Source organism: Oncorhynchus kisutch, linkage group LG3, assembly GCF_002021735.2.
Source record: "Oncorhynchus kisutch isolate 150728-3 linkage group LG3, Okis_V2, whole genome shotgun sequence".
Lineage (NCBI taxonomy): Eukaryota > Metazoa > Chordata > Actinopteri > Salmoniformes > Salmonidae > Oncorhynchus > Oncorhynchus kisutch.
In genome coordinates, this window is record NC_034176.2 from 49,862,658 (window position 1) to 49,934,746 (window position 72,089).

Sequence of the window (72,089 nt, forward strand, 5' to 3'; positions counted from 1 at the left end):
ATGGTGCCGAAGGAGATGTCTGCTGTTTTGCTGATAAAACCACTAATTCCTATGATTACCAGTGTTAAATAACTTATATGCGAAAACAATATTTTTGTCAATTTAATTTTTTTTGGGTTTAAATTAGAAGGTTGGTAGCAACATGTGAAAATCATTGTAGAAATCTGTTGCAGCTCAAGTTGACTACACAACCCAATGCTCTCTCTCTGGGCTAGCTAGCAAATTTCGGTAGACACAATAATACCAAAGTCAATATCAGAATGTGAAGTAGCTAGTTAACTGTAAAATCGCCTAAACAAACTGCACTATCAATTTAGGAGTCCATGTCACAGAGTTCAACTTGCAGTTCGCCTCTGCCCAGAGCAGTGGATATAGCATGTTGCTATGGCAACAACGGCCCTTTCCCATGTTTCCCCGACACTAAAAGCGCATTGCGAGATGGTACTCGAAAAACTGAGTTGAATAATTTGGTACACTGTTTAGATTAAATATATACTTTGTAATGACCATATAAACGGATAGATGTGTTCTAGACAAGTAAGCACATACCATCTATTGGCTGATTTGGCGATCTGAAGTGCGATCTGAATTTTTTTCTAAGTGTTATGAAATGTGATAGTGTGTTATCTCCAGTGAGGAGAACCATGTAGCTATGACACGTTCCTACACAATTTCCTAATTTCACAGACGGACCACTTAGAAGTTAAATCATGGATAAGATTTTTATTGTACTCACTGATGGAACATAGGTTTTCACAAAATTGACTGGAGTTTCATTTTCTTTCTGGGGTCGATTATCCCTTTAAAATGTCTACTTTTTCTTGACATACTTTTCTCCAATTAAAATACTGCAATGATGAAAAAGTATTCCATATAAAATTATAGATTAGTCGTGTTCATATCTAAGGCATAGTGGAAATAAAATAAAAATCTACTTTGATCACTTTATGACAATTTTACACAAACCATTAAAATGTCTTAAATGTGATAATACCTTAGGCGTTATAGTAAACACTACTTTGATTGGATGTAAAATCAGACATGAGAATGTTTGATAATTCATTCATAGATTTTTATATTGTATTTCATTACAAATTACATTTAGTGGTGTAATCCATCCTGGAGAAGTGCCCTTCATTAGGTTTAAAGATTTGAGCTCATACCAATCCAATGTTTCACCAACTGATGTGCAATTGCCTGTCTTGGCGGCATGGTAAAGGCTGGTTTTGTTCCCTTGACAATGACATCTATAACCTGCATTACACACATAGCACTGAGTTAATACATTGTAACAATACAAGTTCACTGACATAGTTTACATGACTTCAATCACCTCTTATTACATTCAGGTGATGTTTTGTTTCCATCTAGGCCTATGTCATAACATGTAAATCACAGATTAGGAAATCTAGCATTTACCTGTTGCCGTGTAAACCAACGAGCCTCTTCAATTTCCTTTTCATCGACTTTGATGTCTGTTGACATGGCAACAGCCAGGCATCCAATCATTAGTGAGGAGGGCATTGGCCAGGGCTGACATGACACATACTGAACAGGACCCACTTTGACCCCACTCTCCTCCTCCGTCTCTCTCCTTACTGCATCCTCAATGGCCTCACCTGCATAGAGAGATGTCACTGACATCTATCTGCACACTCCAAAATCAGACTAAATATTAAGTGTTTTGTTTAGTGTGTTGAGATAAACTACCTGGTTCAATGAATCCAGCAAGACATGAAAACATCCCAGCAGGAAAAGTCTTCTTTCTGCCCAATAAGCATTGGTTGCCATCTGGGTGAATGACCAACATGATCACCACAGGATCTGCATGCATAACACGACACATTACTACATAAGTCAGATCATTTTGACCTGATATTGAGGTTAGAACATTATAATAATGATTAAGAGAAAAAAACATGCAGTAGTTCAGTTTCAATTAACAAATTCAAAAACAGGAGGCTCTTTACCAACTCGTGGGTAACAAGTGTTGTGGATGCCTTGTCGGCTTCTGCAGTCTTTGTTGAAGCAGGTCCTCTTATAGCCTCCTTCCTCCACATTGGTGTTACTCCCACATGTTGGGCAGAAGCTGTATCGGTTGTGCCAAGCGAGGACAGAGCTGGCTTGAGCTATGATTCCTGAGGGGAAAAGGGATCATTATTTTATTTTATTTTTTTATTTTTTGGGGGGGGGGGTTTTTACTAAATCCACATTTTGTATGCTGTTTCAATAATATTTTGATGAAGAACCTCCAGAGAAATACTCACCAGCCTCAGCCTCACTAAGTTTCAGAAGACCTGGCATGGGTGGTTTGAGGAAGAAGCTATTTGGATTGGTGAGTTGGAGATGATCCATGGGATTGTCATCAGTATTGAGAGCAAACCAAGCAGTGGGTTCATTCCCTTCTTTTGGAGGAGAGGATGAGGAGCTTCTCTGCTTCTCTACTCCGAGGAAGATGACTGTTGTTCCAGATTTTTGAAGTAGTTCTTTATTAACAGAGCTTGCATCAAGTCGACACAGTTTTATACCTGGATGGGCTGTTTTGCTCTCCACGGAAGCAGACACAAGAGGATTCAAGTTAAAGAACAAGATGAACACTGTGTCTGGAGAAGACTGTTTTGCTTCTAGCCACTTGCTGTCAGACCTCTTTTCACTCATTCTGTTGAAAACTTCTCTGGCGAAGTAGTTTTCATGCTCTTCCATTCTGTCGCTGGGTAGAATCCGTTGACATTTGTTCTCAGTCTTTGCCAATAACCTGGCAATATGTCGGTGTCCCCAGAATTTGGCAATGTCATAGGCAGTTTGAGCAGATTTATTGACTAAAAACGTATCACACCTTGAGGGAAAGAGAAATGTGATCAGTACACACTGATGTTATCTTCATGTTTTCAGGTAATTCATTCACTAGGAACCAAATGGAAGCAAATGGAAGCAAACAGGACAAAATGGGGAGGGACATACCTGAATTCGTATAATAGAAACTCTTGTTTTCATTACAAAACGTTTTCCATTGGGAAATATTTTGCTACGGTGTGCCCCTTTTTCTCCCCAATTTCGTGGTATCCAATTGTTAGTAGCTACTATCTTGTCTCATGGCTACAACTCGGGAGAGACGAAGGTTGAAAGTCATGCGTCCTCAACCCAACCAAGTCGCACTGCTTCTTTACACAGCGCGCATCCAACCCGGAAGCCAGCCGCACCAATGTGTCGGAGGAAACACTTTGCACCTGGCAACCTTGGTTGGCGTGCACTGCGCCCGGCCCACCACGGGGGTCACTGGTGCACGATGAGGCAGGGATATCCCTCAGGCCCTCCCTAAGCCAGACGACGCTAGGCCAATTGTGCGTCACCCCACAGACCTCCCAGTCGTGGCCAGTTGTGACAGAGCCTGGGCGCGAACCCAGGGTCTCTGGTGGCATAGCTGGCGTTGCATTACGGCGCCCTTAACCACTGTGCCACCCGGGAGGCCCCTTCCCTGCTGTTATTTTAACCATATGTTTAGACATTTAAAGGCACACTCTCTAAGATGTGAATACTCAAAGTGGGCCACCATAAAACATAAACAAACAAATGCATCCCATGCCATTTTCAAATACAAAAATAACTTGATTTCTATGATATATCTGTAGTGTTCAAGATTGACATTCCATGAGTGCATCATTACTTGTTTGAAATATGATTTTATCCTAATAGACCTACAATCTCCAGTGACAACAAAAACATACACAATGGAGTAATAGTTCTCACTCACTTACTTACTTAGAAAGTAATATTTAGACAATGTAAAACAGCTGTAATAATCTCATGTATCCATGTAATTTTTGTTCAGTATGTTTTGATATTTACCCATTTGAAAGTAGGTTGTCTACAATATCAGTGTGTCCATTCCTTGCAGCTAGCATCAACGCAGTCCAGCCATTCTTCCCACTTTCATTGACCAAAAAGCTGGAATGAGAGATCATCCCAGAGACTTTTGCCAGGTCTCCTCTGGAAGCATAATCCAGGAATCTCTCCAACAACTCCTCTTTGGGACTCATCTGAATATTTGCCATTTGAGTGTGATAGTATACCTGTATGAATATGATAGAACATAGTTTATTTTATGTTTGCTATGCTTTGTATGCACTGCCATGTGTTTAATATACTGTATGTGTTTTTATTGAGCTGCCTTCTTGGCCAGGTCTCCCTTGTAAAATAGGTATTCTGACCTCAATGGGACTTCCTGGATAAATAAAGGTTTATTTAAACAAATCTTTACTCATGTGTGTATGTGATATTCGGTTACTTGAGACTGAGATTGAATAAAAGAAGTGGGCCTACATCAATTTGCCTATGTCTAGCAATTTACTAACTGGGATTAATGCCACGTTCACGTGCTGGTCGCAACTAGGAACCTCACAACTTTCTGACTTGCTAACTGGTTGTGCCGAGTTCAAAGTTGGAAATGTCCTAGTTCTGACTAACACGTGAAAGCGGTATAGAGAGCAATAGTAATGGCGTCTTTTTGTAAGCACCAAAGGAGGCTAACTCCACTATGGATCGTTGGCCAAAGCCTATGGGGAAATTAATGGGGTTTCTGAGGGTTTTTGGATAAATGCCAAAAATAAGGTCTATGGAAACACAGGCTTAGGAGAGTTTATATATTTTGTTCTGAGAGATAATCTTCACCAGCTAACAATAATAATAAATTACATTTGTAGAGCGCTTTTCTTTTACAGACATCACTTTTTCAGTATTTTTAAGCATTTATGTAATCAAAATACGCACATAATTCATGAAGATCATATTAACTGACTGATATTCAGGGTCATAATTTGGGTTTGGAAAGTTGAAGCTCATTTGCTGCATTTCTATACAATTAATTAAACTTTAAAATTCCATTATCACCTTGGTTGCTGTAAGTTCATTCACCTCAGACGATCTACAAACACATAGCCTATTAACTATACTATTGTAATGTTATACCCTTAAGGGAAAGCTTGGCTGGAGTTGTCACCTAAAAAAATGCACCACCCAAAAATGCACCACAAAAAAATGCACCACCCTCTCCAATAGGGCTGTTCGATATGGCAAATAAATTGTCACAATTTATATATTTTTTCATTCAATAACGATAATTATCAAATAATGTTTAAAAGGTGCATGTCTGCTTCAGACTCAAGAATGCCTAATGCCTGAGCATTAGAGCGTTGGGCCAGTAACCGAAAGGTTGCTAGATCGAATCCCCGAGCTGACAAGTTAAACATCTGTCATTCCACCCCTGAACAAAGCAGTTTCTTTGTTATTTTGGAGCTGACGTTCAGTTTTTGGTTGTTTATTAGGTTAAAAAAAAAGAGGAAAAATGTTGGGGAAAATCAATAGCCAAGTCACAAAGAAAAATGGGTTGCACATTGACCTAAAGGAGAATTTAGCTTTTTTTATAACCAAATATGTTTTACACTGTTCCCCGATAGGCCGTCATTGTAAATAAGAAGTTGTTCTTAACTGACTTGCTGTCACGTCGTGTATGTAGGTGGCAGGGAAGTCAGGCGCAGGAGAATCAAACTTGGTATAAATGGAGTATTTTAATAACTTAAAACACAAACTCCAAAATCAAAGTCCATAACAAAATAAATGTGGGTACAAGAACCCGTCGCACACCAATCCATGAAACACGAAAATAACAATAAACAATCTCTGACAAGGACATGAGGGGAAACAGAGGGTTAAATACACAACATATAATGAATGGGATTGGAACCAGGTGTGTAAGAAGACAAGACAAAACCAATGGAAAATGAAACATAGATCAATGATGGCTAGAAGACCGGTGACGTCGACCGCCGAGCACCACCCGAACAAGGAGAGGCATCGACTTCGGCAGAAGTCGTGACACTTGCCTAGTTAAATAAAGGCTAAAAAGTTTTATTATTATGTGAGCTACACATAAAATTATACTTTAAGGAAAATTAATCAATCCATGTTTGCGGTCAGGGAGCACATACCTGGGGTCAATTAAATTGATAAGCCTCTTGAAAAACATTCCTTTTTGACTATGCTAATTATAGGCATGTCATTAGCAATGCGATGCATAATAGCATAAGTGATGTCTTTGTTTTTTCAATGTTTGCTTGTAGGGCATAAACGCTGTCAGTGTTGACTGCCTATCGGGCAAACATGCCTAGATTGGCTGGTGCTTGAGGGGCATTTATCAGTACCGTGGAGCAAACTGAAACTCCCTGCACGTTCCGAAGAGTGATTTTGCTTCAGATGTTGAAAAAGGTTTGTCGTATTACCAGACTTCGTAGCCACCAGTCTACGGCACAATTTGCACCGGATATTGCTCTGCTCTTTGTCGGACTTCAAAAAGCCAAACCACTTCCAAATTACTGAAACAGTTGAACCCTTTTTATCAATAATTTCTTTGTTGGATGCTGCTCCTTCTCCATGGCTATAACTGCCGCTGTTTTCGCCTACATCACACCTTTTTTGTGGTTAGTGGCTACTCCATCACTCGAGGTCCTAAGTGGTTTTTAGTGGGCGTATACCTCTCCACATGCATATTGTCACTTCTCCGCACGTTCCTGCTGTGTCAGAGGTGAAATGGACTGCTGTACCTAATTATTCTATATCGACATGATCGAAAATGAATCTAAACATTTTATATCGTTACTGAGGGAAGAAATTCCCTCTAATTATTGATATTGATTTATCGCTCAACCCTACTCTCCGATGTTAAAAATATTTGAACATGACCCTTCCCTTGCAATGTCAAAAAATAGCAAACGCTCCCCCCTCAGAATTAACTCAAAAATAATGATTACCACCACAAATAACAATAACTGTAGCAACCCTGTGTTTATAAACAAGGATAATGACTTGACCATTTCAGCATGGTTTTGTGGCACAGTCGATTCCACACAGGGCTACAAACCAGATGATTGAGTGTACTCCGACCATCACCGACGACCTCACTCCCGCTGCCTGTCTCATTACACTTTGATCAGAGCCGGCTGCAGACAATGATCAGCTAGGGAGAAATTCAATGTTCAACATTTTGATGCTATATTTATAATTATATAAAATATATGCAACGATTTTCCGCCATCAGGTTTCTGTGCCAATGCACCACAACTACCATAAGCAACGCATAACTGCATACCGATTACCCGACTTTGAGCGCTTCTTCATGGTTTGCGTTTTCAACACCACAATCAAGTTGACATACCCTATCTCGACAAAAAATAAAATACATCACTCCCTACTTCGTATCGAAGGTTTGGCTTGACAATTTCCGAATGTCACATTTTTTGGTGTAACAGATGTCTCTTTCCATTCATCAAATGGCTGGTCCGCAGTTTGGATGCTAGAATTATATTAGAGTGGAGTGGATGAACATGTGCAGGTAGCCTACAGGAGACTTCTGAAGTAGCCTTATGCCACACATAAAAAGGTAAACAACAAATATTTAGGCTATTGAAGCGTTAGGTTCTAGGTCAAGGAAGAGCTGCTCGGATCGGGAAGGAGGCAGAATAGTGTTCAGGTTTCATGAATAACTGGGCCTGCTGGGAGCATAGGCCTATGTGGCTGCACTATATAGGACAACTTGGGAGAATGATGATCGGCAACAAACAGCACATCAGTATCAGTAGCAAAAATACAGACTGTCCTGCACTGTACCCTTCTAGACTTTCTAATCTGTCAAGAGTAGACCCACAACTGTCCAAATGGAATGAAACATTCAAATAACAGGGATTTTGTGCCATTATTCAAATTACACTTTCACTGCAGTTTACAGCCTAGACTAGAATTGTACTCACTTGAAAACAATAATGCAAATATTCATTGCATTGTGGTGTTGTAGGCTAGTGTAGGTATGATCATTTTAATGTCCATACCTAGTTGGCTCAGGGATTCAAAACAGTAACCTTTTGGTTACTATCCAAACGATCATGGCTCATATAGCAAAGATTGTAACAGTATAATGGTTTTGGAATGACATTCACAGGGACCAGGGTTTGAGTCCCAGTCAGGATACCCCCCTAATCCACTATATTGGTGTCAGGTGTTTCTGTCAGGTTTCTGTACTGCACATGTGATGGAAGAGTATGCAAAACAAATGTGCGCCTGATTGATACAAATCTTCATTATATTATTCTGCCAGGTAGGCCTACTTAGAATTCAACATTTAATTGTGAAGGTTTTTGGGGAAAAAGTTAGAAAAATGTTCAGCATGCATCACAGAGCCGATTGTCTTTAGAAGTATTTACTTCAGGCTGACGACTACCATCAACTTAATTATGTACAAAATATATACAATTTGAAAGGAAGACGACAGCTAAATATTTTCGTGTCACTGTTTGCGATTCACAAATTATCATTTTGATTAATCGCTATTTAACCGAACCCCCCAACTACTACAATGGCGAAGCACATCATTCAATTCATCACAAAAGACTCATATGAATTCAATGAATCACCATTTTTTTTATTTTACTATTATATATCCATTACATAGTAAATTAAATTTGTATGGCCTAAACAAGATCAATAGGGGAGCTGTTTGAGCTGCTCAATGATGCACCTAGCCTCTCCGCTGCCTATCAGCTAACCCTCTATGTTCTTGTGGATTTATATTGAAAATTGGTGCAGATTCGAATAATTTTATGTGTGGTCTGATTGCTAATTAACCTATTGCAAAAGGGTATGTGTTAGAAAGGGACAACAGAAGAGAACCACAAGATGCAGGACTCCTTGTTCCCCCAATATCTAAGAAAACAGATGAATACAGGGATTTTTTCTACAGACCTCTTATGTGAGAGAATCAGATGTTTCAGTCTTGTAAGTAACGTTACGTACCTACGCCTTGGACAAATAATCCTTGTCTGAGCATGAATGGCCCATATGGCAGAAGTCTATATCCTGTTTCTGTCATGTAAGGCAGCTTGATGTACAAGTAAACTATACCCCCTGGACAGGGCGCTAGTTCACTAATTCCTTAATGCTGAGAGCCAAGCAGAGGCATCAGGTCCCAAGGTACTGGACTGATGAACTATCCTTGCTCTCTCTGCTTGGTCGGCTCCACACTCTCAACTGGGATTCCATACCACTGACTATTATGGGGGCTGAGTCCCTGGCTTGTTGCAAGCAGGGGTGGCCTTGGAAGGGGCCACATTGTCTCTCGGTCCCCCTGTTCCAGTCTCCGTTGTTTATGCTGCAATAGTTTATATTTTTCTAGGGGCCTTGATCAGCTTGCCTCAGCCGGTGTACTGTGTTTTATCTGATGTAACAAAGCATGTTCCCACTAACCCCCTTCTTTTGTCCTTTTCTACATCTAATAACTCCTGGATGTGCCTGGCCCAAGCCTACTTGGACGTGCTGCTGATCCTGGACTGGGGCTGAGGACCCTTGGGCGTGCCTATCCCTAGCCCCTCCCTGCACCCCGTAGCATGCTTGTACCTAAACTAAATACTGTATATTCCATCTCACCCTCTTCTGTCTTAAGCCTAGTCCAGGACAAATAAACAATTTTATATTGAATTTATATTGAGCATGATTTTTTGTCAAGGACAATGTGTAATCTGAGTCTGGGAAACCAGACCATACTGTAGTCAATGAAATTATTCCAGAATACTATCAAAATAAAGATTGTTTTCTATGATTATCTATGGATTATTTCCATTCTACAATATGGCATCTGACAAAGAAAACTCTCAAAATCCTATTATATTTGTGGTGTGGTCTGTCCCTCACAAAATAGGAGGCAGAGGAGAAAAGCACACAAATGTAAAAAATAAATAAAATAAAAAGTTACCTCAGTGGGAGTTAACACACACACACACCCATCTAAATACAGCAGATAAAGTACATCTAGGACTACAGACTAACCAATCAAACAAGGGTTAGGGTTGTTTTACCCATTAACATACTACTTAAGCCTATCCAAACATCTCCACAATTTCATAGGGGATAGGTCTAACATATCCATCTGCAGACACAATGTTTTACTTTTCATGAGAAGAGAAAGGAGAAAACATTTAGGGGGAAGTTAGGAGAGGAGTGGTGAAGAGAAAAGAGATGATGGGGTGGAGAGTGTTCAACTTTATATTAGGAGAGAGGGCTCTTTGTTGTTTTTAATAAAGGTAAAAAATCATAAAAATGAAATCTAGGCAGCCAATGACTTTGTCCCCCCCCCCCCCCCCCCCCCCCCCCCCCCTCATGTCATATTCCCATTGCTAACGTTAGTTATTGCTATAGATTCTGTAGCCTAGTGGACAGTTAGTATATGGAAAAAATGCCATTCTTCCCATTATGTACTAGTAGAGCTGGGACACCAGGTGGGTGCAATAATTATCCAATTGAATGGGGAAACAGCAATACTCTGAACCTCTAGCCGCTGTAATCTATGTTCTACGAGGGCAAAATTACTATCTGATAACACAATTAATGTTTGTATAACATCATGTAATGTATTGCTCAGTAGAAAGTATATTTGTCGAATTGTAGCTAGATTTTCCGCAATGCTTCCGTTAGCCACGTGTGATTCTGTAGAAATTAAGAACAGTCTGCTGTACAACTCGACGCTATGTACAACGCAAACTCTCGTTGTAGGAATGGGACTTTGACCCCACAACAGTGACAGAGTAGCAAGTGTAGAAACAACGAAGTGCAGACTAACTGCTACAGTAGGTGTTTTTTCCACATTCTCATTGGTCCATCCGACGTCAATCAAATTTAATAATGCCCTTTCACATGATGTAACTTTGTTTATATTTGGTAGCCATAGCCCCTTCAAAAGATATGTTGCAATCTTTTAAACACATGGATATTTCAAGATTCTTAAGATGTTGCCTGTCCGGCAACTATAACAATGCTTTTGACAAATATTATTATTTTGGCTACAGGACTCCGGTTATGTCACAACTCCGTGTTTAAGCTATAGGCGATACGAGAGGAAATATATATATATAAACAAATGCAACTTGTCACGCAAAACAATTATATAGCTTTCACCCGACATGTAACCTATATCGAGTGTCACTAGATAAAACTAACGGAATAAGGCACTTTCAACCACTAACCTTAGTACGTGCCTGCGGTCTGTAGTCCTCCCGAGACTGGCCCAAATGGTTGTATAATTCAGGAGCAAATGCAACAGCGACGCTGGCAAGACATGCTTATTACACTCAAACACTATCCAACTGGCCCAAAGTCTAAGCTTTAGTGCGCTTATTTTGAAATGCTTTTGATGCATATGCCTACCTACATATTCAATGTTATGCTTAATTTATACAAATTCATCAGATACGAAATACATTTCAGACTGACGTACCACACAAATCCTAGTATTGCAAGTGAGCATGATTTATTTTGTGGCCTAACCAGATTACAAATCACACATGACTGTTTGTGGATGATGTTAATTTCATAATGTACAAAATAGTCTATAACAATGTTATTTAAGAATATAGAGGCTTTGCTTTTAAAGATTGTTTTACATTTTAAATAAAAAATGTAACGACTGTCATCAAAAAGACAAGACAACACACAGAAAACAACCATTGTTCAGATACAAAAAAATCTAATGGAACCTTAATTATTGACCAAACAAATATTTAACATTTTTAAGAAACACAATGTAAAATGAAAATATTTAAATCTCAGATAATACTAACAATCTAGCTATCGTCATCAAGGGGGCAATGAAAACCAACCGTTGTCAAATAATACATAACGACAAACAGCCACAACAATTTCTCATTGGCCTGTTATATCCCCCCATCCCTTACATATTAGTTGACTAAATGTCATTTAAAAGAAGCATTATATATAAATAAAAACAAGTCAAAACACTTCTGACTGCATGCAAGTCGGCTAACTGGTGTGTGATTTTAGCATGGAATAATTTAGTTCACCACAGCATTGAGGCTCCAAGAGGATGTGACCTACTGCATTCTACATGTGTAACTAGCCTGGGTACTAGTCTGTTTAGGTTACACTATAGTCTTTGTACTCCGTGTCATATGCCAAATCTCAGTACAGGTGTGTTTAGCTGGAAAAGGAGTGGCAATGACTGGAATGATAGCCAAAAAGACAGGTACCCAGACTAGTGTATAACTACATAAATTAGCTAAATGTGTTTATTTAGACACTCCGCAGTATTGTTATGTGACATTACAATTAGGTCTACTGTACTTGTGAATTGTTATGACATACTATTTATGGTACTTTAGCCTACTTCTACTAATACTTGACGTAAAGAGAATGCAATTAGTACACAATTAGTTCCATAATATCCCCATGCACTTTGAGCACACTTTTTAACCCCCCCCCCCCCCCCCCCATTCTATAAATTCCTAATATAACAGTTTTGGTCAGATAAAGTGAGAGTACGAGGAATTTTAAGAGTAAAAAGTAAGGACACTCTGGTGGTTGCCTCGTACTAAGAGAATAGGAGGCAGGTCTTTCGACAGAGTCTCCAACCAGCACATGTAGAGGGCACTGGACACCGTTCCCTTCCGGGCCAATGGCATGCTCCTGTTGGACAGGGAATGAGTCAGTCGGTCAGAAGGATGGACGGACAGACAGACAGTATTAAATAGATAATTAAATAGATCAACAGTCCATTTCAATACCATCACTTTATATTTGTGTTATAGACATAATGTAATATTATAACTACTTACATAACGATGAGTTTTGCTGAGTTTGAGTGTTCTTTCAGCAATTCATTCAATCTGATCTGTCGGTTAGTCTGGGGAAAAATAAATAGGAACAACTCAGCTTATATTAGTTATATATACAGTGGGGCAAAAAAGTATTTAGTCAGCCACCAATTGTGCAAGTTCTCCGACTTAAAAAGATGAGACAGGCCTGTAATTTTCATCATAGGTACACTTCAACTATGCCAGACAAAATGAGAAAAAAATCCAGAAAATCACATTGTAGGATTTTTAATGAATTTATTTGCAAATTATGGTGGAAAATAAGTATTTGGTCAATAACAAAAGTTTATCTCAATACTTTGTTAAATACCCTTTGTTGGCAATGACAGAGGTCAAATGTTTTTTGTAATTCTTCACAAGGTTTTCACACACTGTTGCTGGTATTTTGGCCCATTCCTCCATGCAGATCTCCTCTAGAGCAGTGATGTTTTGGGGCTGTTGCTGGGCAACACGGACTTTCAACTCCCTCCAAAGATTTTCTATGGGGTTGAGATCTGGAGACTGGCTAGGCCACTCCAGGACCTTGAAATGCTTCTTACGAAGCCACTCCTTCGTTGCACGGGCGGTGTGTTTGGGATCATTGTCATGCTGAAAGACCCAGCCACGTTTCATCTTCAATGCCCTTGCTGATGGAAGGAGGTTTTCACTCAAAATCTCACGATACATGGCCCCATTCATTCTTTCCTTTACACGGATCAGTCGTCCTGGTCCCTTTGCAGAAAAACAGCCCCAAAGCATGATGTTTCCACCCCCATGCTTCACAGTAGGTATGGTGTTCTTTGGATGCAACTCAGCATTCTTTGTCCTCCAAAAACGACGAGTTGAGTTTTTACCAAAAAGTTATATTTTGGTTTCATCTGACCATCTGACATTCTCCCAATCTTCTTCTGGAATATCCAAATGCTCTCTAGCAAACTTCAGATGGGCCTGGACATGAACTGGCTTAAGCAGGGGGGGAGGGGGGGGCACGTCTGGCACTGCAGGATTTGAGTCCCTGGCGGAGTAGTGTGTTACTGATGGTAGGCTTTGTTACTTTGGTCCCAGCTCTCTGCAGGTCATTCACTAGGTCCCCCCGTGTGGTTCTGGGATTTTTGCTCACCGTTCTTGTGATCATTTTGACCCCACGGTGTGAGATCTTGCGTAGAGCCCCAGTTCGAGGGAGATTATCAGTGGTCTTGTATGTCTTCCATTTCCTAATAATTGCTCCCACAGTTGATTTCTTCAAACCAAGCTGCTTACCTATTGCAGATTCAGTCTTCCCAGCCTGGTGCAGGTCTACCATTTTGTTTCTGGTGTCCTTTGACAGCTCTTTGGTCTTGGCCATAGTGGAGTTTGGAGTGTGACTGTTTGAGGTTGTGGACAGGTGTCTTTTATACTGATAACAAGTTCAAACAGGTGCCATTAATACAGGTAACGAGTGGAGGACAGAGGAGCCTCTTAAGGTCTGTGAGAGACAGAAATCTTGCTTGTTTGTAGGTGACCAAATGCTTATTTTCCACCATAATTTGCAAATAAATTCATTACAAATCCTACAATGTGATTTTCTGGATTTTTTTCCCCTCATTTTGTCTGTCATAGTTGAAGAGTACCTATGATGAGAATTACAGGCCCCTCTCATCTTTTTAAGTGGGAGAACTTGCACAATTGGTGGCTGACTAAATACTTTTTTGCCCCACTGTTTATGCGATTAAAACAACCTCTAACTTTCCCCAGTGTCATCCTCCCTCTATATCTGTTCAATAAAATTTGAAATTAACTTAAAAATCTGTTTTTTAAAAGATCCAGACCTTGGCCCTGTAGAGCTCCAGCTCGTTGTCTGAGATCCTCCAAGGCTCCTCAGCCTTCAACCTTTCTGCAGCCTCCTGCTCCATGTCGTCCTCCTTTAGCTTATACGGCTCGATCATTTCCTCAAAGCTAAGCACACTACAAGAGACAGGTAAACACAATGAACGTCATTATTATTGCATTATAATTATGATTACATTGTCATTATAGTCCTAGGCTAATGGGTTTCTTTGTACTTCACATATTGCACAGTTTCTTTGACGGAGGCTTCTCAGTGACCTACAAATGACTTCATGTTGAACATGATCTTGTGGCCTGGCTGGTTTAGTGGTAATGCCGCATCCTCCAGCCACATATTTACAGTGTTGGCATAGGTTTGAATCTGGTCTGCTGCCCTATGATACAACCTCACCCTATCTTACCCTACTGTTACCCTCTTTCTCTATCTGATCAATCAAATCTGAAAATACTTTAAAAAAAATAATATTTATACAGTATGTAAATAGAGCATGATCTTGACACAGCAGGCATCTTACTTGTGTTTCTTTGGCTTGGTGTTGATGTCCCCGAGCACATAGATCGCAGAGAAATCTATCCTGAACTTGCTGAGCAGAGCAGCCATTCTATTAAAAAACAGGAGAAAGTATCTACATTTTTCAGACTCAGTTGGTAGAGCATGGCGCTTGCGATACCAGGATCGGAGGTTCGATTTCAGCTGGGGCCACCCATACAAAAAATGAATGCATGCAAATTCGCTTTGAATAAAAGCAGCTGCTAAATATTTGATTATATTATAGATTCCTCAACCTCACATCATGACTGAAGGAATGATAACTCACGCCCTGCGATCATGGTCAATCCTGTTGATCTTCCCACCAATAAAAAGACGGATTTTGCAGTCCTTCCACTTCTTTTTTTCCGTGAGCAAGTACGGAATCAACAGAGCCAAGCCTGTAACATTTGGAACAGATAAATAAGGGATGATGGTAATAAATGACGACTCTTTGGGGTCCAATCTGATTGTTGACACTTGGGTCATGTTCATTGGGGCTCACTGTAGCAAAGTGTTTTGTAACAGAAAATTAGCTTTTCCTATTGGATATAATGCCTATTCATTTGGTGCATACAAATATAATCACAGCATTGACTTGCCATACTGTACCTCCATCATCAAACAGCCACCACACATCCACTGTGCCTTTGCACTGCTTCTTCTTGAACTGCTGACTGGCCTCCAGAAGCCTTTGGTCTGTGAGGCTCAGTGGCTTAGCACTTCTCTTCGTCTCTGTGGAGCAACCACATCAAAGGCAGTCACACAGTTATTATCAAAGACGGTAATTGACTCTGGACTGTTAGAATTTCCCATAGGAAAACATGTCTCACTAGCTGGGCATGCACAGTTGAATACTAGGCAGTGCATCCATGATTTCACCGTTTTTTTTGTGATATTTGTGGGCAAAAATGCTCAATTTTGCTGTGGCAATTCTGGCATTTTGTATGGCAACAAGGCACATGCACAGAGGGCTCTATCTGTGCAGAGCACAAGCCCATTTGCCCTTCCAGTTTTTTTGTATACATTTATTGTCATTCTTGCTCTGCACCCACTGCCTCCATGTCATTGGTACATTCTCATATATGCTTCAGAACTAAAATGTTGCACGTCTTGATTCAGCATTGACACACAAAGGCGGGCACGCTGCGCATATTCAGATTAGTGTCAAATTTGCAAGCACTTGCATAATATACAGGGAATTGTTGATTTAGAAAATCCTGGAGGGACTGACCAAGACACATTGTAGCTTTTCAAATGAGCATAAACAGTAGACATTAATTACTTTGGTGCGAGTTAGGCCTGTTTATGGTTGTTTGGAGCTGGTTTCCTAAACCCAGGATAAGTCAACTGGACTAAAAGTGGACTTCAAGACATGAATAGGCTTAATCTGAGTATTTCTGTTTTACAACATTACCTGTGAAGCACTGTGCCTATATACTCATTCTAGTCTAAAGATTACCTCTGAGAATGAGAGGGCTGTTTTGAGCACTGGTGATCAGGGATGGAGGAAAGGAGTTACTGTCCTCGGAGTCTTTACCAAGCATGTTGACAGACACCACTACATCCTTCATACCCGCGTCCTTCTTCTCATGGGATGACAGGAGCTCATCTGGAGAAGGGGCAATCAGACAAATCTCAGAGCACTTTATCTAGTCCTTAGGTTTGCGTCTGAAATGGAACTCTATTCCCTATATAGTGCACTACAAAGACCTCTGGTCAAAAGAAGTAATAATAACAGAAGGAAATCTCAGCGCTTTATAAGTGCACTACAGAGAATAGGGTGCCATTTCGGATTGCACCCTTACTACTGTGAAAAAATCCATAGAATAGCTAGAAAGGGGGTGTGCTCAATCCATCTGAAGCTATCCACTGAAGCTAAGCTTCCATCTGAAGCTATGTCTGTACTACTAAGGAATGTTAAACTTGATTGTGAGGAATGAGTGTGTTGAATGAGTGCTCCTGGGAAAATGAAGAACACAGCATGACACAATACTGTACCTGGGTCTTGAATATGGGAGATATCAAGACCCTCTTGTAGTCTGATGATGACAACACCATGCTGCAAGTCAAAGGCATCACTGAAACACAACCGTACAGCTTGTTACTAACACTGAAGAGGGAAAATAGTATAAGAATAGATGGCCAAAGTGATTTCAATCATGATTTCCTCAGGAAAGCATGTGATGTAGGGTGAAATTGCCTCTATATGCTGATCTTGGGTTTAGCATTTTCCCGTCTAATGGTTAAGGTCAGGATTGGGAAGGGGAAGCTGATCCTAGATCTGTACCTAGGGGAAACTTCACCCTAGAGCAAACCATGTAGTCAGTCAAACTAGATACACTTACTGGATGATGTTGATATACATTTCCACATCTTTCATCTCGCCATCACTCCAGTTGTTCTTAAAGCCCATCACAAGTGTGTTGGGCTTCAAACGCCCCAAACCTGTGGCCTTGAAGATGAAAAATGTTTACATCAACATATTAATATTGGAAGGCCATTATCTGACTCTTTCAATAAAAATCCCTTGAACAACATGCACAAAGTGTAGTCATAACTACCTCTTTATGCGGCAGATAGCCTAGTGGTTAGAGCATTGGACCAGTAACTGAAAGGTTGCAAGATCAAATCCCTGAGCTGACAAGGTAAAAATCTGTCGTTCTGCCCCTGAACAAGGCAGATTAACCCACTGTTCCTAGGCCGTCATTGTAAATAAGAATTTGTTCTTAACTGACTTGCCTGGTTAAATAAAATGTTTAAAAAAATAAGGTTAGATGGTGATTGGCACATTGAAAAAGATCATGATAGACAAGAGCCTGGGAACCAGTTCATTTGTGCCATCATGCCACTCCTTTCCACTCCTGGTCATGAAAAAGACTTAACATGATAGCATAAACATATCTGGGACCAGGCTAGGCAGACACCATACTCAGGATATACCACATATTATAGCAGTGCACTGCAGAACAATCACCTGTAAAAGGTACTGAGCTCCATGTCTCAGGTCTTCAGCAAACACAGGGGTGTAGAAGGCCTTGATGCGATTCTTCAGCAGCCAGCGCTGGTAGCGGGCATGATCAAGAGACATCTCCTTGAAGTTTGGCCGACGGGACACCTTAGGATAATGAAACAATCAAAGCTGTTACTCCTAAAAATATAAGTAAGCTGTAAACTATATGTAAGATGTATACTGTGTATGTACAGAGATGCTTTGTAGTTGATAAGGCTTAGCGGCTAGGCTTGTAATGATACGTACCGTGCGGACGTGGCCACACACCATAAGGCCTACGTTCTTAGTGAATGCGTTTACCAGATGGAGTAAAGCAGGCCGGGCATTGGGGTATCCAGTCATCACCAGACACTGGGGTCTATCCCATATGAAAAAATAATAATAATAATCGATTTACGTTTTTCAGGATACATGTGACATTTTTAAATTGGCCAAATAATGTATTCTTTTAAAAATGTATTTAATAGATTTTAATACATTCCAACAAATATTAAGCATTGTACTTACAGTAAAATCTATATATACGTATGTGTGTAAAATTGAAATCACAATATCTGTTAAATGGATCAGAAAATGCTTTTAAAAATACATTCTGAAATGCATTAATGTATTTTAGATTTTTTTTTTTTCATATATATTAGGTAAATATATTAAAACATTTATTTGGAAATGTTTTGTGAAATATATTCCAACAGGCACTTAAAAAATATTTGTATTTTCTTTTTTAATTAAAATGTATGGCAAATATACAAAATGTGCCAAATCATATTGTAACAAAATGCAATGGAACATTAGTAGGCGCAGTGTACAAACTTAACCTTTAAATTACAGAACGCAACATGACACATTAAAACCACCTAAAGTCTAAGCCCTGTCTACTAAGCTATATTGAACTGTTTTAAGAAGGTTCTTTTTATTTATTTATTTGACCTTTATTTAACCAGGTAGGACAGTTGAGAACAAGTTCTCATTTACAATTGTGACCTGGCCAAGATAACGCAAAGCAGTTCGACAGATACAACGACAGAGTTACACATGGAGTAAAACAAACATACAGTCAATAATACAGTATAAACAAGTCTATATACAATGTGAGCAAATTAGGTGAGAAGGGAGGTAAAGGCAAAAAAGGCCATGGTGGAAAAGTAAATACAATATAGCAAGTAAAACACTGGAATGGTAGTTTTGCAATGGAAGAATGTGCAAAGTAGAAATAAGAAGAATGGGGTGCAAAGGAGCAAAATAAATAAATAAATAAAATACAGTTGGGAAAGAGGTAGTTGTTTGGGCTAAATTACAGGTGGGCTATGTACAGGTGCAGTAATCTGTGAGCTGCTCTGACAGTTGGTACGTAAAGCTAGTGAGGGAGATAAGTGTTTCCAGTTTCAGAGATTTTTGTAGTTCGTTCCAGTCATTGGCAGCAGAGAACTGGAAGGAGAGGCCGCCAAAGAAAGAATTGGTTTTGGGGGTGACTAGAGAGATATACCTGCTGGAGCGTGTGCTACAGGTGGGAGATGCTATGGTGACCAGCGAGCTGAGATAAGGGGGGACTTTACCTAGCAGGGTCTTGTAGATGACATGGAGCCAGTGGGTTTGGCGACGAGTATGAAGCGAGGGCCAGCCAACGAGAGCGTACAGGTCGCAATGGTGGGTAGTATATGGGGCTTTGGTGACAAAACGGAGTGCACTGTGATAGACTGCATCCAATTTGTTAAGTAGGGTATTGGAGGCTATTTTGTAAATGACATCGCCAAAGTCGAGGATTGGTAGGATGGTCAGTTTTACAAGGGTATGTTTGGCAGCATGAGTGAAGGATGCTTTGTTGCGAAATAGGAAGCCAATTCTAGATTGGCAAGGATACCAAGGATCATTTAGCTCTTTGATTTGGAATTTTAAGACTGATTGAAGAATAAAAAAAATATTTAAAAAAATTGTTTGATGAAAAACAATTGTGGGCCTTACTGCTATTAGTCCATACAAAAGCACTGAATAACAAATTCACTCCAGTCCCCCCCGAAAATCTAAAGGAAATTGTTCTGAAGTGAGACAGGGATGTTGCTAGGCCTGTTAATTAGCCCCCCTAAATAAATCAATATTTCAGTCAATATATTTTCTCTGTGATTTTTTTCTTCCGACAACCGTTCCATCACATCTTAAACTTCCTATCGGACGGGCACTAGGACCTGGGGGAGGCTGCTGCTGCAGAGGCTGCTGCACACGCTTGTGACTGTTAGACCTACCTGTAGCTAACATTTTGGAAAAGGCTCTGACACAACGAATTCATGCAGATAGGCTACGATGTGAATGTGTGGTAAGTTAGAACAGAGAGAGAGAGAGAGAGTATTCACTACTATAGACTTTGGTCATAATCAAAGCTTTGTTAACCAATACGTTTTTTAAAATTTTTTAATTTCACCTTTATTTTACCAGGTGGGCCTGTTGAGAACAAGTTCTCATTTACAACTGCAACATGGCCAAGATAAAGCAAAGCAGTGCGACAAAAACAACAACACAAAGTTACACATGGGATAAACAAACGTACAGTCAATAACACAATAGAAAAATCTATATACAGTAAGATTAGGGAGGTAAGGCAATAAATAGGCCATAGTGGAAATAATTACAATTTAGCATTAACACTGGAGTGATAGCTGTGCAGATGATGATGTGCAAGTAGAGATACTGGGGTGCAAAAGAGCAAAAAAATAATAACAATATGGGGATGAGGTAGTTGGGTGGGCTATATACAGATGGGCTGTATACAGGTACAGTGATCGGTAATCTGCTCTGACAGCTGATGCTTAAAGTTAATGAGGGAGATATGATATGTCTCCAGCTTGAGTGATTTTTGCAATTCGTTCCAGTCATTGGCAGCAGAGAACTGAAAGGAAAGGTGGCCAAATGAGGTGTTGACTCTGGGGATGACCAGTGAAATATATCTGCTGGAGCGTGTGCTACGGGTGGGTGTTGCTATGGTGACCAGTGAGCTGAGATTCATGTCTGATTTAACTCATAATTACCAGTTGTGTAGGGCCATTCAGTTGTATTTTTCCCAAATGTGGTAAATTAGTTACCGCTTGGTTATGCAGGCACCATAACACCTCTAACCGTCCACTGTATAATACCACTCATTGGAAGCACAATACCAACATATACACTTTCACATATTGTGGAGCATTGTACAATGTATAGTTTTTGTTTAAATTTATAAAAACTGAAATAAAAGAGTAATTTAAGATAATGGTAAAGACTAATTTATGATCCCGAATTTGCATTTTAGATGATAATGAATGGACAGGGCGACCTGATCCTAGATCAGTACTCTTGCTCTGAGACACTTGGTATAAATGGGCCCTGATGTTGAACATTGAATGTTGTTGCTGAAGTACACAACGTCAAGGTGCAGGGTTCATTCCATAGTACGTGGGTATTTTTTTAGTAGTGTGCAGTATGATGTGTAACAGTTACGCTGATGCTCCTCTAAAAGGACCTGCTGCTGTGCTACCTGAAGTTTTTGACGTGGTCCTCTACACCAGTGAGAAGGAGGCAGTGTGTCAGGGCATGGTTATAGATCAAGGCTTGAGTGGAGGAGCCCCAGTTAACATCTGTGTGGGAATAAAATGAAAAATGAAAAATTATGAAGAATGAAGAAAAAATAAAACAATAGATTAGAGACGAATATTGAACAGAAGTGTAACAACAGCCGACATCAACACTAGAATATAGTGAAAATACATATAGTATTATAATATGTGTGTATGATAAAGACACAGTGTTCTTACAGCAAAGAGAAAATACTGGCAATAGTTTTCTCTCCCAGATTACATTCAAATACTATGTGAGAAGAGGACCATTTACCTGGTTTCTTATAGCTGACATATACATAGAGAGCCAAGACAATGATATTGGTCATAAGGGCGGCCCACCAGTTTACAACAAACATGACAGCACAACAAAGCACGGCTCCAGCCAGCGAGACCCACTTATTGAAATATTTGAAGCTTGGCCGCCATCCTATTTAGAAGGGAGAGAGTACAGTAGAACAGAACATTAACAATAAATTCATATTGACAAAACACAGACTGGGAATATATATGTAGTGACATCAGTGTGTAAAAACAACAGAGTTAGAACGTCATTTAACCCTTTACACTCGCGGGAATTGGCCTATAGGGACAGGGCTGAATTGAAATGTTTCTTACAGAAGAAATATAAAAGCATTTGCATAACCATGGTAGCCATTGAAAGGGAAGCGTTTGGAGATAATGGGAAAATTATTAGACCGAAAGGTGGAGACAGTTCACCTCACACAATGATGAATCCAAACATTACACTGTTGAATTTATGTGCATTTTACATTTATTGTACTTTTCACCGCGTTTGTTGATAGCAAAATCTGAAAATACTCTGGATACATGATAAGAATATTCCTGGAAAGATAAAAAATTACAGTTTGAGTGAGAGGACTAACTAGTGTCGCCAAGTGGCCAAACACCTCTCCAAAGTGTGCACAGTTCCTAAGTCATTTTAATGCACTTTTATGACTCAAAGAAGAGTCTTCAACTATAAGGTGCCTTTTGAACACTCCTTGTAGTTTTTTTGTTTGGAACACAACCCCGGCATCCCCATCATCACACAATTACTGTTGTTGTTTACACAATCCAAAAACGGTCCATTATAAATCACAATCTGGGTCAGTTGGGAATCATTTGAAAGCTTGTTCTATTGCCAACATGCCTAGCTAAGTTATAAAATACGATATTACAGTGTTAAGCTTACACAAAGCAATTCAGGCAAACAGATAATAATTTTGGTGCGCATAGAAAAGAGTCATGATTGCATTCAGGTGTGTGTGCCGTGGCGAACTTGAGTTTTATGATATGGAAATGTGAAGTGCACATTTGGACTCAAGGGTGTTTAGCAAAATACATAGTCCACTTAATTTGCAGCATTTCCCTCACTCAGACAAAAAAAAAAAATTTAGTTGCCCAATTAGCGGGAGAGATGGGGGAAACTTCTTGTCGCACTAGGTGCTCAAATTCAGAAGGGCTATCAGTCAAAACCCATCCAGTGCTGGGAAGAGAAGAGCCAGCCCACTGGGCACACCACATAATTTCAACGTGGATATAATTGGGTAATATTTGGTTGAGATGTTGATCAATATGATTACAACCTACAGTTGAAGTCAGAAGTTTACATACACTTAGGTTGGAGTCATTATAACTTGTTTTTCAACCACTCCACAAATTTCTTGTTAACAAACTATAGTTTTGGTAAGTCGGGTAGGACATCTACTTTGTGCATGACACAAGTCATTTTTCCAACAATTGTTTACAGACAGATTATTTCACTTATAATTCACTGTATCACAATTCCAGTGGGTCAGAAGTATACATACACTAAGTTGACTGTGCCTTTAAACAGCTTGGAAAATTCAAGAAAATTATGTCATGGCTTTAGAAGCTTCTGATAATTGACTTAATTTGAATCAAATGGAGGTGTACCTGTGGATGTATTTCAAGGCCTACCTTCAAACTCAGTGACTCTTTGCTTGTCATCATGAGAAAATCAAAAGAAATCTACAAAAGATTGTAGACCTCCACAAGTCTGGTTCAACCTTGGGAGCAATTTTCAAATGCCTGAAGGTACCACATTCATCTGTACAAACAATAGCACGCAAGTATAAATACCATGGGACCATGCAGCAGTCATACCGCTCAGGAAGGAGACGCGTTCTGTCTCCTAGAGATGAACGTACTTTGGTGCGAAAACTGCAAATCAATCTCAGAACAACAGCAAAGTGAAGATGCTGGAGGAAACAGGTACAAAAGTATCTATATCCACAGTAAAATGAGTCCTCTATCGACATAACCTGAAAGGCTGCTCAGCAAGGAAGAAACCACTGCTCCAAAACCACCATAAAAAAGCCAGACTATGGTTTGCAACTGCAGAAATGTCCTCTGGTCTGATGAAACAAAAATAGAACTGTTTGGCCAGAATGACCATCGTTATGTTTGGAGGAAAAAGAGGGATGCTTGCAAGCCAGAGAACACCATCCCAACTGTGAAGCACGGGGGTGGCAGCATCATGTTGTGGGGGTGCTTTGCTACAGGAGGGACTGGTGCACTTCACAAAATAGATGGCTTCATGAGGCAGGTAAATTATGTGGATATAGTGAAGCAACATCTCAAGACATCAGTCAGGAAGTTAAAGCTTGATCACAAATGGGTCTTCCAAATGGACCATGACCCCAAGCAAACTTCCAACGTTGTGGCAAAATGGCTTAAGGACAACAAAGTCAAGGTATAGGAGTGGCCATCACAAATCCCTGACCTCAATCCTATAGAAGATTTGTTAGCAGAACTGAAAAAAGCGTTTGCGACCATGGAGGCCTACAAACCTGACTCAGTTACACCAGCTTTATCTGTATCTGTTTATCTGAATGGGCCAAAATTCACCCAACTTATTGTGTGACGCTTGTGGAAGGCTTCCCGAAACGTTTGACCCAAGTTAAACAATTTAAAGGTAATGCTACCAAATACTAATTGAGTGCATGTAAACTTCTGACCCACTGGGAATGTGATGAAAGAAATAAAAGCTGAAATAAATCATTCTCTCTACTATTATTCTGACATTTCACATTCTTAAAATAAAGTGGTGTTCCTAACTGACCTAAGACAGGGAATTTCTACTAGGATTAAATGTCAGGAATTATGAAAAACTGAGTTTAAATATATTTGGCTAAGGTGTATGTAAACGTCCAACTTCAACTGTAAGCCTAAAGGTCGAGACAATAAGTAGACACAGTGACAGAATAAATTCAACCACCTCTGTCCATTGAAGTCCACAAAACATATTACATGGAACAAACAGTTACATGGCCTACAGAATGGTCAAGCAAGTTAATGTTTCCGACATTTTCGTACCACTTAACAACTATTGATTTAGAACCACGGAGAGTTACTGCAAGTCGCAAAGAAAACAGGAGCTGCCTCCACTATTCCTGCACCATCAACTTCAACATTTCAACATCATCAAATCACCTTTAGTGTAATACAGTGACAACTAAAAGATACCAAAAACAATTTAGTCCAGTCAAAGTAAGCAAAATATGACGTGGCTGTCCATGTATCTGATTTCTGTGCGCGTGTGCGTGCATGTTCGTACAAGTAGAAAAACCATGTTGACTCACCCTACTTGCAGAGAAATGCCAATGCCATCTTCCTCTCTTTCATGTTGACGCCACGGTCTATCACTCTATCATACAATACACGCTTTTATTTTTTGTTGTCTTAGGCTACCAGGCTAAAAAAGCTTGCTCGCTACCCTAACTTCCTTTCATGGGCAACGTTAGTTAGTTAGTTATCATTAGCCTTCTACATCTAGCTACATATTGAACTCCCATTCTCTCCAGCCAGGGGCACAATGTATGAATTACTGGTTGGATCAGAATCACTATTATAATCATTGGCCAGTATGGAGAATGAAGTAAAACCACAAGTCCAAATCCATATCTCCATCCATGGCTAATTTAGGAAAGGGACAATTTTAGCTAGCTAGCCACCGGAAGACAACAACGCGAGATGAAACAATTTAAGTTATTTCTGTCAATGACGCATGCTCTCAATGCGATTTGATAGGAGTGAGGCCAAGTCCAAACTGTCTTCCCGTAACACTTTTTTTGGTGCGCCAGGACCATTCACAGTTGAGCTCACTCAATTTAGCTCAACGCTGATTGGCTATTCTTTAAATAAACAATTTGTCAAGGGAGGCCAATATGCTCACTGGATTCCCTTGCATTCAATGCTTCGGGCAACAATGTCATACTGTTTTGGAATAGACAGCATCAGATAGATGGCCTACACATACAGAGACAAGAGGGGTGCTGTTGCTGTCTCCGGTGAGATACATTCAGCCACTTGCGAATTGAAGGAAAATGATGAAACAGAGAGAGAGGAAAGCTAAATAATTGTATGTTTTTTTCATGGTCATTTTGGGGGGAGGCCTGGGTTCCCTTGGCATCCATGAATACATGCCACTCGTTATCACTGTGCTTTTAACCATCTAAAAGTACAACCAAATTCCAATGGAAAAACAATGTTAGAGTTTTGGTTTAGTTGTCACCAAATGTCTATCACTGCGCTTTCAACCATATAAAAGCACAGCAAAGTTCAAATGGGAAGACAATGTCAGATATTTTGTTTATTTATAACCAAATCACCTGGATTGCAGTTGAGGTGACATTAAAAGTACATGGTGCAAGGTCAATTCTGTTTGAGATTACTCACAGATTATTACAGCAATTGTGAAGATATCCACAAACCTGACACAACCTTTGCATGCTATCTTGAACATGCACACTGTATATGATTACATAAGAAGAAATGTATAGTTACAGTAACATCTAAACACCAAGATGGCGCCCGCAGACATGGCAGCTCTGCTTCTAGCGCCTTAGCAACTTTGCAGTATTTAGTTTCGTTTGTGTGTTATTTCTTACACTATTATCCCAGAACGTTTTTTGTGTTATTACATACAGCTGGAAATTGGTTTTGGATATCAGATCGTTGGTAACTCACCAGCACCACGACCAGGAATATGACATTCCCGAATTGGATCCTTTGTTCCAACCCCCCAGGGCAATTGGACATTCGGAGTAGCATTCTAGTCCGACTCAGGAGGCAGGCACACCATCCACCACTTCCGAGTATATTACTTGCTAATGTTCAGTCTCTAGACATTAAAGTAGACGAGCTCAGGGTGAAGATCTCCTTCCAAAGAGACATCAGGGACTGTAACATACTCTGTTTCACAGAATCATGGCTCTCTCCGGATATACTGTCCCCATCCATACAGCCAGCTGGGTTCTCAGTACATCACGCAGACAGGAATAAAGAACTCTCTGGGAAGCATAAGAGCGGTGGCGTATGTTTCATGATTAACCACTCATGGTGTCATTGTGATAACGTACAGAAACTCAAGTCCTTTTGTTCACCCAACCTAGAATAACTCACAATCAAATGCCGACCGTATTACCTCCCAACAGAATTCTCTTGTTATAGTCACAGCTGTGTATATTCCCCCCCAAGCCGATACCACGACGGACCTCAAGGAACTACACTGGACTTTATGCGAACTGCAAACCACATATGCTGAGGCTACATTTATTGTAGCTGGGGATTTTAACAAAGCACTTTTGAGAAAAACGCTACCGAAGTTCTATCAATACATTGACTGTAGAACTCGAGCTGGGAAAACACACGGCCACTGCTATTCTCTCTTCAAGACCCTCCTCCGCCCTCCCTTCGGCAAAACAGATCACGACTCCATTTTGCTCCTCCCTTCCTATAGGCAGAAACTCAAACAGGATGTACCTGTGCTAAGATCTATTCAACGCTGGTCTGAGCAATTGGAATCCATGGTTCAAGATTGTTTTGATCAAGCGGACTGGGATATGTTCCGGTTATCCTCAGATGATAACATTGATGTATACACGGACACGGTGACTGAGTTCATCAGGAAGTGTATAGGGGATGTTGTTTCCACTGTGACTATTAGAACCTACCAAACCAGAAACCATAGATAGGTGGCAGCATTCACGCTAAACTGAAAGCATGAACCACCACATTTAACCATGGCAAAGTGACTGGGAAAATGGTTGAATACAAACAGTGTAGTTATTCCCTTCGTAAGGCAATCAAATAGGCAAAACGTCAGTACAGAGACAAAGTGGAGTCGCAATTCAACAGCTCAGACACATGTGGCAGGGTCTATAGACAATCACGAATTACAAAGGGAAAACCGGCCACGTCGCAGACACCGATGTCTTGCTCCCAGACAAGCTAAACACCTTCTTCGCCGCTTTGAGGATAACACAGTGCCATCGACGTGGCCCTCTCCCAAGGACTGGGGGCTCTCCTTCTCTGTGGCCGGCGTGAGTAAGACATTTAAGCGTGTTAACCCTTGCAAGGCTGCCGGCCCAGGGGGCATCCCTAGCCGTGCTCTTAGAGCATTTGCAGATCACCCTGTAGCACTCACTTCTGTCATCATGAAGTGCTTTGAGAGGCTTGTTACAGATCATATCATCTCTACCTTATCTGACACCCTAGACCCACTTCAATTTGCTTACCGCCTCAATAGATCCAGAGACAATGCAATCGCCATTGCACTGCACACTCCACCTGTACTAGAGGAATACCTATGTAAGAATACTGTTCATTGACTATCTCAGCCTTCGACACCATAGTACCCTCCAAGCTCATCATCAAGCACAGTGTCCAGGGTCTGAACCCCGTCTTGTGCAACTGGGTCCTGGACTTCCTGACGGGCCGCCCCCAGGTGGTGAAGGTAGGAAACAACCCTTCCACTTCATTGATCCTCAACACGTGGGCCCCACAAGAGTGCATACTCAGCCCCCTCCTGTACTCCCTGTTTACCTGTGACTGCGTGGCCACACACGCCTCCAACTCAATCATCAAGTTTGCAGACGACACAACCATAGTAGGCCTGATTACCAAAAATGATGAGACAGTCTACAGGGAGGAGGTGAGGGCCAGGAAAATAACCTCTCCCTCAACGTCAACAAAATGAAGGAGCTGATCGTGGACTTCAGGAAAAAGCAGAGGGAACATGCCCCTCTCCACATTGACGGGACCGCAGTGGAGAAGGTGGAAAGCTTCCAGTTCCTCGGCGTACACATTCACTGACGATCTGAAATGGGCCACCAACACAGAGAGTGTGGTGAAGAAGGCGCAACAGCGCCTCTTCAACCTCAAGAGGCTGAAGAAATTTGGCTTGGCCCCAAAGACCCTCAAATACTTTTACAGATGCACAATTGAGAGCATCCTGTCGGGGTGTATCACTGCCTGGTATGGCAACTGCACCGGCCACAACCGCAGGGCTCTCCAGAAGGGGGTGTGGTTGGATAGTTGCATCTGAGCCCCATCATTGGAGGCACACTGCCTTCCCTCCAGGACACCTGCAGCATCCGATGTAACAGGAAGGCCAAAAATATCATCAAGGACATCAACCACCCGAGCCACGGCCTGTTCATCCCGCTACAGTATCATCCAGAAAGCGAGGTCAGTAGAGGTGCATCAAAGCTGAGACCGAGAGACAGCTTCTATCTCAAGGCCATCAGACTGTTAAAAAGCCATCACTAGCCAGCTATCACCCAGGTAATCAACCCTGCACCTTAGAGGCTGCTGCCCTATATACATAGACATGGAATCACTGATCACTTTAATAATGGAACACTAGTCACTAATAATGTTTACATATACTGCTTTACTCATTTCATATGTATATACTCTTTCTATTCTACTGTATTTTAGTCAATCCGACATTGCATTTTAGTGAATCCGACATTGCTCGTCCTAATATTTATATATTTCTTAAATTTATTATTTTACTTTTAGATTTGTGTGTATTGTTGTGAATTGTTAGATGTACTGCATGGTTGGAGCTAGGAACACAAGCATTTTGCTGCATCCACAGTAACATCTGCTAAATATGTGTATGTGACCAATACAATTTGATTTGATTTGAAAATGTGGCCATGAATGTCTTACTCATTTTAAGGTTGAATGCTACATTAATTTGTAAGATAGCTTTGACTTTAGGCTATTTATTTACTGTATTACAAAGAAAATGTTGAATTGTGTTTGGTTGACAACACAACCAAGTATCAGCTTTTAAAGGAGCTGTTTCTACTGCTTGGATAGTTGCATCTGAGCCCCAATGACTCAGTGGCGACCCGTCATTCAGGGTAGAGCACCAACTGTTTGGACCTCCACCAGCTTAAATGTTTTTTCATGTAATTCTGGCATTCATTTGTGTCTGTTATCAGTTTAGCAAACAATGTAAACTAAAAATATAGTTGACAACCAACCACAATTCAATATCACTAAATATTAAAGTTAAATAAACCAGAGCTTGAAACACATTGGTTAATTAGCTTTGTTAAACCTACCCTTTGGAATGACTTCAATAGCAACAGTGAATCTATTTGTTTGGAAGTGGAGATCTCTAAACAATTATTCTCATGATAGTACATTGGTAATAATCAGTGACAAATATCATAGCAGGACTTGATTAAAACCCAGGTTGGGAAACCAAAGGGTAACTATAGATACATTCTCCAGTAGGAGGTGCTGCCCAGCCTATTGTTTTTTTCTGATAGTGGATATAATGTTGAAGATCTGACATTGTTTTAAACATACAAATTCAACATATTTTACACAAGGTTTGTTTATGTTGAAATTGGGTTACCGTGATGATGTATAGCATGTTACTGTACAGCCGCTGCATTCCAATTTAGGATTTATCAGTCAGATCTGCCATTTTCAACCAGTATATGGCTACGAGTGTAAAGGGCAACGATTAATTTGAATGAAAAGTGAATATATCGGAGAGTACATATATCAAAACCAATCCTTACCTGGAGAGTTGGCCAGAGATGCATGGAACACAGAAAAATTTATCAAGGCATATGAGGCCAGAAAGAAGTTTGAAATGATGGGAGCAATGACATTCAGCTCAGCTAAGGGGAGAAATCACAAATAAAACTATAAATAAACTGATACATGAGTGACAGGGAAAGAATGAAGTGGATATTTTCAAGCATTTTGTACACTGTAGTAATCTGTTTGTTGGCCAGTTTGGAAACTAGAATTACTTCATTACCCATAATGCTCAATAATGTACAAAAATACCTACCAATAAGAATGAAGGCCAGACCAATACAGAAGGTGAGGACGTAGCCCCGTAAAGGTTCATTGTTCTTTCCATATCCCTTAGCAAAGACATGGAGGCCTGGGTAGATGTTGTCCTTGCACAAAGCCTAAACAGCCACACAAATACACTGAGAAACCAAATCCAAGCATATAAAGTGGGAAAGGTCTAACATCCAATTCAATTGACTGGATATACTGTATACTCGTTTTTGACATAATATTGGATATCTAAAATAATGTCTAAGGGGCGGTTTCCCGGACACAGATTAAGCCGCATACGTGTCTTTTTGTTGAGCAAAACTTTTTGTGGAATGTACTACGCTGCGTTCAGACCCCCGCACACTCAAGGTCGTCGAGATATATAGTTTCCTTGTCGGCCTATTTGGCGGGAAACTGTGAAGAGAGCTGTAGCCGATTGCCTGTTTCTGTTTCTGAGTCTTTTATTAAAGAATGTGAATGTTGTGTTTCTTTGCTGCTTTTCATTAAATCATGTAGCTGTTCTTTAGGCTATGGGCAGAATATTATATTTTGTAGCATAGGCTACCGAATTTATGACAATAAACAGTTCATGTGAAAAAGGCCAATATTTGGTTGTTTCAATTGAAAAAATACTCTTTGTCACATGACAATAGCAATAGCAACATTATGATTTTAGAGACACAAAGTAACAATAGCCTCTATGATTAAAGGGATCGGAGTCCATCTACTATTGGGCTCTCACCATCATCATCATCATTATTTACATCATTCAAATTCACCAAATCACTTTGTTTACAAGCCTACTCATTTGTTTTCATTAAAAGTCCTGAATGATAGATAGGAAAATACCATTGGGTGTTTGCCTAGGCTATCTTACACTATTGCACACAATAGCCTTCAGTGTCCAATCCGATGCACAGAAACATATGAAAACATTAACTCATTACCTTGATGCTTTCTTTGTTACATCTTGTAGACCCTGCTGCAAATCAAGCAGATAATCAACTGTTTTTGCATCGCATGCTATCTCACAACAGCTGTTTGTCACTTGAATGCCATTCAGAAAAATCCTGGATTAGCTGATGATGGTTGACAATAACACTAGGCCTAACCTAACAGCTGGACACCAAATGCACATCTAACAAGTAGGTAAATTAGCATACCCATAGCCTATTGAAGAACCAAGCAAGTTAGGTGACTTTCGGGTAAAAGCGTTCGATTTTGCAATTGAATACATCGTTTTGGATTTGTGTGCCCATAAAAACTGTTTTCACGGCATGGCTTAAATTATCATTATGAATATTTGATAAAGTGGTGCTGCCATTATTAGTTCACCATCTCATAGATTAGGTTTCTTAGTGTATTCATGATTGATTCGAATGAAGCTTTCAGAACATGTGCACTTTGCCTACTGGTCAATTATCTCACAGTCATCTGGACACTTTCCTATGTGCAGTGCAGGTCAGTTATATTTTTGTCTCCTTTTCATATCGAAAAAATGGTAGCTTTTGATCACAGAGCGACCAGCCAGCTGTCACATGTTTATTTATTTATTTTCTACAATATTCTGCCCATATGAAGAAATGTATATACAGTATATTCTCCATTGGCATGCTTTTAGGTCCAGGCCCAATCTGTGTCTGGGAAACCGTCCCTAAAAATGTACTCCTCGAAAATACTCGAAACATAACAAATACTGAAGGAGGGTTCTCACCTGGAAGACTTTTGGGGCACTGACGAGAGAGGCCAGGGCTGATGACAGCGTGGCAGAGAAAATACCAGCAGTGATCAGAGGTCCAAACCCAGACACCAAACTCATGACCTAGCCAACAACAAGCCTAGACGTTACTTCACTAGTTGGCACCTTCAATGATATCAGGCAACACACACATTCTCTCATGAACTGAGATTAAACTACAGCTATTGAAAAGATTGAAATGCAAAAACAAACATCATGTTATAGAGGGTACCATAGGGATGCTAAGCCATTAGTGGTAGTGGGGAGAAAGTCATGCAAAGTCATGGCAAAACACCTCAAGGTATAAGAGCATGTCAGAAAATACAAAAAGATTAGTGCTAACCATGACCAATTTGTAAAAGGCTTGCAGTGTGTATTCATAACAAAAAAACAACAACAGCAAGGTGTATTGTTCAACTCTATGTCTGCCGTGCAAACCAATCGACAAGTGCCTTTGTCAGTAATGCCATGTAAGTGCACTTGGCTTTGGTACTGGGTAACCCTGTACCACTTGCCTATGATATCAGTGTCACAAAGAGGGTGGGTGCCTACGCACAGTGGTTGCTGTCAATGGTCTCATTCAAGACCTAGAGAATGCCTTGTGACTCACAACACAAGCACTATTATCCCAGCTCCCATTGTTTACCACTAACTAACACTGCAAGCCCCTACATCTATTGTCAAAAATTCAAGCAGAAAGGAGAATAGCGTAGTGAGAGAAATGCAGCTTCTGAACTGCCGTGAGAGACAGAATAATTATTTGCAGCCCATTTTATCACTAAATTGCCCAACACTAACCCAAATCAAATTCTCAGCGCTCCACATCAAACAACTACCATGGTGTTAAAGGATCATATAAGGTTACAATCTCTTTTATAAGGCTCTATGCCAGGTGACTATTTTAAAGAATAATTCCTTTTGGGGAAAAAGCATATCTGAAAACATCCAAGCAGAGCATTGTGCTAGACTAGAGGTCAACTTTCAGCAGAGGTAGGAGACCTGCTTCTACCAGTAGTTTGAATGACAATCAGAATCAGGGTGGGGGTTATAATGCGTGAGACTATTTTAAAGGGGACGGTTCACCTAAATTACAAAATTACGTATTGGTTTTCTTCCTGACAGCGACCAGGTAAACAAAACCAAAGCAAGATAGGTGTCTTACCTTGTCCATAAACTGCTTACAGGGTAAGGAAACCAATATGCAGTGTTGTCGTTTGGGTGAACTATCCCTTTAAGTTGTAGGCTCTCTGGCTAAACTTTGTTACATCATGTGAGGTTAATAATTATTGGAGGTGTATGTTAATGTCAATGTTAAGATAATCCTACACATCACCCCAGGCCCAGACATACTTGGAAATCGTTCATAAGTCCAAATTTGCAGCCTCCTTCCTTACAAATCGAGAAGTCATAACCAAGTGTGCAGGCAGCATCCGTGCAGTTCAAGTCACTAACACTGGAGGTATCATTGTGATCGCCAGTGGCGTCTCTAAGGATACAAGATCCTGTAAGAAAGGATGAGAATATTAACTTGAGTCTTCAATTAACCTATTGTGGAATTTTTATTCATTTTAAACAGTGTACCCGTCCTGCTACTGTAACTTCATGTTCATTTTATAAAGAGAAAGATTACCAGTAGAAACAGTCACTGCCACATAAGTAATTCCAGTTATAAGGATGGCCAAAAGAGTGCCCTTTGGAATGGCTGACTGAGGATCCTGGGGGACAGAACAAAATATTTCTCAATGTTTTGTTGTGAATACATTAAAAACGCATGACAGTTTTTGCTCTATATTGAAAGAGCTCCATCTTGAAAAATTCACTGCTGACATGCACCCTTTCTAGGGTTTATATTAACAGTGGACTAATGAACAAAATGCTAAAATTTAGTTTTCGAGTGTACAGTTGTCACACCCTGACCATAGTTTGCTTTGTATGTTTCTATGTTTTGTTTGGTCAGGGTGTGATCTGAGTGGGCATTCTATGTTGGATGTCTTGTTTGTCTGTTTCTGTGTTTGGGCCTGATATGGTTCTCAATCAGAGGCAGGTGTTAGTCATTGTCTCTGATTGGGAGCCATATTTAGGTAGCCTGTTTTGTGTTGGGTTTTGTGGGTGATTGTTCCTGTCTTTGTGTTTGTTACACCAGATAGAGCTGTTTTCGGTTTTTCATGGTTTTTGTATATTGTTCTATTTTCATCCTTATTAAAGCTGTATCTAAATAACCACGCTGTGTTTTGGTCCGCCTCTCCTTCAACAGAAGAAAGCCGTGACAACAGTAGTGTTCCTTTAAAGGCCCAGTTAAGTCAAAAATGTGGTTTCCTGTGTTTCATATACATTACCACACTATGGAGGTTGAAATAATATTGTGAAAATAATGATAATACCCTTTTAGTGTAAGAGCTGTTTGAAAAGACCGCCTGAAATGTTTGCCTGTTTTGGTGTGATAGAGTTTTGGCCTGCCTGGTGATATCACCAGGCGGTAAATTAGTTATTTGACCAATAAGAAAGAGTTCCAAACCTCTGCCAATAATAGTGAGTTTTCAGTTTCCTCCTCCACACTCAGACCTAGGGTTACAACAGTGGTGTAAAGTACTTAAGTAAAAAATACTTTAAAGTACTACTTAAGTCATTTTTTGGGGTAGCTGTACTTTTACTTCACTACATTTCTAAAGACAATCATGTACTTTTTACTCCATACATTTTCTCTGACACCCAAAAGTACTGGTTACATTTTGAATTCTTAGCAGGATAGGACATTTTTTCAATTCACGCACTTATCAAGAGAACCTCCCTGGACATCTCTACTGCCGCTGATCTGGCGGACTCACTAAACACAAATGCTTAATTTGTATATTATGTCTGAGTGTTGGAGTGTGCCCCTGGCTGGGGCACTCCTGGTTTGCTTAATATAAATCATTTATTTGAAATGATTTATACTTTTACTTTTGACACTTGGGTACATTTTACCCATTTTATTTATTTTGAATATTTAAGTATATTTAAAAACCAAGTACCTTAGACTTTTACTCAAGTAGTATTTTACTGGGCGACTTTCACTTTTACGTGAGTCATTTTCTATTAACGTATTTTACATTTACTCAAGTATGACAATTGGGTACTTTTTCCACCACTGGGTTGCAAAACTACCGGACTTTTACTCAAGTAGTATTTTACTGGGCGACTTTCACTTTTACGTGAGTCATTTTCTATTAACGTATTTTACATTTACTCAAGTATGACAATTGGGTACTTTTTCCACCACTGGGTTGCAAAACTACCGGTAATTTATCAATGTTACCAGAATCTTCAGTAATTTTGGTAATTAAGAGAAAATAGATGGCAATCTATTGTAACTTTGGTCATTTATACTGGAATTAACTTAAAACAAATGTATTCACATATAGTATTATTTTTTGTATAAATCTGTGTCCATATTGTCCATGAGTTTCTAGTAGATAGACCATTTGGTCCAAGAGAAAATAGCCTAATTAATAAAAAAACATCTAAACAACAATTTTCAATTACTGTACCTCTGCAACTCATCCAACTATTTACTTTTCCCACAACTGCCACCTGTTTGAAGCCAAAACATTGACAAGAAAAACATTGGCATAGTAAAATAAATATAAAGGATATTAAATGCTGAAACCCTCATATCAAACACCAATAGTATTCACTAAGTTGATGGTTTATATTTAGGATCATGTTTTACAGCCTTGTCATTCTATTTCTCAAATTATCTTATTTAATTATTTCATATATTTTACATGTGATAAGTACAGAGAGAGAGCCAGAGATAATTGCAGACACGTGATAAGTTTAATAAAGTTTAAATTTAAAAAAAATAATCTACCCAAAAGGGCCACTAGAAGTATTTTGATAGATTACATAAAATCCTTGAAATATACCAAAATTCTGGTAAAGTTTCCAGTAAAATACCCTCCCTTTGCAACCCTACTCAGACCACTCACAGACAGTCTTTGCAAAATTCTTGGTTGAGAAATTGCTATCTGCTAAGAAGCTTTTTTTGTTTATTTTTTACCGTTTTAATTGAACACAATCACAGTAAGGTACTTCATTGTTACTGGGAAAGGATTTGATATTGATATAAAATGGCTGCATTGGACCTTTGAGAGAAGCCAAGGTCTTACTGTAAGGTCTCCTGAGATGTTGGCACCTGCCAGGATGCCTGTTGCAGCCGGAAAGAAAATGGCAAACATGGAAAAGAACGTCTCGCCGTCTCTGAAATCCGGTCCCATGTTCTCCATCATGATAGCCGCTTCGGATGAAAAAGAACACAACGTGAGAATTTCATCTTGATTCAATGGGGGCAGTCGTAAGCCATTAAATATAATGCTAGCCTGTGTGCCAGTCTGTTTCTGCACTCTTGCCAACTCCTTATGGAATTGTCCTGCCAAAGATGTTTTCCTTGAAAATTACAATTAGGTAGGCAAAAGCACAAACACATCTGAGATTAGATTAATGTAATGCATGCTCAACAGAAGGAGAATTACAATTTGGGATATGGAAATGAGTGCATAGTTGAACTATCAGACAAACCTTTGTAGCCAAAGAAGCCTTTGGGCTCTTTTGACTCCATGGTGATGACGGTTCCGATGAAATAGTTGAAGATGGCGGCCAAAAGAATGACCAACAACACAATCTGGGCCTGGAAGGGAATGTTTGGTCAGGAGTGGTACAGAGTTTTAACACGTTTATCTGCCAGAAGTTCCATAAAGTCACTACGGCAAGAGTCTAAAGTAAAGCAAGGTTTCTTTGTGTTACTATGTGTGACAGTGCATTGCTCTGTGGGTCTTACCTTCGCCTCCCACTCCATCCCTGCCACTGAGATGCCCAGAAGCAGGATGACAGTGAGGGTGCCCACTATACGGACGTCATTGAGCTCATCTGTCATCAGGGCATCTACATCCTGTCAATCAGGAAACAATCACCCAGGGCTGTTACTGTTGTTGCTATGTAAAATGTCAACATGGCACACAGCGATCCAATCAACGTTCACTATACAGGCATATCAAATGTTCCTTACATTAAGCATCTCAACGACAGTTTCAGCAAAGCCCACAACATACATGGCCACAGCCACAGCATTAGCAAAGGCGAAGATGAGACCAATGGAGCCGCCAAATTCAGGGCCCAAACTCCTTGATATGAGGTAATATGCTCCACCTAAAATAAGATGAAGAATTGAAGACGGGTTAGACCAGAAACATGCTATGGTTAGACCAGAATCACAATTCAAGCGTGTTAATGCTCAGCACACTATAACTGACTTTAAAGGTAATTTCCGATTGAGCTGACATTTTATGCGTTTATTGTGATTGTGATGTCCGCAAATGCTGGAACATTGCCTTTAAAATCCACAGTGTCGACAGCCAGGGGCGTCTGGCACCAGAAAAATCTGAGGGGGCACAAATACGTAAGGATGGCTGGGGGGGTGGTCTGAAACAGCTTTTTCCTGCAATCTAGAGCCATAAACATTATGCTTAGTTCTATATAAAAAAATAAGTATATTTTTCTGCATATCTAAGCATACCTCTTGAGCTGTCTGTATCCTCCTGACAGTAATTCTTTACAAAAACTAACTAAATATGCTTCTCACATCTCTGAGGAAATCTGGGTAAAAGATTGAAAGGAATGTGAGTCTTATTCAGTACGTTTAATTGCTTGCTTTCTAGAAAAAGAAGGTCTACCAACCTTGCCCGCTACTTTAACTTGATCGATAGGCTGCAATGCTTTTGGTAACTAGCTATGAGGTTGGGAGATTGGGAACCTATCTGGGTTACACTAAAAGGGCATTATCATTTTTTTCGACAAATCTGAGGGGGCACATGCCCTTCTGCACGGGCGTGACGCTTCTGTCGACAGTGCTCTACGGATTTAATCCCGGCATCATGAAGGATCCCAAAAACTTTACCAAATTAATACTCCTTACAATCTCTTCTAATACCTAATTTATATAATTCTGCTACAGGATCCTAATACATTGTTAATATATTAGCATTTCATCAGGAATAAAGCTTTCCCTTACCTCCTCGCACAAACCCATTGGTTGCTATGGCTGAGGTGGAGAGTCCAGTGATGGTGGTTACAACTGTTGCCATCAGAATAATAACACATGTCAGACCTGTTAAAAAAAGGTGAGCAAATTATCTTTTAGTAGATAACTTTCTCATCATGCTTACAGGTAAAATCGATTGGGACAAAGGCCTGTAGGAATTTGTTTTACCTGACCTGGAAAAACTCTGGACCCTAGTTATAGACCATGTTACTAGGCCCACTTGGTCAAAAAGCATAATAATAATATACCTCCAAGTATATCATTTTATGGTAACAAACTTTACAACAAGGGGTGTGTTTATTTTGTGTCACCTGGTGCCCCAGGTGGGTGGAGATTTCACTTTAAGACCAATGGAATGGTCTAAAATGAACAAACCCTGAAAGCGGTTTGGGTGATGCAAAACTAACACGCCCAATGCTCAAGCAATACTATGAGGTTTGAAACCTTAAATATTTTGGTCTGGATTGAACATGAGTCATCACCTACGTACCAATGCCTGCCTGTCCCACGATCCATGACATGCGAATAAAGAGCATCACACCCCAGATGTTCAACATGCAACGTATCTGAAAACACAGACACACAGGTGACAACATTCATGTTACCAACACATACTTCTATAGTGGGGGGAAACCATTCATTTGAAAGCTTGTTTTTAGATTTGTGTTGGATGTCTTTGAAATGATTTACATTGATGTGAAATTCAATGATTCATCACAGAGCAATAAGGAGCACATGGTAGAGTTTGAATAGTTCTAAAAGAAAAAAACGGGATGTTTGGGCCAGAGAAAACAAAATGTTTAGTTCCCAGATCCAGTTCTGGTCCAGATCCAGTACTAACCAGGACACCTTTGACCCAGCCAAACTTGATGGTGCCTCCCTTTGCTTGTTCCTTTGTTCCTTCTTTGGCTGCAGCCTCCTCAGCAAGAGTAGACTCCTCCCCAATAGGAAAGCCATCCTCATCCAATGTCTCCTGAAAAATACCACACATAACAAATGCTGACAAACATTAATGGCTAGATTCAATCCGATCGCCTATGATCATATTAAAGGCAACGTTTCCGAGTCTGCGTTCGCTTCATATGTGACCCGAAGGCAGAAATGCCTTCTCAAACATGTGAACTTTCATGTGCCTTCATAACAAACTTGTATGCCATCTGTAAACACAATTGTTAAATTACGAGCCTTGTTGGTTAAGCCACAGAAAAGGTTTGCAACCTTCCCACGAGCCATGATTGGCTAAGATATTGTGTGGCCTGGACATACCGAGAAATTAGTTCAGATTGATCTGCCATAGAAGGCTTCTGTCTATTATTTTGAGCTCGTCAGTGTTGGTAATCCTGTCGAACGTGGCTTTTAATTTTTTTGATTGTGTTGTGGACCTGCATAAGTATTGCTCTCCACTTTCTGGAGGATCACGTTTTGAAATCAATGGAATTAGAGTATAATAGTTAAATAGATGGAGAAAACACCTGTCTTCAATTACATCTTCAAACTAACGGAAACCGTGGTATGGCATTCTTGACAGGGAGATGCGTCCATCATGCATGATGATGTATACACTTAAGATAGTCTAGCGTTAGCTAGCTACATTTTCAGATATTACACATTTCAAATTTTGACAGAAAGTGGTTTCATTTCAAGCTGTGTTCATTGTTGCTTAACTAGCTAACGTTAGCTGTCTGGCTCGTTAGCTAACGTTACGTGAAGTGTGTGATCTTAAACATTTTTTTTTACCTAGGTAGGTTCATTGTTTACCCAGCTAGCTAAATACAAGTCCTAAGATAAAGTGTACGGTTAGCTAGCTAGTAAATGTTAACTGGCTGGCTCGTTAGCTAACATTACTTGTGTGTGAACTTACACTTTGTTTACCTAGCTAGGTTCATTGTTTACCTAGTTAGCTATATGTCTTAAGTTAAAGTGTACTGTTAGCTAAAGTTAGCTGGCTGGCTTGTTAGCAAACGTTACATGACGTGTGTACAACACCCGTTGAATATGGCCGGTGTCAGTAAACATCTGCAAAAAAGCCTAATGAAATTGTTGCCAGCAGAGCTGGTTAGGCTGTTTTCATGTTATCCATAAGTAAACAAATCATCGGCCAGAGCGTCAAGTGTGCGCTACGAGAGCGAAACAAGTTGGGTGGAGCTAAAGCTTAAGATGGTGTGAACGATGCTGAATGGGTGTAGACCTAGATACCAAAACATTCAAAGGCCAATTTCTCAAAAGTGAGTTTACAAGTTAATCAACTTTCAAAGCAGAATTACTCTCCCATTTTTCCTCAAATGTAGTGTACGATGTACCATTTTGTAGCTCTGAGTCTCTACTTTTATCCAATGTAGAAAACACAATTTCAAATGTTGCTACATAAGACTGAATCCAGGTGTTGAGTTATGTCGACTCAATTGGAAATTACCTTTAACCCTAAAAGCGGCAACATATTTTTTGCTATAATGTGGATCTTCTGATGAACTGAAAATCGGAAGTTCAAACAATAACAAAGGGCCACCCCGTCACTGTTTTGGTTAACAGCTGAGGGATGGGGCTGGAGAAATGTGACTAATCCCTTTCAAATTCATAGACAGAGCTATGAATGAAAGGACTGACCATGAATGCTTTCAGAATAATAGTTGTAACCATGTTTTGCATTGTCTGCATTATTTACAAACAATGGCGTAACACAAGCTTATATTTTGGGTTCTGATGGGGTATGACAGTTGAACTAAGGTCATGAGGCATTCCTAAATTATATTCTTCAAGAATAATTGGGTATATCACTCATTTAAGGGAGTGGCTCTATGACTGGATTATCTGGAGTTCTTTCTGATAGCTAAACAACCTTTCCTTCTGTGCATGTGCTAGTTCGGCAGCCTAGAGATGGAATAGGCCACTCGGTCGAATTTCAATTATGTACTATCTATCAAATCATTCTGTGTTGCATGATCACTGAGAAGCAAAATAAAAGTTGCATGTTATCTATGGTTAAAACTCAGATTGTTTTGCCCCAATGCAATGTGTAGACAGGGCTCCCGAGTGGTGCAGCGGTCTAAGGCACTGCATCTCAGTGCTAGGGCCGTCACTACAGACCCTGGTTTGATTCCAGGCTGTGTCACAACCGGCTGTGATTGAGAATCCCATAGGATGGCGCACAATTGGCCAGCGTTAAGAATTTGTTCTTAACTGACTTGCTTAGTTAAATAAAGGTTAAATAAAATTGTAAAATAAAAATGTTACATGATGTCATGTAGGCTAAATGCATTTGTCTGACGTCTGCTTATGTTTGTGCTACTGCAATATCCTTAGTTACAACAGACAGAAAAGGTTGCATCTACATATTGATCATGTAGTCCTATATTAGCCTAAAAAAAACATTACCGTTCAAAAGTTTGGGGTCACTTAGAAATGTCCTTGTTTTTGAAAGAAAAGCAAATTTTTTGCCCATTATAATAAACATATAATTGATCAGAAATACAGTGTAGACGTTGTTAATGTTGTAAATGACTATTGTAGCTGGACTATGGAATATCTACATAGGCATACAGAGGTCCATTATCAGCAATCATCACTCCTGTGTTCCAATGGCATGTTGTGTTAGCTAATCGAAGTTTATCATTCTAAAAGGCAAATTGATAATGAGAAAATGTCACGTTCTGACCTTAGTTCTTTTGTTATGTCTTTGTTTTAGTATGGTCAGGGCGTGAGTTGGGTGGGTTGTCTATGTTCGTTTTTCTATGTTGTGTTTTGTGTTTGGCCTGGTATGGTTCTCAATCAGAGGCAGGTGTCGTTAGTTGTCTCTGATTGAGAATCATACTTAGGTAGCCTTTTCCCACATGTGTTTCGTGGGTGATTGTTTCCGTTTCAGTGTTTGTCCCATCCGGGACTGGTTTCGGTTTTCATTTTGATTATCTTGCTTTTTTGTATTTTCGTATTCATTCCTATTAACATACATGATGGATACATACCACGCTGCACATTGGTCCTCCGATCCTTCCTACTACTCCTCCCCGTTACAGAAAACCTTTTTGCAATTATGTTAGCACAGCTGAAAACTGTTCTTCTGATTAAAGAAACAATAACACTGGCCTTCTTTAGACTAGTTGAGTATCTGGAGCATCAGCATTTGTGGGTTCGATTACAGGCTCAAAATAGCCAGAAACAAAGATCTGTCTTATGAGACTTGTCAGTTTATTCTTGTTCTGAGAAATGAAGGCTATTCCATGCGAGAAATTGCCAATAAACTGAAGATGTCATACAACTCGGTATACTACTCCCTTCAAAGAACAGCGCAAACTGGCTCTAACCAGAATAGAAAGAGGAGTGGGAGGCCCCGGTGCACAACTGAGCAAGAGGACAAGTACATTAGAATGTCTAGTATGAGAAACAGACGCCTCACATGTCCTCAACTGGCAGCTTCATTAAATAGTACCCGCAAAACACCAGTGTCGACGTCAACAGTGAAGAGGCGACTCCGGGATGCTGGCCTTCTAGGCAGAGATGCAAGAAAAAGCTGTATCTCAGACTGGACAATAAAAATAAAAGATTAAGGTGTGTCCTCCCACTCCCACTCCACCGGGGCCTCCCACTCCTCTTTCTATAATTACAAAAGGGTTTTCTAATGTTCAATTAGCCTTTTAACATGATAAACCTGGATTAGCTAACACAACGTGCCATTGGAACACAGGAGTGATGGTTGATAATAATGGGCCTCTGTACTCCTATGTAGATATTCTATTAAAAATAAGCCATTTCCCACTACAATAGTCATTTACAATACAACATTAACAATGTCTACACTGTATTTCTAATCAATTTGATGTTAATGGACAAAAAAATTGGCTTTTCTTTCAAAAACAAGGACATTTCTAAGTGACCCCAAACTTTTGAACGGTAGCCTGTTCAAATCGTCGCAGGGAACGGAGGGTGGAATGGGGCGGTTCGATCTGGTCTCCTTGCCTCAACCTTAATATAAGAGTCTAAAAATGGGTATAGCAATTGCAGTTCGCCCCTTTAAAGTACAATTCAGTTCCATTTGTGCAATACAATGCAATATTCAAATTCAACTTCCGTTGGCACTAATATCACTCTATATCACGCTTTCCTATGGAGATGAAACCTTTGACATGCAGGTATGCATGTACAGTTGAAGTCGGAAGTTTACATAGACCTTAACCAAATAAGGATCACCACTTTATTTTAAGAAAATATATTTTGTGAAATGTCAGAATTATAGTAGAGAAAATTATTTATTTCAGCTTTTACTTCTTTCATAACATTCCCAGTGGGTCAGAAGTTTACATACACTCAATTAGTATTTGGTAGCATTGCCTTTAAATTGTTTAACTTGGGTCAAATATTTTTTGGTAGCCTTCCACAAGCTTCCGACAATAAGTTGGGTGAATTTTGGCCCATTCCTCCTGACAGAGCTGGTGTAACTGAGACAGGTTTGTAGGCCTCCTTGCTCACACACACTTTTTCAGTTCTGCCCACAGATTTTCTATAAGATTGAGGTCAGGGCTTTGTGATGGCCACTCCAATACCTTGACTTCTTTGTACTTAAGCCATTTTGCCACGACTTTGTAAGTATGCTTGGGGTCATTGTCCATTTGGAAGACCCATTTGGGACCTAGCTTTAACTTCCCGACTGATGTCTTGAGATGTTGCTTCAATATATCCACAAATGTTTTTCTTTCCTCGTGATGCCATCTATTTTGTGAAGTGCACCAGTCCCTCCTGCAGCAAAGCACCCCCACAGCATGATGCTGCCACCCCCGTGCTTCATGGTTGGGGTGATGTTCTTCGGCTTGCAAGCCTCCCCCTTTTTCCTCCAAACATAACAATGGTCATTGTGGTCAAACAGTTCTATTTTTGTTTCATGAGGCCAGAGAACATTTCTCCAAAAAGTACGATATAGGACTTGTTTTATGTCGATATAGGACTCGTTTAACTGTGGATATAGGTACTTCTGAACCTGTTTTCTCCAGCATCATCACAAGTTCTTTTGCTATTGTTCTGAAATTGATTTGCACTTTTCACACCCAAGTACGTTCATCTCTAGGAGACAGAACGCGTCTCCTTCCTGAGTGGTATGACGGCTGCGTGGTCCCATGGTGATTATACTTGCGTACTATAGTTTATCCAGATGAATGTGGTACCTTCAGATGTTTGGAAATTGCTCCCAAGGATGAACCAGACTTGTGGAGGTCTAAAAAACTGTTTTCTGAGGTCTTGGCTGATTTCTTTTGATTTTCCCATGATGTCAAGCAAAGAGGCACTGGGTTTGAAGGTAGGCCTTGAAAAAAAAAAATTACTTGTGTCATTCACAAAGTAGATGTCCTATCCGACTTGCCAAAACTATAGTTTGTTAACAAGAAATTTGAGGAGTGGTTGAAAAACGAGTTTTAATGACTCCAACCTAAGTGTATGTAAACTTCCGACTTCTACTGTATACATAAACATTATGCAATATCTAGATTATTAGATATAGAAGGCCTAGAACCTGTGGTTTGAATAGATGTTACAATATTTCGGCCTGTGGGCTGGACTGATGTATCTACTCTGTCCTCCATTACTAGTGACCTGCCCCCATGAGAGGCATGTGAGTGATCCAACAGGATAGCGTGGCTATAAAGTGTTAGAGACCAGAGACTGGGACACTGGACCATTGAGTATAGGGAAGGGAGAGAGAACCACGGCAGCATTGTTTGTTGGTGGCTGCAAAGGCTGTCAGTTGCCAAGAGTAGCCGGTGATCAGGATTTGGGCATGGTCAGAGAGAGCATTGTCTGAACAAAATGTGTGGGTCATGCCCCTGATGTCACGCTGTCCATTCAAAGGACTGCAAAGGAGAAGAAATGTCCCTGTGGAAGGGAATGCTGTGATTGTGACAGACGAGGTCACTTCAGCTTAGCATAGACACTGGCAGTTGTGATACAGCATCAATGGACTGGCCATAGGGCGTTCTGGCAAATTTCTAAATGTTGATTTTTTAGTGCAGAATGACTATTATTTGGGTAATAACGAGGGGCCTCATGGAAAACAATGGGCCGGGCTGGGGGCCTCTAAGGAAAAAAATGGGCCAGTGTGTTATAAATGCACAGGTTGATTTTAGGTCCCAGTCTGTTCCTGTGGTACAGTGTCACTAGGGCTGAATGTAACAGTATAACTTTAGACCGTCCCCTCGCCCATACCCGGGCGCAAACCAGGGACCCTCTGCACACATCAACAACAGTCACCCACGAAGCGTCGTTACCCATCGCTCCACAAAAGCCGCGGCCCTTGCAGAGCAAGGGGAACTACTACTTCAAGGTCTCAGAGCAAGTGACGTCACCGATTGAAACGCTATTTAGCGCGCACCGCTAACTAAGCTAGCCGTTTCACATCCGTTACATAAGGATGAACTATAGATTTACATGCAGTGCTTTCAGAAAGTATTCATACCCCTTGACCTATTCCACATTTTGTTGTGTTACACCCTGAATTTTTCTCACCCATCTACACAATATACCCCTTTTTTATACACTTGGCACCAATATAGGCTATCTCGAGGCGTGCGCTATCAATCCCCACCTGTTGGTAAATAGCGATGTAGTGGCGCGTCAAAACAGAAGGTGGTAGCAGGTTACATACCTTGTCAAGCTCATCGTGTAGCTCCGAAAGAGTTGGTCGTATCAACTTATCTCCAAGAGGCGCTTCTGTTTGTCGGTAGAAATCGATGTTTGGGACAGCATCAATTGTGTTATGGCCAAATGTTCGCATATAATACGTATTTGAGTGGGTATCTGAAATGTTAGTATGACCGCTTGCGGACGAACGATGGCTGCCCGTGCTCCTGACAGTGTCACCATTCTGAGCCACATCAGATGCATCCGTCCCTATTCCACCTGAATCAAGAAACTTGACTACGCTAAATCTCCCTTTGGACTCCTCTCCACCTGCCGACCCCTTACTACCAGTCGTACCCGTAGTTCCATCAGTCCCTCCCGACGTGCGCTCTCCAGATGTGACGGGTCCTAACTCCGTTACCTCTGTCACCTGAAACCTGCTTTGACCTGAACCCGCTGTCTTGAGAGCTGGTTTCTGACCTGAAGGTGATGACATGTCCACTGAGTAGTTATCACTGTATAATCAGATGTATTGCAGAAAATTGTTTTGAAAAGGACCATTTAAATTCATTCCTTCAGCAAGGTATGCATCAGTACTCAAGCCAAAGCTGCGCCCTGAGCATCTATCTACCCGATCCACTCTCTCCTGTTCTGGACCCCAACAGTGATGCCTCGAGTGTGGGTCGAATGTTCTGAGAAATTAGCAACTCTGAGTACGTCACTCGCCAACACAAGGTCTAGAGGTCGCAGGGCAGCGTCAAGGAGCAAACATGCAAATTTGTCCATGCGCTTTTTGTGTGCGCTTTTCAACCGCAGACAACCCACTAAGATTATTAGCTTTGAATGTATGTGAAATTAATATTTTATTGTCATGTATAGTTGTTCATTCACAGATCTCTAAAGTCAGGCAACTATTTCACTAGTGATTTCAATAGAAAACAAGTGCTACATTGTAAACCTTACTATAACTCCCTAACCCATTAAATAAATTGAGTCATGCCTACTCAAACATCTCCAACTGTCTGTAAAAACCAAATCATATAAGTGGTACTCACTCAGATGTCAATAAAACATGTTAACACTTAGTTTTTTTGTGAGGAATGTTAACAAATATAAGGTCATTGAGTAACTATAACTTTATTTATCTTTGTTCTGCTAATCTAAAATTAACACTTTTGCAAGTTAGGATTATTTAATAGTTTAATGTCAATTTAACATTTATTCAATTATTATTATAATTATTATTATATTGTTTTACGTCTTTATCATTATAAGTAAAGTAATAGTTAGACACATTGATATTTGAGTAAAACACACTTGATTTATTTTTGTTGTGCTGATAAGCAAATTATGAATACTTAATAATTGTATGTTCTTGCAACAACTTCCCTCGTTTTAAAATAGAGGACTGTGGGTAATTACATTTTTTGGACTTTGATACTTTTACTCAATGTTGTATGCATGTTTGAAGAAAGATAACTATATTTTTAAAATAGTATTTAACAGTTTGTTGCGCTATGAGGTGTAATGGATCATGATGAACAGATATCAAAACCGTTGGGCAAATTGACGTTCAATAATGAAACAGACAAGCCATTCCCAGACAGACAAGCCATTCCCACTATCCTACTATTGCAGGATCCTACAATGCTTACAGCTCTACCTGTAATTACTGCTTGAGGAGTGAGCACTGTGCTCATCAATGCCTGCAAGGTGGGTTAAAATTACAAATTGTCAAATACATAAAACAATGTTAAACATTAAGACACGGCCACTGAAAAATACTACTCACAAATGCTTACTTGACTTCTTCACAAATTTACAATACTTGAAAAAAATTAGCAATGAAGGTTAATAATTTAAGTAGAAGGGACCCTAAATGTGTATGTTTTAGACAACAAATATTAATGTTCAAGTAACTTCAATCATTATAATTCAGAATACATAATGAAAATTAGTGTACAAAAGTTCATAAAACAAAAAAGTGATGTAATTACAACTTAAAAAAAGATAACCATAAGGAATATTTTGAGTTGAGTTGCTCGATTGGTTCTAGGCAATCGCTTTCCACAAACATTTTTAGTTAGCAGAACTAATGTGTAGACAGATATGCATAGTATTTATTTTATTTATGTAGAATTATTGAGTTAAATAAAAAGTTCATAGTTCATGACCTCCGTTCAATAATTATGAGTTATACTCAATAAAAACAAAGGTATCTTACAAGCCCCACACTCTCAAATACTCATGCATTCATATTCAGACCCTAGTCAATGGAACACAATGTTGTCAGTACTGCAACCACATTAGCATAGTGAACAACAACAGTCTTTCACTGTCTAGTACTTGATGATTGTGAATAGAAAAGCTCTCCATACAATGATTCTATAAAACAAAAGTAAGGACTCTATTTTTATTTAGCCAACTGAAAAATAAAGTAAGGGGGAAGATGACTGTGTAGGCTAATACTATTGTAATAACAATGCAAGTCGATCATTGCAGGTAAATTGATTGAAAATCCGCCATCATGTTTCTGGAACAAACAAAGAGGGCAGTGTCCATTTAAGAATTGTATTAATGTTTCAATATTTTAACAATTCAGTATTATAATGTTTCAATCAATTGCTTGTAAGAATAGCTTTGAGTTGTCCTCAATTTACTTTTACTTACTAAAATAAATGTTCTGTTTCTGAAGCTGAACTCTGGACATTATATCCCTTTGCATCATACATCAATTTAGAAGAAAAAAAATTAAGTGAAAAGTGATGCCTCTTAGCAAGTGTGTCTGTCCATCAAGTCCACAATGGCACAGTACCAGTATTTGTCTATACTAGATACCACCATGTCCAACCCTCTGAGTGAACAATGTGGCAGCTCAGACAATTTCAATCATGGTCAGAAGTGTAGAAATGCTTTGTGGAAGCGACCCCAGAAGTATCATCATGACAATTTAGGTTGCTGTCTGTAGTCCTGAAATTCACAATACATGTTTTTGAGGTGAGAAGGACTGCTTTGCAGGACTGCATGGTTGGTTAAGTTGTGACAATAGATGTACATCGCCTCCTACTGTGACCAACAAAGTGGTTGCTTACTGCCACCTAATGGATGAACATGTACAAGACTGACGGAACCCAAGCAGTCTGACAGGATACTCTTATAAGGGTTGGTATTCACGATAAGGATCTGTATAATTACCTTTAGACACATATTCAATTCTGCAACCACAAAGAGCTCATTACATAAGAGTAAACTATTTCGAGCTGTAAGATGTTTAAAGAAAAGAACATCGGGGAATGACATTTCCTTACATATTTATTGAAGGAATATCTGACTCCATTCCAAACGTTCCCCTGTTCTCTTAGGGATGATGGTACAGTTGGCGAGCTATGACCACTGAACTGTTTTACCTGGAAAAGTGAGAGGTGTTTTGAGCCTCAAGGCCTGTCTGTGTTGCACTGAATGCAGAGGGCTCTAATACCCCACCACTGTCCTGGCCATGACACAGATGCACGCAACCCTTGAAACACAGGCTTTCCTCCTGTGGCCCATGAGGAAACTCAGCCAGTGCCTCATTCTGCTCAGGGAGGGATAAACAATATATAGAATAACTTCATTTTCCCCAGAGGAAACTGTTTACCGTATACTCCTGTCTGCTACGCACATATCCATAAAAAATATATTTTTAAAGAAAAAATACATCCTACTCAATATTTTTAAAGATAGAGTTAAATAATGACTTCGCAACACTTAATTATATGCTCTGTGAGAATAACGTCAGGAAGTCCGATACTAAGTTTAACATGTATTTTAATATAATATTTTAGGTTACAAAAAAATAATATATAATTTTACAAATTGTGACATTTGAACTTCTTACCTTTCACAATGTATGGAATTTCAATAAAGAACTATGTGTTTTTTATTATGGAGAGGAGATGCCTCTCAAAATGATGGCCTCAGCCTAAGCGAGAGTCTCTGGTTCTTCACATCTTGATTCCATTGCATTACATAGAGTTTAGGGATCATTGGATGTTTACTGGAGAACTCTGGGGCATGTGAAAATAAATCAATTAGAAAAATATATAATAACATTGTTATGAGAATGCCTCGCACAGCAAATTTCTCATTATCACACATTTAGTTTTGTACTGAGAGTGCTCTACTTTTGAAAACTTTAAATAAAAATGGTGATGTTTGAGCTTATGGGTTTATAATATATTTGATTGTAAACTCAGCAAAAAAATAAACGTCCTCTCACTGTCAACTGCGTTTATTTTCAGCAAACTTAACGTGTAAATATTTGTATGAACATAACAAGATTCAACAAATGAGACAAACTGAACAAGTTCCACAGACATGTGACTAACAGAAATTGAATAATGTCTCCCTGAACAAAGGTGGGGTTAAAATCAAAAGTAACAGTCAATATCTGGTGTGGTCACCATCTGCATTAAGTACTGCAGTGCATCTCCTCCTCATGGACTGCTCCAGATTTGCCAGTTCTTGCTATGAGATGTTACCCCACTCTTCTACCAAGGCACCTGCAAGTTCCCAGACATTTCTGGGGGGAATGACCCGAGCCCTCACCCTCCGATCCAACAGGTCCCAGATGTGCTCAATAGGATTGAGATCCGGGCTCTTCGCTGGCCATGGCAGAACACTGACATTCCTGTCTTGCAGGAAATCACGCACAGAACGAGCAGAATGGTTGGTGGCATTGTCGTGCTGGAGGATCATGTCAGGATGAGCATGCAGGAAGGGTATCACATGAGGGAGGAGGATGTCTTCCCTGTAATGACAACAAGCTCAGTCCGAGGATGCTGTGACACACCGCCCCAGACCATAACGGACCCTCCACCTCCAAATCGATTCTGTTCCAGAGTACAGGCCTCGGCGTAACGCTCATTCCTTCAACGATAAATGCAAATCCAACCATCTCCCCTGGTGAGACAAAACCGTGACTCATCAGAGAAGAGCACTTTTTGCCAGTCCTGTCTGATCCAGTGACAGGTGGTTTATGCCCACAGGCGACATTGTTGCCGGTGATGTCTGGTGAGGACCTGCCTTATAACAGTCCTACAAGCCCTCAGTCCAGCCTCTCTCAACTTATTGCGGACAGTCTGAGCACTGATGGAGGGATTGTGCATTCCTTGTGTAACTCGGGCAGTTGTGGTTGCCTTCCTGTACCTGTCCCGCAGGTGTGATGTTTGGATGTACCGATCCTGTGAAGGTGTTGTTACATGTGGTCTGCCACTGCGAGGATGATCAGCTGTCCGTCCCATCTCCCTATAGCGCTGTCTTAGGCATCTCACAGTATGGACATTGCAATTTATTGCCCTGGCCACATCTGCAGTCCTCATGCCTCCTTGCAGCATGCCTAAGGCACATTCACGCAGATGAGCAGGGACCCTGGGCATCTTTCTTTTGGTGTTTTTCAGAGTCAGTAGAAAGGCCTCTTTAGTGTCCTAAGTTTTCATAACTGTGACCTTAATTGCCTACCGTCTGTAAGCTGTTCCACAGGTGCATGTTCATTAATTGTTTATGGTTCATTGAACAAGCATGGGAAAATGTGTGATATGCACACCTCTTGGAGGAGGGAATGCAACACTCTGCTACACTCAACTCCCCGTGGAGTGAAAGAGGTATGTGACTGCAGGTGTGGGTAAGGATGACTAAGGCAGAATATATTACCATTTACAGGGAATTAATTTTCTTAACATGGTAATTTGGGGAAAAGGGGCTGGACGGAACCAAAGCAAAGAAAGTTAAAGTTAAGGGCCCTATCCTTCCCACAACTTACCTAATTCGCACTAAGCAAAATACAGGGGATGGTCCACCCAGGTCTTACCTAGTGTGCATAGACATAGTACATACTACGGCTATATGTATGCCCGCAGGCCTCTTGCCTAAGCACTGCCACGGTGCCTTCCCCTTCCCCCCTGGGAACAAATGAAGCGGAATAATACCAATTTAATGTGGACAATTTCACTAATCAAAAACACAGTCCTAGGGCATACACAAACGTCAGCTGGACCGGCTACAAAATACTTTACAAAAATATACATACCAACAACAAAACACAGGACATACCAAGAAGCTCTCTCTGAGCAACAACTAATACAGGACATACCCAGATGCTCTATCTGAAGAACAAACAATACAGGACATACCCAGAAGCGCTCTCCCCTAACAAAAGAACACTGGCTTATATCCAGCTGCAGAAGGAGTTTGTAATTGCCGACAGCTGTATCCCTAACGAGAGGGCGGGATCAGACCTCCAATCGCCGATGGGTCCGACCAATCAGCTGCTTCGAATCCAGGAAGCCATTTCCTGAAATACACATACATATACACAAACAAACCCAAAACACAGAAACTGGGGAATGTAACACAGTGTTTGAACCCTTAACAATGAAGATCTGTGAAGTTATTTTGTGATTTTTACTAATTATCTTTGAAAGACAGGGTCCTGAAAAAGGGATGTTTCTTCTTTTGCTGAGTTTACATGTCTCAAGTCATCTCAAGACACATTTTAAAGACATGTCTTGAGACACAGCCTGTCTCAAGACACTCAATGCCATGTTTTGAGACATTTTATGTGTGTCTTCAAGACATGTGTCAAGACACTAAATGTGAAATAGTGCTGTGTCTTGAGACATTTTCTGTATGTCTTCAAGACATGCAATGTAATGTGAAATTAAGGCTAGGTCAGACATGTTGTTTAATAATTTATTTCACAGTATTTAACTGGGAGTGGCTCCTAATCTCGGACCGAACCTTTAGTTATTAAAATTTTTTCTTGCAGTAGTTTTTCTCATGCTGAAACTGGATTAGATACATAGTTAAATGCCATGGTTATTCGCAATGTTACAAAGCAGAAAACAACAACCATAACATCAATAGCCACTACAATGTTAAAACATGATTTTGTCATGAGTTCAGTACCATTTGCTTGATTTTGTGTACCCATGACTATTGCGTAGCATGTTAGCGATGTTAATCAGAAAGCATTAGCTAGCTTGCTAGCCTAGCAAGCTCTAGACCAATGGAAACTAATGTAAATCTGCTGGCTAACGTTACTAGCTAGATGATCAGTGGTGAAAGTGAAGACCCTCTGAGATTCAAGGCTCTAAGTTAAAAAATACTGTTTGATGAGCAAGCTAAGTTAGCTAGCAATGTTCACCAGTTATCAAAGAGAATGCTAGCTAGTTTTGCATGCATGGCAGTGTTGTCAAAGATGGTAAAGTTAGACCGTCTCATGTGTTGTGTCAACTAACTACATTACAACCAGGACGGACTGTTTTATGGGACTCAAAAACGCAGGCACATACACAGATGCAGCTCTCATGCAATGCAATGATCTTTAATTAGCTGTAGTTAATAACAGTACACATACAGTGCCTTGCGAAAGTATTCGGCCCCCTTGAACTTTGCGACCTTTTGCCACATTTCAGGCTTCAAACATAAAGATATAAAACTGTATTTTTTTGTGAAGAATCAACAACAAGTGGGACACAATCATGAAGTGGAACGACATTTATTGGATATTTCAAACTTTTTTAACAAATCAAAAACAAAAAAATTGGGCGTGCAAAATTATTCAGCCCCTTAAGTTAATACTTTGTAGCGCCACCTTTTGCTGCGATTACAGCTGTAAGTCGCTTGGGGTATGTCTCTATCAGTTTTGCACATCGAGAGACTGAAATTCTTTCCGATTCCTGCTTGCAAAACTGCTCGAGCTCAGTGAGGTTGGATGGAGAGCATTTGTGAACAGCAGTTTTCTGTTCTTTCCACAGATTCTCGATTGGATTCATCTCCAGCCTGCCAGCACAAACAAATGCGAACCCCTGTGCGCTTCTGCAGGGAAAAAAACATTATAAAAGGGATTGCCCCATTAACCCTTATTTTCCTATATGAACAATGTGACACTTCAGGACATGCTGGAGTTTGTAAAATGATCAAAGAGAGCATAATGTGCAGGTGTAGGCTTAACACTAGGTCAATAGCTGCAACAAGTCAAAGGTGCACTAAAAGTAATTGAACCCAGAAATAAAGTGTGCAGAAATTGATTTCGCCTCCATCCATGGAAGACGGAAATCCTGTCAAAGTAAGGGCTGATTTCAAGGTTTTACTGCTAACCTACAAAGCATTACATGGGCTTGCTCCTACCTATCTCTCTGATTTGGTCCTGCCGTACATACCTACACGTACGCTACGGTCACAAGACGCAGGCCTCCTAATTGTGCCTAGAATTTCTAAGCAAACAGCTGGAGGCAGGGTTGAGTCACTGATGTGATCATCCTGTCTGGGTTGGCGCCCCCCCCCCCCCTTTGGTTGTGCCGTGGCGGAGATCTTTGTGGGCTATACTCAGCCTTGTCTCAGGATGGTAAGTTGATGGTTGAAGATATCTCTCTAGTGGTGTGGGGGCTGTGCTTTGGCAAAGTGGGTGGGGTTATATCCTTCCTGTTTGGCCCTGTCCGGGGGTGTCCTCGGATGGGGCCACAGTGTCTCCTGACCCCTCCTGTCTCAGCCTCCAGTATTTATATTGCAGTAGTTTATGTGTCGGGGGGCTGGGGTCAGTTTGTTATATCTGGAGTACTTCTCCTGTCCTATTCGGTGTCCTGTGTGAATTTAAATGTGCTCTCTCTAATTCTCTCTTTCTCTCTTTCTTTCTCTCTCTTGAAGGACCTGAGCCCTTGGACCATGCCTCAAGACTACCTGACATGATGAATCCTTGCTGTCCCCAGTCCACCCGGCCGTGCTGCTGCTCCAGTTTCAACTGTTCTGCCTTATTATTATTGGACCATGCTGGTCATTTATGAACATTTGAACATCTTGGCCATGTTCTGTTATAATCTCCACCCGGCACAGCCAGAAGAGGACTGGCCACCCCACATAGCCTGGTTCCTCTCTAGGTTTCTTCCTAGGATTTGGCCTTTCTAGGGAGTTTTTCCTAGCCACCGTGCTTCTACACCTGCATTGCTTGCTGTTTGGGGTTTTAGGCTGGGTTTCTGTACAGCACTTTGAGATATCAGCTGATGTACGAAGGGCTATATAAATACATTTGATTTGATTTGATTTGAAATCTACTTCAGAATAGAATTGTTCTCGGCACGACACAAAGTAGGTAACCAAAGAACCTCTAGGCCTTAATCTTGTTATTGCCACATTTATGGCTTTATGGATGTTTTCCCTCTGGGTGTGGTCTTGAGCCAAACGGGATCCTCAAAACAGACAGAAATGTTATCCAGAAATTACCTAATTGGACAGAAAGGGGCACACCCCAACACCCATGAGCAAAAGCATGTTATACTGTAAGGATTTCTATGGTTTCGTTAGATAGAAATATATTGAGGAATGTTATCTTAAGCTATATGTACAGTATATGAACCAGAGATGTAATATTTCTCTCATGTTCTCTGTCTTTATTTGAGTCTTGGTCTCGATACACAGGGTCTGGTCTGGGTGTTGATTGTTCTGGTATTGATTTGGATATGAATCATGCCCAAAAACATTCATGCCCAAATTTGACAAATTCCATACTGTACATGATAGCTCCTGATGTTTACTCTAGCCAACTAGACATGTTTTTCTACTTGCTGTATGTTCAAAAAGGTTGCCCAATTACTACCAAATGCAGGGTAAAGGATGGACAGAAATGTTTTCTTAAGTCTATGAATCTGTCACACAACCATGACAGTAGTGAGGTGAGTTGTAGGTTATGAATGGAGCGTATTGTGTTGCTGTGTTTCAGTCTGATAACAACATTGTTTGGATGATTCATGTTACACAGAATTAGGTTCCCTGTAATTTAAAATCTTTCTCAGATGACCAAAAACTGTTATGCTTGTGTATCCCGTACCAGTATTTTATTATGTAATGACTGAACTTAAAATGCAATGTTTTTATGCTCCCAGAAACACAAGCCCCCCCCAAAAAGCAGCTCACCTCAGAGGAGAAGCAGGAGGCCATCACCATCCTTAATATTCATGGCAGCAAAAAGCTTTTGCAGAAACGGATATTCAACGACACCTGGAAAATGTTAATATTCAAAGATCTTCACTATCTTCAGGGAAGAGCCAAACCATCAAATAACGCATCCACCCTGATAGAGGAAATGAAAAAACTTTCAGGTAAGTACAGTTATCTCTTTTGTCCCTTGAGAATTGTTGCTGTAATTCACAGATCACACTAAGGTGTTACATGCTAAATGTACATTTTTAAATATTGGTGGGTTCTGAGAATATGAAATGTTACTAAGGAGTGCTAAAGTTGAGGGTCTACACCAGAAGTTAAGGGTTAGAGGAGGAAGGTATATAGTGGGTGCAACTAAGCATGGAATGTGTTGAGTGCAGGGAAGCGATTACATGTGGCAGGCATTGATAAGGGGAGACGGGTGGAGATCTTAGAAACTAACAAATGTCACTGAGGGAGAGAGGGTAATGTATAACGTTTACATTATGTCAGGCTATGTTATTGTTAGACATCAGGGATCCTCTGGGAGGAGAAGAGACACAGTCTGGTATCAATAACCATGACAGGCTCGAGTTGGGGAGGAGTGAGCACTTTGGGGTAGAGGTCAGGCTAGATGAAGTGAGGAAGAACAGATATCACTAAGGTTCTGTCTAGCAACAGGAATGCATTGACTGTTTGGTTGTGGAGGAGGAGACTCAGTCCAGGAGAAAGAGTTAAATATCAGTGCTTGTGTGTTTTTTTCCCTTCTGAATTACAGCTGTAACGACCCTTTGGGAAGAATTAAACTTGGTTAACTTCTCTAGGGTAGGGGGCAGCATTTGGAATTTTGGATGAAAAGCGTTCCCAAATTAAACTGCCTTCTACTCAGGCCCAGAAGATAGGATATGCATGTAATTGGTAGATTTAGATAGAAAACACTCTAAAGTTTCCAAAACTGTTAAAATAGTGTCTGTGAGTATAACAGAACTGTTTTGGCAGGCAAAAACCTGAGACAAATCCATTCAGTAAGTAGGATTTTTGTTGTTGTTGTAGTATTCTATTCAATGACATTACAGTATCCATTGACTTAGGACTCAAATTGCAGTTCCTATGCCTTCCACTAGATGTCAACAGTCTTTAGAAATTGTTTCAGGCTTGTATTCTGAAAAAAAGAGGGAGTAAGAGCAGTCAGAATGAGTGGACCCTGCCTTGTCACAGAGCTTTTTCATGCGCACGACCAAGAGAGTATATGCCTTTCTTGTTTACCTTTTATATTGACGACGTTATTGTCCGGTTGAAATATTAGCGATTATTTAAGCTAAAAACAACCCGAGGATTGAATATAAACATCGTTTGACATGTTTCTATGAACTTTACGGATACAATTTGGATTTTTTTGTCTGCCTGTTGTGACTGCGTTTGAGCCTGTGGATTACTGAAGAACACGGGCGAACAAAACGGAGGTTTTGGATATAAAGAGAGACTTTATGAACAAAAGGAACATTTATTGAATAAATTAATGTCTTCTGAGTGCAACCATATGAAGATCATCAAAGGTAAGTGATTAATTTTATCTCTATTTCTGACTTCTACTTGGCTGGTTACTGTTTGTAATGATTTGTCTGCTGGGCTATTGTCTGCTGGTATGCTTTCGCCGTAAAGCATTTTTTAAATCTGACACCGTGGTTGGATTCACAAGAATCTTTAATCTTTAAACCTATGTAAAATAGTTGTATCTTTTCTGAATTTCTATAGTGAGTATTTCTGTACTTGAATTTGGCGCTCTGCAATCCCACTGGATGTTGGCCAGGTGGGACGCGTCCCACATACCCTAGAGAGGTTAAGCTTCTCTAATGTCCATGAGTTATTTACTCTGAAAAATTAGAACATAACAGATGGCGCTGCGAGCAGGGTTCATCACAATTTTTTGTCAAACCAAAGAGTCCATGTCAGTGGAGCAGAGCTGGCAACAAACAAGGTAGGCAAGTTCCTATATCCTTTTCCACTCATTTTGACATCTTGGGGAGATGAGAATCTTAGGCTGAACAAATTATGAGCTGGAGACCTGGAGAGCCTGAGTTTAATTCGGTAGGCCCATTGTGTAACGACCGGGCGTAGGTTTGTGGTATATGCTAGTACCATAAAGTTTAGAGTAAGTTCTGAGCAGGATAGATCCTGTGGAGGGTAAGTCTCATTGCTTTAAAGAGAGTAAGTCCCGAGCAGAATAGATCTGTGGAGGGTAAGTCTCATAAGTCCCGAGCTACTAGATAGTTCCTCTGGAGGGTAGAATCTTATAGATAAAGTCCCGAGCAGAAAGCCTGTGGAGGGTAAAATCTCATGGAGAGAGGGGAAGTCCTGAACAGGGTAGTCCTGTGGAGGGTAAAAACATAGTGTAACGGTATATTGGCCAGACCCGTAAGAAAGGTGCAAGCCCAGTCACGGTGGCCGTGAGAGCGCAGGGTGTGAGTGTGTGTGTGAAAGAGAGGTTAGTTTTATGTCCTGTTGCGGTGGTGAACCATGGCAGATTATATGGAAATAGGAAGATAAGTGTGAATGATATGTGTTATCAATAATAAGGATATTGGAGGAAATACGGGACAAAGTCATTAAGTCATCCGTATTCTCCAGTAATGAATTTGCAGACGCTATGGTATCGGTTCTAATACAAGATATTAAGTGCCGTGACCAATCAATTATTATCCAGGGAAGTGTGTCTTAGAAAATAGTTAATAAAAGGTGTGTATTATAGATGGGAGTGTGAAGAAATCCAAAACACCGTCGGGGGGAGGTTAGGGAATAATAACTATTGATATGGCAACAAACGGCTCCAATTCTCCCTGTAGAACAGAGCAAGAGGATTTTAACCCTTTCATATGTGAGTTCCAAATATCTCTAACGGTCTACCCAGCGTGAGTTTTGTGATGTTAAAACGTTCTCTCCATTCCAGAATGTGATTGTTATGCAACAATACATTTAATACCTTCCGGTAACCTGCCTCACCCAATGTGATACGGAATCGCTATTATTTTGTATTTTTTAGAACACATTCAAGAACCTCCAGAAGTTAACCAGCTACAAGCTATTTAGTCATTGTTAGCCACTGCTAGCGGCTTTTACCTTCTGCACAGCCAGACATTTTTTTTTGGCCTGGACTCACCAGTCTAGCTTCCCTGTCCCATCCACCACTAACCCCTGAACACTGTGATCACTTGGCTACATAGCTGATGCCTGCTGGACTGTCCATAAATCACGGTACTCCATTCTGTTTGTTTATGTTTTATCTGTCGGCCCCAGCCGCACTCAGGCTCTGTGTGTAGTTAATCCGACCCTCTCTGCCTAGTCAACACTATTTTACCTGCTGTTGTTGTGCTAGCTGATTAGCTGTTGTTGTCTCACCTACTGTTTTAGCTAGCTCTCCCAATCAACACCTGTGATTACCTCGCTGTATGTCTCTCTCAAATGTCAATATGCCTTGTATACTGTTGTTCAGGTTAGTTATCATTGTTTTAGTTTACAATGGAGCCCCTAATTCCACTCTTCATACCTCTGATACCTCCTTTGTCCCACCTCCCACACATGCGGAGACCTCACCCATTACAACCAGCATGTCCAGAGATACAACCTCTCTTATCATCACCCAGTGCCTGGGCTTACTTCCGCTATACACGCACCCCACCATACCCCTGTCTGCGCATTATACGCTGATTAAATTCTACCATGGCCAGAAATCTGCTCCTTTTATTCTTTGTCCCCAACGCTCTAGGCGACCAGTTTTGATAGCCTTTAGCCGCACCCTCATACTACTCCTCCTCTGTTCTGCGGTTGATGTGGAGGTAAAATCAGGCCCTGCATGTCCCCAGGCACCCTCATTTGTTGACTTCTGTGATCGAAAAAGCAGAGGTTTCATGCATGTCAACATCAGAAGCCTCCTCCCTAAGTTTGTTTTACTCACTGCTATAGCACACTCTGCTAACCCTGATGTCCTTGCCGTGTCTGAATCCTGGCTCAGGAAGGCCACCAAAAATTCTGAGATTTCCATACCCAACTATAACATTTTCCGTCAAGATAGAACTGCCAAAGGAGGAGGAGTTGCAGTCTACTGCAGAGATAGCCTGCAAAGTAATGTCATACTTTCCAGGTCCATACCCAAACAGTTCGAACTACTAATTTGAAAAATTACTCTCTCCAGAAATAAGTCTCTCATTGCTGCCGCCTGCTACCGACCCCCCTCAGCTCCCAGCTGTGCCCTGGACACCATTTGTGAATTGATCGCCCCCCATCTAGCTTCAGAGTTTGTTCTGTTAGGTGACCTAAACTGGGATATGTTTAACACCCCGGCAGTCCTACAATCTAAGCTAGATGCCCTCAATCTCACACAAATCATCAAGGAACCCACCAGGTACAACCCTAAATCTGTAAACAAGGGCACCCTCATAGATGTCATCCTGACCAACTGGCCCTCCAGCGATCACTGCCTCATTGCCTGTATCCGCTACGGATCCGCAGTCAAACGACCACCCCTCATCACTGTCAAATGCTCCCTAAAACACTTCTGTGAGCAGGCCTTTCTAATCGACCTGGCCCGGGTATCCCGTCAGTTGAGGATGCCTGGTCATTCTTTAAAAGTAACTTCCTCACCATTTTAGATAAGCCTGCTCCGTTCAAAAAATGCAGAACTAAGAAGAGATATAGCCCTTGGTTCACTCCAGACCTGACTGCCCTCGACCAGCACAAAAACATCCTGTGGCGGACTGCAATAGCATCAAATAGTCCCCGCGATATGCAACTGTTCAGGGAAGTCAGGAACCAATACACGCAGTCATTCAGGAAAGCAAAGGCCAGCTTCTTCAGGCAGAAATTTGCATCCTGTAGCTCTAACTCCAAAAAGTTCTGGGACACTGTGAAGTCCATGGAGAACAAGAGCACCTCCTCCCAGCTGCCCACTGCACTGAGGCTAGGTAACACGGTCACCACCGATAAATCCATGATTATCGAAAACTTCAACAAGCATTTCTCAACAGCTGGCCATGCCTTCCTCCTGGCTACTCCAACCTCGGCCAACAGCTCCGCCCCCCCCCGCAGCTACTCGCCCAAGCCTCTCCAGGTTCTCCTTCACTCAAATCCAGATAGCAGATGTTCTGAAAGAGCTGCAAAACCTGGACCCGTACAAATCAGCTGGGCTTGACAATCTGGACCCTCTATTTCTGAAACTATCCACCGCCATTGTCACAACCCCTATTACCAGCCTGTTCATCCTCTCTTTCATATCGTCTGAGATCCCCAAGGATTGGAAAGCTGCCGCAGTCATCCCCCTCTTCAAAGGGGGAGACACCCTGGACCCAAACTGTTACAGACCTATATCCATCCTGCCCTGCCTATCTAAGGTCATCGAAAGCCATGTCAACAAACAGGTCACTGACCATCTCAAATCCCACCGTACCTTCTCCGCTGTGCAATCTGGTTTCCGAGCCGGTCACGGGTGCACCTCAGCCACACTCAAGGTACTAAACGATATCATAACCGACATCGATAAAAGACAGTACTGTGCAGCCGTCTTCATCGACCTTGCCAAGGCTTTCGACTCTGTCAATCACCATATTCTTATCGGCAGACTCAGTAGCCTCGGTTTTTCTGCCTGCCTTGCCTGGTTCACCAACTACTTTGCAGACAGAGTTCAGTGTGTCAAATCGGAGGGCCCGCTGTCCGGTCCTCTGGCAGTCTATATGGGGGTGCCACAGGGTTCAATTCTCGGGCCGACTCTTTTCTCTGTATATATCAATGATGTTGCTCTTGCTGCGGGCGATTCCCTGATCCACCTCTACGCAGACGACACCATTCTGTATACTTCTGGCCCGTCCTTGGACACTGTGCTATCTAACCTCCAAACGAGCTTCAATGCCATACAACACTCCTTCCGTGGCCTCCAACTGCTCTTAAACACTAGTAAAACCAAATGCATGCTTTTCAACCGTTCGCTGCCTGCACCCGCACGCCCGACTAGCATCACCACCCTGGATGGTTCCAACCTATAAGTACCTAGGTGTCTCGCTAGACTGTAAACTCTCCTTCCAGACTCATATCAAACATCTCCAATCTAAAATCAAATCTAGAATCGGCTTTCTATTCCGCAACAAAGCCTCCTTCACTCACGCCGCCAAACTTACCCTAGTAAAACTGACTATCCTACCGATCCTTGACTTCGGCGATGTCATCTACAAAATAGCTTCCAATACTCTACTCAGCAAACTGGATGCAGTTTATCACAGTGCCATCTGTTTTGTTACTAAAGCACCTTATACCACCCACCACTGCGACCTGTATGCTCTAGTCGGCTGGCCCTCGCTACATATTCGTCGCCAGACCCACTGGCTCCAGGTCATCTACAAGTCCATGCTAGGTAAAGCTCCGCCTTATCTCAGTTCACTGGTCACGATGGCAACACCCACCCGTAGCACGCGCTCCAGCAGGTGTATCTCACTGATCATCCCTAAAGCCAACACCTCATTTGGCCGCCTTTCGTTCCAGTTCTCTGCTGCCTGTGACTGGAACGAATTGCAAAAATCGATGAAGTTGGAGACTTTTATCTCCCTCACCAACTTCAAACATTTGCTATCTGAGCAGCTAACCGATCGCTGCAGCTGTAAATAGTCTATCGGTAAATAGCCCACCTCATCCCCATACTGTTTATATTTATTTACTTTTCTGCTCTTTTGCACACCAATATCTCTACCTGTACATGACCATCTGATCATTTATCACTCCAGTGTTTATCTGCAAAATTGTAATTATTCGCCTACCTCCTCATGCCTTTTGCACACAATGTATATAGACTCTCTTTTTCTTGTACTGTGTTAGTGACTTGTTAATTGTTTACTCCATGTGTAACTCTGTGTTGTCTGTTCACACTGCTATGCTTTACCTTGGCCAGGTCGCAGTTGCAAATGAGAACTTGTTCTCAACTAGCCTACCTGGTTAAATAAAGGTGAAATATATGTTTTTTTTATCTGCTCTGCCCTCAAACCAAGGCATGCAGTCTGTTTTTATTTATTTGCTGTTTTCAACATGTCAATTTCAAATTATTTTCTAACAAGTTTTTTATTTTATAAGAACAGTTTGAATTGAGGTGTGTTCCGCCTCATTCATTCACATAAAAGTAGTAATTTTTATTGTTTCTGCATGTTGTGTTATGTAATTTCTACTGTAGCATAATATTTTTGTCTATATTTCTTATAACCGCAGGTCACGCAAGGTAACGTTACTCATTTCATAACCTTTATGGTGTTATACTCATTTCATAACCTTTATGGTGTTATACTCAATGCTTAGGTAGCTAGCTACATTCTTCTATTCGCTCTGGAAAACAATGCTAATTGCGTCAGAGAAGTATTGGCATGTGTTGTATTATGAACCTACCCTGGCCTTATGACTCCCAACTGGCGCAGCATCTCAGTGCTAGAGGCGTCACTAAAGACACCAAGGTTCAAATCCAGGCTGTGTTTCTATCAAAGTAAGTGCCTTATTACGTTATAATAGTTTCTGTATGTTGTGTTATACTGTTTCTACTGTAGATCACTGTGTGTATGGAGCATAATATATTTGTGTATATTCCTTATAACTGCGGACACGCGAGGTAACGTTAATAATTTCATAACCTTTATGGTGTTATATTCAATCGTGCTTATGTAGCTAGCTACATTCTTCAATTAGCTCTGTAAAACAATGCTAATTGTGTCAGATAAATATATATTGTTGTATTTTGAAGCTACACTTATAAAAATATCTTCTTATACCACTTGGTAGTTTTCTGAGTGAATTCCACAAAGCTGTTTATCATGTCCACCTTATCCACTGCCCCCATTTTGAGGTTATAGTCAAACACAGTCTGGTTTGATTTTTCTCTCTCCTGTCAGGTGGGCCACCTTCCCTGTGGCCGACATGGTTGCTGTATGGACAGTGCAGAGAACATGGATGTCTCGTTTGTCATGCCACTTTACTGCCAGCTGTTGACATTTCTTGTTTTGTATAGTGGGTCATTTAGGATGTTAATAGCATTGTTGATGAAATGCAGTCATCGCAGCAGAACTAGGGAGCAGTCTTGGGAACAGAGGGTGGCAAAGAAGGGAGTTGCAAACATAGGATCTGTGCTTCAGTATTCTCTAAGGGAGTTCTTCTTTACTATCCCCATGAGAAGGACTGTCACCAGGAAGGTATACATTTCACTAATTGTGGTTGTCCCAGCCACTCCTGGCTCTCTCTTCTCCTGTAGCTCCAAGGCATAGCGATTGGTCTCTGCTACGTCTCCCACCAGCTCCTCTGTCAGAAACAACTTGAAGCACTCTGCCTCAGATGGAAATGGCGAGGGGCGTTGCACTCCAGACTGGGACTCATCAAAGCAAACAGCAGGGCCAGGAGGGTGAAATGGCTGGCAGCCTTCCAGCTACAACAGAACTCCTGTACTTCATCCACTGTCGGTCTGCATCCATCACCACCAGCATCTTCAAAGGTAACAGGGACTTTGTTAGTGGACAAGGGGTCCTCAGATTCAGGGTTCTCAATTGCTGTGGGGCAGCTCCTCACTGTCACTGTCAGAATCTGATTCCTGACTTTCAGACTCATTGTCCGAATTTTTTAAAATCCACAGACTTTCCGCATCTGTGAGTGGTCTCCTTTTGAAAGGCATTGCTAATGCTACAGCTTAGCTCACTATCTACATACATAAACAACAACACTGAATGGCTCAGCGTGGGAGTGAAAGGTTAAGTGATTGACTGCCTGCACGAGCAATTTGAATCAATAAATCACTATCAGAAAATGTTTTGTGTGTTAATTTATATATTTACTGTTTTATTCACATGCTTTTAATTTTTTCCCGATGATAAATCATGCATTCCGATTCTTGCATAGATTGTAATGGGCATATATTATGTGTGTAAAATACTTTTTTGAAGATTGTACTGATTATGATGAGCTAAGCTAATTCTAGCTATGTGTGAAGACATGTTTGTTGACATACAATGCATTCTGGGTTTCACGTAATCTTCTGTCAGACCAAAGATGCTGTAGCAAAATGAGGTGAGGTAGGGTTCACAAATTTTTTGAGAACTTCAGGAAGTGAATGGTGGGATGTGAACGATGGTAGACGACACACCCCTTCAAAATGCATACTATAAATAGACCAAACTCATCTTGCCTTCTCTTATTATCTTTGGTTTCTGTGCTGGGGAAAAAAGCATGGCGGTGCTCCTAAACTAATCATCACCGGATTCATTTCGATTTCTACCGTTTTACTCAATTATTTCGATCAATTGTGAGCTCACCCGTGATTAATTAATTGTGAGCTCACCCGTGATTAATTATAGATAGTAATTTCTATTAGCTAATTCATATTGTAGTTTGTCAGCTGAGAATTATAAAATATGACCACTTGTGTTGCGTCACTCTTTCCTCAGTTAGTGCTAGGACAAATGTAGCCTACCTTTTTCCAGTTTTGATGATCGTGTTATGCTATGGATACTTGAATATCTGAACATTGCATCCAAAATAAACTGCTCACATTCTGGACTTAACTTTGTACGGACTGTGTTTGTGTAAATAGTTTCTGAAAAAAATGTGGCCAGTTCAAATGCTGATTGTTGCGTCATTCGAAGCTGGCCTTTCTAAATAAGCGTTCTAATCACACGGGTGTGATCGTACGCTTCAGGGACCATTGTAGAATGATCACACACATGTGAAAGGGTTAATATAGCCATTCATGGAGGCGCTAAAAGAAGCGCACCAGCATTCTACCAATTCGGCTCGATTATGGGAAAAAATGAGCAAACTGGATAAAATTGGGCAAATTTCCCTGCTGACGGCGAATTCAAATCAAATAAAGAATACAGGGAGGTAATTATGACTTGACACAATGACATAAAACCAGAATAAAAAGCTCAATATACCAGCGTTTTGATGTCAGCAGCCTATCAACAAAAAATGCATCACGATAAACCCGGAATGAGGGTGGAGGGGTCACGAGGAATTAGTATAGGAGTTACCAAACCTAAAATTAACCTTACATTTTTTTTTATGTGGTGCGGTGGTTATAGAGAATCATGGGGAAAAGAGACCAGTGAATCGTTAGACTCGGTGGCGAGATAATGTTTCCGTGTCTAAGGGTAGTACATGCTAAATAAGGACAGTGGATATACAATTAACAGGTTTGGTTTATAATTAATACTTTTGGATTGCTGATTAAAATGTAGCACTGTGAATGCTAACGAAATGTACACTCTTTTCCAAAAGAGGGGGTTTCGTTATTTTTCGTTGCAAGGTCCTCGGAGACCGTGGGGGGAGAGCAGTTAGTGATATTCGGCAGTTTTAGGTAGTAACGTATCTGGATTAGGCCATAAACGAGTTCCAGACAATAAGTGAGGCCTGTTCATGTGTGTTCTGGACCTACGGTTCACCAGCACACACACACCATTTACTGGTTACGAATGTGCGTTAGTGGTGTGTTGGTACTGTGGGATTTATTGGATGGGGTCTTTTCAATTCAGTTAAATTGGGTATGCAGAAGGATGGAAATGTTTTGAAAATGTATTTAAATGGTTTCTGAAGGACAGGGAAGAAAAGGGATAGGAAACATTTGACTGGTGTCGAATTCCCTGTATCCCGACTTTTTCTGGTGAGGTCTGATCAATCTCACTAGAAATTATTGGAATAAGGGGATTTAATTATAAAATGAATGGGAAACACCAGTCTCTATTCAAATTGTACCATTACTTTAGGAGATTATTGTTATTTCTGTAGCGAGTTATAAAGAGTTGTAATTCTAAGTTGATTAGTATTTTGAATTTCATTTTTTTAAATTTAACATGTTGCTTTTGAATCACTTGTTTGAAAGGTGAAAACTACCAGTTCCCTGGGGTCCTGGTCTTTGGGTAAATATACAGAGGTACTGTGTTCAGTCTGCATATAGAAGGGAAAATATATGTTAATATGTAATATAATAGGGATGACAGTTACTTCAAATGGATTGTGATATAGGTATTGCTGATTTCATTTTGTGTTTTTGTTTCGATGCAAATTTCACCAGATTGGAATACTGGAGTGGGGGATTTTGTGAGTGGTTAGGTGCTAACTTCATGATCTGGTAAATCTTCAGAGAGCCTGCCAGTAGAGTAAGGGGGTAGGGACTAATTTTGAAAATGGTTTTAGCAGTAACAGTATGTTGTTATGCTTTTTGACATTTGTCGTAGAGATAATGTTATTAAGAAAAGGTTAATGTAATAATTTGTCATATAGTCAATGCTTGTCTGGATTTCCTGAAACAGAAATGAATTGAGCTAAACTGTTGTTGTGATCTGTGCTTTTTTTGAGGTTATCATGGAAGGTGACGTCAGATCGTGTCTTAATGCATGGTAGGAATCATTTGACCACAAACAATGTGTGTAAACCTCAGAACCCTCCCTAACCAGCTGAAGAAAGAGCGACAAAGGCGTGCAATAAGAGACAGTGACTTTTAACAATCCTATTTGGGTCCGAGCCATAAACTGGGGCCGTAGTGCTGAGAGCGCGTGTGGAGTGAGTGTGGAGAGAGAGAACGGCTCAGGTGAGAGACTCTTGTATGTGGGAGAAACGGGTGTATCTACTTGGATATTAAAATTGTCCTTGACATTATCAAGGGCCATGAAATGTGACAGGCAAAAGTTACATGTGCCGTTGGGAAGATTAACTGTAAACGAAGTGCCGGGTGAAGGACAGGGGGGGGGGGGGGGTCTACACACTGGGAACTATTTAGACTAAGGATGCATTGAGATACTGATCTTTCATTACCAGGCCACTTGTGACAGGACAACAGGGACAAAGGGGGGCTGTAATGAGAAGTGTTATTACCGTCAATAAAAGGTTGTTTATAAATGAATGTTCTAACAGGGATGATGTGTGCTAAATTGAGAAACTGGAATTCGAGTCCTAGTCTCAAAGTAAGCCCTAAGGACTGTCATTCTAAATTTGGGTTGGATAATTTATTAAATGTTTTAGTTATGATTTGGATACAGCGAGAGAGAGTTGCTAGAGAACGGTGAAGGGTGGTAAAATGTATTTGGCCGAGGGAGTTTCCAGAAACCTTATCTCTGAGTGTCCTCCTAAAGGGAGGTGGTTTGTGAGGGGAATCACTGGATGATAGCTTGGGACAACCATGAAAGTTTTTTGTTCTCTTTTGTTTTACCATATAGTCACATTTCTTATGTTAAAACGCATCAATGGGTGGTGCAAAGTTATTAAACATACTTTTTTTCTCTTTCCTTTTCCAGTCAACATGTTTTTAGGTTTCATGGAACATAAGGGTGATCATTGTTCCAGAGGAGGGTATGATGTATATTGACTAATTGATTTGAGAATGTGTTAGTATGTTTATAACTGTAGAAATGCATTAGGAGTAGTGACTAGTGTGTTATGGGTTAGATGTAATGATAGAGGAGTATCATTCCTAGAGACTGTATATTGTTACAGGAGATAGTTCATAGGAGAGGGAGGACAGCTAACTGTACACAATATGGGGATTTCACATTCCACATACCCAGATCATGGTGAGAGTAGAAGAGATAGTGGTGACATTTCAGACACTATGGTAAACATTCAGGATACCTGTGACTCAGAGTTTTGTTAGGTTGGATATCTTTCCCAAATCATTCATCTTTTTCCCAATTTCTAACAGCCGGCAAACATTTGACAGATTACATGCAGAAGTTATTCTCACGGCAGTCGCGGTAGGGACAGTAACTGAAGGAGCGAAGGATGCTATATTGATAGCATGGAACTGGACTACTGCGCAAATGAGGAGTATTGTGAGACTATAGTCATGGGCCATGGTAGTAGTAGCAAGGGTTACTTTATTAGCAATGTTGGGATATCAGTTTATGAGGACTAGTGCCACATGGATTGGTAACTGGTAACTGGGAGACCGATGGGAGTACAGGGGAAACTGTTATTCAAATGTCACAAATTAGTGATCTTGCCATAAGAGGAGAGTTTATGTTGTCAGGAATGACCCATGTGTTGCAGTGTGTATATCTATTTATGTTCTATTTTCTAGTTGTACACTACATGAAAAACGAAGGAGTTTTTTTTTAGACAAACAAAACATTGTGCAAGACATCTTTTTCCAAATGCAGATGTCCTTCAAAGATTTCCTGAGGTGTAGCTTGTGCACGCAACAAACAAACTCAAGCTCGGGCCAGCAGGTAGCCTAGCGGTTAAGAGCATTGGGCAAGTAACCAAAAGGTCGCTGGCAAGGTGGAAAAATCTGTCCTTGAGCAAGGCAGTTAACCCTCAAAAACAACTGCTCCACGGGCACCGATGACATGGACATTGTTTAAGGCATCCCCCTTCACCTCTATGATTCAGAGAGGTTGGGTTAAATGCGGAAAACACATTTTGGTTGAATGCATTTAGCTATGCAACTGCCTAGGTATCCTCTTTCCCTGATCTCAGGATGCCACTCTATGTTTTCATGGTCATAGATAGAAATGGTGAGTATCTCCATTTTCAATTTGTGGACCTTATTGGAAATTATCTCAATATTATTGTTTTGTACGCTTTAGATACAATGGTTTCTTTATCTCAGGGAAAGTCCGATTGCAGCACTCTGGCTTGTGCAGGATTAGTTTTTTGGTGAACATTCTTCAGATGGTGGGGGTTTTCAAATCTCACACTCTGGATTGGGAAAGGATGAGAGTTGTCAAGGCAGACAAAGACATGACTGAGAGAGGGGTATTCCTCACTTTGCTGCCTAGCATCTCCCTCCTTATCAGTTTGTTTCAGGTGAGAGATCACAACAGACAAGATGGGTATCACCTCAGCCCGACAGGACGTAAATACATCTTATCATAATTTTACAATTGTTTTAACAAGCGGCACCATTCGTTTCCAGAATATCGTGACACAAGCCTCACTTCATGTAAATATCGGAATTTACAGAACAATAACAATGTATTCTTTGTGTTAATTTTGCAAGCCTGTCAAGAGATACTTCTCAACGTGACATGCGAAAAGTACTGAAGCCTATCAGGACCTGCATGACCAGTTTCAGGTAAATTAATTAATAATGGTTGGAGCAGTGATCCTCATTCCTTCTCCTACACTTAAAAAAAAATGTTATCTAACTGAACCAAAATATAAATGCAACATGCAACAATTTAAAAGATTTTACTGAGTTATAGTTCATATAAGGAAATCAGTCAATTTAAGTAAATTCATTAGACCCTAATCTATGGATTTCAAATGACTGGGTATACAGAGATGCATCTGTTGGCCACATATACAGCACCTTACAAAGAAGGTAGTGGTGTGGATCAGAAAACCAGTCAGTATCTGGCATGACCATCATTTTCCTCATGCAGCGCGACACAACTCTTTCGCTTGGAGTTGATCAGGCTGTTGATTGTGGCCTGTGGAATGTTGTCCCACTCCTCTTCAATAGCTGTGCGAAGTTACTGGATATTGGCGGGAGCTGGAACACGCTGTCATACTCATCAATCCAGAGAATCCCAAACATGCTCAAAAAACGATGCCTGGTGAGTATGCAAGCCATGGAAGAACTGGGACATTTTCAGATTCCAGGAACTGTGTACAGATTCTTGCGACATGGGGCTGTGCATTATCATGCTAAAACATGAGTTGATGGCGGTGGATGAATCGCACGTCAATGGGTCTCAGGATCTCGTCACTGTATCTCTGTGCATTAAAATTGCCATCGATAAAATGTAATTGTGTTCATTGTCCGTAGCTTATGCCTGCCCATACCATAACAACCGCCTCCATGGGACACTCTGTTCACAACATTGACATCAGCAAACCGCATGACGACGAGCATGCATATGAGCTTCCCTGAGACAGTTTCTGACAGTTTTTGCAGAAATTATTCAATTGTGCAAACCCACAGTTTCACCAGCTGTCCGGTTGGCTGGTCTCAGACAATCCCGCAGGTGAAGAATCCGGATGTGGAGGTCTTGGTCTGGCATGGTTACATGTGGTCTGCAGTTGTGAAGCCGGTTGTAGGTACTGCCAAATTCTCTAAAATGCTTATGGTAGAGAAATGAATATTAAATTCTCTGGCAACAGCTCTGGTGGACATTCCTGCAGTCAGCATGCCAATTTCAAGCTCTCTCAAAATTTGAGGCATCTACGGAATTGTGTTGTGTGACAAAGCTACACATTTTAGATTGGCCTTTTGTTGTCCCCAGCACAAGGTGCACATGTGTAATCATCATGCTGTTTAATCAGCTTCTTGATATGCCACACTTGTCAGGTGGATATATTCTCTTGGCAAAGGAGAAATGCTCACTCACAGGGATGTAAGCAAATTAGTGCACATAGTATATATTTCCACACTATGAGGTTGGAATAAGTGTGAAATTGTGAAAATAATGATAATGCCATTTTAGTGTAAGAGCTGTTTTAAAACTGTTGTGGAAATTCAGTACTGAGAGAGACTTGGTCATTTCTTCAAACAATCATCTTTATTTAATATCGATTAATTATTGCAATAATGAAACCGTCAGCCCAACAGTATTGACTGATTGTTCCTTTGTTTTGTCTTTTGTTTTAGTATGGTCACAGCGTGAGTTGGGTGGGTTGTCTATGTTAGTTTGTCTATGATTTTCTATTTCTGTGTTTGGCCTGGTATGGTTCTCAATCAGATGCAGCTGTCAATCATTGTCCCTGATTGAGAACCATATTTAGGTAGCCTGTTTTGTATTGCGGGTTGTGGGTGATTGTTCCTGTTGGCTGTTGATACTTCAACTGGATGCTGTACACCGGTTGCTGGCTCAGACTCAGGTCTCTCGATAGAAGTGGTGCAGGACAGGGCAGTAGTGAATGCAATTTCTTCAGCTGGTTAGAGGGGATTTTGAGGTCTACGCCATTTGGTCAAATTATTCTTCCTATGCATCTAGATACCATCTCCACTATAACCTCGAG

At 40.6% G+C, this 72,089-nt stretch overlaps 2 protein-coding genes across 3 annotated transcripts; both read right to left on the reverse strand.

Moving 5' to 3' along the window:
* Nucleotides 1-703: 703 nt before the first annotated feature.
* Nucleotides 704-11,206, reverse strand: nudt12 (nudix (nucleoside diphosphate linked moiety X)-type motif 12). Of its 2 annotated transcripts, none has more exons than XM_020476485.2 (7): nucleotides 11,061-11,206; nucleotides 3,847-4,070; nucleotides 2,268-2,836; nucleotides 1,971-2,138; nucleotides 1,711-1,791; nucleotides 1,420-1,619; nucleotides 704-1,254 (listed from the first exon to the last, which is right to left on the reverse strand). In XM_020476485.2, exons 2-7 carry the CDS (start codon nucleotides 4,050-4,052, stop codon nucleotides 1,144-1,146), a joined length of 1,335 nt encoding a protein of 444 aa, XP_020332074.1. In that variant the 5' UTR covers nucleotides 4,053-4,070; nucleotides 11,061-11,206; the 3' UTR covers nucleotides 704-1,143. The 2 variants fall into 2 exon arrangements, with proteins under 2 accessions (XP_020332074.1, XP_020332069.1); XM_020476480.2 differs by having other exon boundaries at nucleotides 1,711-1,824; nucleotides 11,061-11,177.
* A 113-nt stretch (nucleotides 11,207-11,319) lies between these two features.
* LOC109884529 (solute carrier family 12 member 2) lies at nucleotides 11,320-46,880 on the reverse strand. The gene is made up of 26 exons (XM_020476496.2): nucleotides 46,201-46,880; nucleotides 39,421-39,552; nucleotides 39,070-39,145; nucleotides 38,550-38,645; nucleotides 37,548-37,687; nucleotides 37,320-37,430; nucleotides 37,061-37,169; nucleotides 36,652-36,779; nucleotides 34,134-34,218; nucleotides 33,854-34,005; nucleotides 32,480-32,587; nucleotides 30,770-30,893; nucleotides 30,492-30,593; nucleotides 21,911-22,066; nucleotides 21,558-21,657; nucleotides 18,299-18,410; nucleotides 18,017-18,157; nucleotides 17,388-17,494; nucleotides 17,041-17,120; nucleotides 16,502-16,651; nucleotides 15,652-15,774; nucleotides 15,329-15,440; nucleotides 15,026-15,112; nucleotides 14,492-14,627; nucleotides 12,666-12,733; nucleotides 11,320-12,516 (listed from the first exon to the last, which is right to left on the reverse strand). Exons 1-26 carry the CDS (start codon nucleotides 46,669-46,671, stop codon nucleotides 12,381-12,383), a joined length of 3,342 nt encoding a protein of 1,113 aa, XP_020332085.2. The 5' UTR covers nucleotides 46,672-46,880; the 3' UTR covers nucleotides 11,320-12,380.
* Between the last annotated feature and the right edge of the window lie 25,209 nt (nucleotides 46,881-72,089).

Excerpts from the sequence above, each read along its gene's own strand:
- nudt12 (XM_020476480.2), bottom strand. The coding sequence starts at position 4,052 with ATGGCAAATATTCAGATGAGTCCCAAAGAGGAGTTGTTGGAGAGATTC. Across the intron at positions 1,825-1,970 it reads CACTTGTTACCCACGAGTTG|ATCCTGTGGTGATCATGTTG; the intron begins GTAAAGAGCCTC and ends TTATGCATGCAG. Across the intron at positions 1,255-1,419 it reads GTTGGTTTACACGGCAACAG|GTTATAGATGTCATTGTCAA; the intron begins GTAAATGCTAGA and ends TGTGTAATGCAG.
- LOC109884529 (XM_020476496.2), bottom strand. The coding sequence starts at position 46,671 with ATGTCATCACCTTCAGGTCAGAAACCAGCTCTCAAGACAGCGGGTTCA. Across the intron at positions 37,431-37,547 it reads CTGTCGTTGAGATGCTTAAT|GATGTAGATGCCCTGATGAC; the intron begins GTAAGGAACATT and ends CCTGATTGACAG. Across the intron at positions 17,121-17,387 it reads ATGTATATCAACATCATCCA|TGATGCCTTTGACTTGCAGC; the intron begins GTAAGTGTATCT and ends GTTGTGTTTCAG.